The sequence below is a fragment of the Myripristis murdjan genome, chromosome 3, assembly GCF_902150065.1.
Source record: "Myripristis murdjan chromosome 3, fMyrMur1.1, whole genome shotgun sequence".
NCBI lineage: Eukaryota > Metazoa > Chordata > Actinopteri > Holocentriformes > Holocentridae > Myripristis > Myripristis murdjan.
In genome coordinates, this window is record NC_043982.1 from 45,859,441 (window position 1) to 45,929,234 (window position 69,794).

At 43.8% G+C, this 69,794-nt stretch overlaps 5 protein-coding genes across 9 annotated transcripts; 2 read left to right on the top strand and 3 right to left on the bottom strand.

Moving 5' to 3' along the window:
- Window positions 1–2,896: 2,896 nt before the first annotated feature.
- rasl12 (RAS-like, family 12) lies at window positions 2,897–8,258 on the bottom strand. The gene is made up of 5 exons (XM_030048272.1): window positions 7,865–8,258; window positions 5,455–5,511; window positions 5,062–5,135; window positions 3,955–4,130; window positions 2,897–3,391 (listed from the first exon to the last, which is right to left on the bottom strand). Exons 1-5 carry the CDS (start codon window positions 7,974–7,976, stop codon window positions 3,061–3,063), a joined length of 750 nt encoding a protein of 249 aa, XP_029904132.1. The 5' UTR covers window positions 7,977–8,258; the 3' UTR covers window positions 2,897–3,060.
- Window positions 8,259–11,993: 3,735 nt separating this feature from the next.
- Window positions 11,994–13,511, top strand: kbtbd13a (kelch repeat and BTB domain containing 13a). The gene has a single exon (XM_030048686.1). The coding sequence runs from the start codon at window positions 11,994–11,996 to the stop codon at window positions 13,509–13,511; it is 1,518 nt and encodes a 505-aa protein (XP_029904546.1).
- A 1,003-nt stretch (window positions 13,512–14,514) lies between these two features.
- ubap1lb (ubiquitin associated protein 1-like b) lies at window positions 14,515–31,109 on the bottom strand. Of its 4 annotated transcripts, none has more exons than XM_030048249.1 (7): window positions 30,997–31,109; window positions 28,978–29,046; window positions 25,949–26,063; window positions 23,932–24,516; window positions 20,827–21,021; window positions 17,359–17,460; window positions 14,515–15,567 (listed from the first exon to the last, which is right to left on the bottom strand). In XM_030048249.1, exons 3-7 carry the CDS (start codon window positions 26,060–26,062, stop codon window positions 15,433–15,435), a joined length of 1,131 nt encoding a protein of 376 aa, XP_029904109.1. In that variant the 5' UTR covers window position 26,063; window positions 28,978–29,046; window positions 30,997–31,109; the 3' UTR covers window positions 14,515–15,432. The 4 variants fall into 4 exon arrangements, with proteins under 4 accessions (XP_029904109.1, XP_029904107.1, XP_029904108.1 ...); XM_030048247.1 differs by having other exon boundaries at window positions 25,949–26,066; XM_030048248.1 differs by lacking the exon at window positions 30,997–31,109 and adding an exon at window positions 30,549–30,563 and having other exon boundaries at window positions 25,949–26,066.
- A 5,583-nt stretch (window positions 31,110–36,692) lies between these two features.
- On the bottom strand, window positions 36,693–42,291 carry pdcd7 (programmed cell death 7). Of its 2 annotated transcripts, XM_030048227.1 has the most exons (6): window positions 41,107–42,291; window positions 39,896–40,034; window positions 38,966–39,196; window positions 38,410–38,497; window positions 36,952–37,097; window positions 36,693–36,918 (listed from the first exon to the last, which is right to left on the bottom strand). In XM_030048227.1, exons 1-6 carry the CDS (start codon window positions 42,163–42,165, stop codon window positions 36,908–36,910), a joined length of 1,674 nt encoding a protein of 557 aa, XP_029904087.1. In that variant the 5' UTR covers window positions 42,166–42,291; the 3' UTR covers window positions 36,693–36,907. The 2 variants fall into 2 exon arrangements, with proteins under 2 accessions (XP_029904087.1, XP_029904086.1); XM_030048226.1 differs by having other exon boundaries at window positions 36,699–37,097.
- An 869-nt stretch (window positions 42,292–43,160) lies between these two features.
- Window positions 43,161–53,682, top strand: spg21 (SPG21 abhydrolase domain containing, maspardin). Its single transcript, XM_030048259.1, has 9 exons — window positions 43,161–43,307; window positions 45,319–45,383; window positions 46,344–46,505; window positions 47,583–47,663; window positions 48,519–48,664; window positions 48,744–48,852; window positions 50,886–50,993; window positions 52,195–52,335; window positions 53,020–53,682. The coding sequence occupies exons 2-9, from the start codon at window positions 45,321–45,323 to the stop codon at window positions 53,140–53,142; spliced, it is 933 nt and encodes a 310-aa protein (XP_029904119.1). The 5' UTR covers window positions 43,161–43,307; window positions 45,319–45,320; the 3' UTR covers window positions 53,143–53,682.
- Window positions 53,683–69,794: the final 16,112 nt, after the last annotated feature.

Consider the following 69,794-nt stretch of genomic DNA (forward strand, 5'->3'; position numbering starts at 1 on the left):
GTCAAGACTATCAATTGTTAACATATCTGTGATGGCATCTGACATTATTATTTAATAGCTTATAGATTAAGGTAACCATTAATTACAGAATATTTAGCACATGGATCAGTCGGTTAAATCCTGTAATTTGTAGGACATCAGCTTTTGGCTTTGTGGCTTTACAGCAACAAAAGGTAAAATCCACTCTTACACAAATACACAAAAAAATAATAATATAGTATTATTATATAATATAGTTTCTTTATTCTATTCTATTTTAAATGGACTTTTTTTTTTTAGACTAATTGTTTGGACAACACACTGACTAGTCGACCTCGGGAGAACAGGCTCTGCTTCATTCCCACGGCGACTTTAACGTGTCGCCGCCGTCTCTCCCACAGGAACAGGAAGAAGATCGCCAAGTATAAAGCAGCCGCTGCGTTCGCACACAGAGTCGAGGCGGCGGAGCTGCATGTCGTCTCGGACGTCACGGACAAAGGCAAGGAAGAGCTGCTGCAGGAGGCCAAAGCTGTGGGGAACGGCGTGGCCGGCGAGCTGCAGGCTGGAGACAACACGATGAAATGGAAAGACGGAAACGTGTCGAGCCCGTACACAGAGGAGGAGAGAGAGGAGGAGAGAAAGGAGGACAGAGGGGAGGAGAGAAAGGAGGAGGGAGAGGAGGAGAGAGAGGAGGAGAGAGGGGAGGAGAGAGAGGAGGAGAGAGGGGAGGAGAGAGAGGAGGAGAGAGGGGAGGAGGCCTCGGCCGCTGAGCCGGAGCTTCAGGAAGGAGTCAGGATGATGGAGTGAAGAGATGAACACAGATTAAAGGCCAAATAATCTCAATCTGTGAGACGGCTGTGTGTGTGTGTGTGTGTGTGTGTGTGTGTGTGTGTGTGTGATCCGAGTCCACATGCTGCTGAAATCTCCTCATTAGCTGCTAACCCGCAGCACTGGATTTGTGTTTCTCCGTTCACTTCCCTAACAAAACAGCTTCCAAAGTAAAATAACACATTTAGCACAGAAACCAACAGCAACACACTAATCTTATTAGGATTATTAGGATTATTATAACACAAACAACAACAAGTCCTGGTTCCCATTTTTTTGAGGAAATTAAACGTCTCTTTTCTTGTTATTTTCCTGTTTGAATTGGAAAGTAGATCCGACAGGTCGTGTCTGCAGGAAACTTTTGCATAGTAACCTTCCGCCGTGAAGAAACAGAAACCAACACCAACAAAGAAGATTATGATGATATAAAAATCAACATTTTTTATTGTTGTTTTTTGTGTAATTACAGTGAACATAAAGTACTATACGTTTTTTCTTCCTTGTGTAGGTTACCACCAAGATGCAGCTGACCCAATCTGCTTTCAGAAAAGAGCAGTTTAAAATCTGAAAAACAGCTGCCAGAATATTTGTTTGTTTGTTTGTTTGTTTGTTTGTTGTTTACATATCACCCCCCGGGAGCTACCAGAGGTCAGTTTGGGACACAGAACATCACTCATGCACGGGAACAGTGTGACAGAGTGTTGTTTATCATATGCTGTTTCCTGCTGGTTCACTCTATGCTTCTGCATGTGGTCATTTTTAAATCTGCAAAAATGATACAGCTGTTTTGGCACTTCAGTGAAAATTAGCAGAAGTTCTTGTGAAATAAGCATTTGGATATCCAAAATGCACAAGAGTTTACACAGATTTTCATGTTGGACAGTTTGATTTTTCCATGTAACATGTCACTTTCCATATAAAGTGACTTTTTCCACAATAATAAAAGAAAATAAACTTTTCTTAACCGATGCACACTTGTTTTGCAATTTTCATTGTGTAATTAATCATTAAAGGTACAGTTTGATGGTACAGGGAAATACACTGAAAAACACAGAACTCAGCACTTTGAAGAGAACCGACCAGTGACTGTTGTTAATTAGGAAGCTGAGGCGCTCTGTGTTAGCGCACACACACACACACACACACACACCGGAGCTGGCATACACAGGCCTGGTCGAAAGCATTCTCTCATGTGACCTGACAGCATGGCGCGGCAGGTTCAGCTCTCCAAAACTGAGAACATATCAGGGAAGGTGGTTGTCAAGCCCAAAAACCAGCTTTGCAGCACATTCAGCAGTGCTGTCAGCAGGAAGGCAAAACACTAAGTCCCGCCCCCCTTGGTTACTGTCGCTATGTCTGTCAACGTTTTCACCTGGCATGTCAGTCTGTGGCATTTTCAATGGTATCAGTGAGATACTCCAAGGGAAATGATAGCAAATTTCTGGAATACGAGTTAGGAAAAATCAGAGGGAAGTACACAGAAAGGATTACAGTACACACTCGGGAGGTACACAGGCCGTATGATTTGTGGGAGGAGCTTTGTGAATGAAGAGGAAATTAAAAAGGAGGGAAAAGCTCAGCGGTCCCAGTGCGAGCGTCAGGTAGCCCACGTCTGGACAGCTCAGGTCCGGGACGAACACACAGGAACAACAAGGTCAACATACTGTTTGATTTAAGGGAATGTTTAGCTTTGTCATAGGAAAACCCAATGACACATGCTTTCACTTTGTAAATGTGGTTCAGTTTCAGTGCAACTTTGGAACAAACAGCTGCGAGGATTTTTGGCCTCGGAAAAGGGAAATACAGGACAACCCCCTCTAAACTGTGAGAGTATCTGCTGTTGGACTCCATCGCTCACCATTTTGGTTCTAAAGAGCTCACTGAGTTCCAGGTGCTGCTGGAATAGTGATGGAACAGGAAGCCACCGCTGCAACAAGTCAGCTGCTCAACTTTCTTCCCTCCTAGATATTCCACCATCAACTGGAAGTGGGATTATTGCAGATATTCCAGCATCAGCTGGAAGTGGGATTATTGCAAAGTGGAAGCCTTTAGGAACCACAGCGACTCGGCCACCAGGGGGCGGCACCACGTAAAGTTACAAATTCAAATCACCTCTGACAATTTTGCGGAGTGAACTTTTATGAATGAATTCATCAGTTAAATTACATTTATCAGTTGTTTTCATCATTTATCATCCAAATTTTGATCATTTAGTTTCTGTCAGTTCACAAAGACCCTGGGTGCCTCTGGGTGTCAGAAGATCTTGAAGCCCTTGAGCAAGGTGAGGGTCGGGGCTCGGCGTTTGCTCTGCGCTCTGGATGACTTGACGGTGACCAGCTTGGCGGTGGCCGGCGCCGGCAGCTCCTTGTAGCAGGGCGTGGTGAAGGAGGGCGCCGAGAGCCCGAGCAGCGCTCTGTCCTCGCTGATGTAGAGCGCCGGCCCGCGCTCGGCCTCCCGCCGCGCCTCCCGCACCGCCTCGTGGAAAACCCGCTGCACCGACAGGAAGTCCAGGCAGGCCGACACCTCGAAGAACAGACAGCCGAACCGAGAGGCGAGCGCCGAGCCGTCCGCCTTACTCACCTGCCTGAGGGAGAGAGGAACGCCAGAAGACTTTTGAATTATGAGGGTGGATTTATGTGACAAATGTTCCAATTTGACCCTGTGCAATTTTACAACATGCACCTTTAAGTGAAGCTGTCTATGTTATCTTAGTCTACATTATTGTTCATGAATATTGTTATATTATTTGTTATTAATTTATCTTTTACTTATTATGCAGTGGGTTGTGTTTACAAACCCACACACACACACACACACACACACACACACACACAGACACACAGTCGTGTTTCCATCACTTCAGAGAACATTACATTGACTTACATTGATTTCCTGGAGATTTATCCTAACCTTAACCCTAACCACTACCTGCCTAACCCTAACCCTAACCCTAACCTTAACCTAACCCTAAAGATATCTTAGCTTTAAATCAAGTCTTCACCCTAAAATTAATGGTGCTTCCTTATGGGGACTTGCTTTTTGTCCCCATAAGGGAGGCGAGTCCCCACAACGTGACTGTGTAAACAGATTTATGTCCCCACAACATTAGCAATACCTAGATCACACACACACACACACACACCCCACCTGTATCTGTCCATGTCCAGCTTGTTGCCCAGCAGGATGACGGGGGTCTCGGGCTGCAGGCTGGCGGTCTGCAGGTACGGCTGGCAGCCCTCGAAGCTCTTCCTGTCGTCGATGCTGTAGACCACCAGGAAGGCGCTGGCCCACGTCAGGTAGCGCTCGCTGTTCACGGGACCGTCCTGCCCGCACAAACCACACACAGCACAGCGTTCACAGGAGGCCATGTGTGTTTGGTGCGAACATTAGCCAGACTCTCATCATCATCATTTTTTTTATTAAATCAAATTGAATTTTAATTTGCACTACGATGCAGGGACTGCTGTTCCTGCTGAAGCTGTGAGTCGTGTTGCAGTTGCAGCGTTTTTGCCGTGTTGCTCAGGAAGCTCAGCTCAGCAGCTCGGCCATAAACTCTGCCTTTTAACAAAGTTTATCATGTTCAGTTTGTGTTGACATTGTGCAGAATGTATCACTTTAATTCTGTGTTTATTACTGAGGTTGTAGTTTGCAGAGGTCTGCTACTGGACTGCATTATACTGAGAGGGGTTTCCAGTTTTTTGTCCCACCCGATTTATATACATGAGGGGGGACAGAATAGTGGAAACAGCTGTCAATAAAATGCAAGTGGACACTGAGTGTGTGTGTGTGTGTGTGTGTGTGTGTGTAGTGGTCTGCAAGGACACAGTGGATTAGGAGATGTGTGGTAACAGTGTGTGTGTGTAAGTTTATGTTGACTCAGCAGCTGCAGGGTTTATTTCTGCCTCAGATGTTGTCAGAAACACATTTCAGGTGAACTATTTTCAAAACATAAAACAATCTTTCCAAAAGAACTGCCATTTTGGTGCAGCTAGGACGTTTTTATTAGAGAGTTCAGCTGTCAATCATCAGGGGTGGTGTGAACGTTCCTGTGCTCTGCCTTGTGAAGCAAAAGCTGCACATGAAATTTAGGAAAACGGTCTGAAAAGGTGTAAAAATCCCAGCGTGGTGTGTGTGTGTGTGTGTGTGTGCGTGGCCTGCAGCCTCGGTGGGTTTTCTGTGTTTCCTGTAAAAGCCTGTAAAGCAGTGAGGGTGAGAGTGAGGCTTCAGGAGGGCGACAGAGGAGCGAGTCCACACCTGGTCAGCTGTGTCCATCACCTTCACCACGACGGGCTGCTGGTCCACAACCTCCTCCGACGAGTAGATGTCCTCTAGAGGGCAGCAGAGCACAGAGACACAGAGCAGCTGCTCACACATCATCATCATCATCATCATCATCATCCTCACCACTCTGTAACATGATCACAGACGTTTCATTAACCTGTAAAACCCCGGCAAAATGACCTGATACAATAATCAACTTAGCAGAAATGACCTGAAAATGGGCAAGAAAAAAAAAAGAAAAAGAAAAAGAAAACAAAACAAAACAAAAGAAGAAATGACATAAAAATTAGCCAAAGAAAATATATTTTTCTGAAACATATAATGATATGTTCCAGTTTTAAAGGGCTGAGAGGGCGGGGCGCTCACCGAGGTGGGGGTCGTACTCGCTGATGAAGCGCCTGGTGAGGAACTTGACCGTCAGAGCTGCAACACAAGGACAGGACGTCCCGTCAGGAGACAGCAACACACACAGTAACACAACAACACACACAGTGACACACACAGTAACACAGCAACACACACAGCAACACACACAGCAACACACAGCAACACACAACCCGGCCACAGGAGCTGCAAAGGTGTTTTTTTTTCTTTGGTGAGGGAGGAGGGGAGGGGCGAGACAACCGCATAAGTGGTGATGATTGGCTAAAGTAGAGTAAGATTTCATGGTAAGCCAGTGTGTGTGTGTGTGTGTGTGTGTGTGTATCTCAGAGGGAAATCAAGTGAATCTGTTTGGGTTTCAAAGGGTTAAAAGTTTGGAAAAGGCTTTTCACAAACATTTTATATTTTTTCATATAAATTCATACAGATGTTTGTCCAAACTGTGTTGTTGTACTGTAGCACGGCCTGGTTTAACAGCCTATCAATAACCCATAAGAACAAACCGTATAGCCAAATTAAGATCTGTGCTAAAATTACTGGTAGGCCTGTTGAGGCTGTGCTACATTCTTTCAAAGAAGCCCACACTGAGAGCATGCTTAGACTGGCAAACAGTATCTCTTCGGACCCCTTACATGTTTTAAATGGAGAATATCAACTATTTCCATCCATAAGGCGGTTCAGAGTCCCTAAATTTAAGAAAAACAGACTAAAGAACTCTTTTGGATATCAGTCTGTCCTGCTTTTGAACCAAAATCGATGATTCAGAGGAGATGTTTGGTGTTTTGCTCGTTCTGCTCCAGTGTCCTGTCCTGTCCATCGTCTGTCTTGTAATGTACTGCAATGCTTTGTCTGTAACCAGTTTTGACCTGTTTGTATTGTATTGTGAACGCTGATGCCTGTATCGTATCGTATCGTATGTATATATTTACTTTTTTGTCTCTTTTGAGCTGATTTTTTTTTTTAAATATATTATTTTAATAATTACATTTATTTAATTATTATTTATTTAATGTATTAAATAAATGTTTTCATAAAAATGTTTTCACTGGTTACTTTTTATTTTCAAATGTATTCATTTCAACTATCCCCCTTACCTCAAACAATACCTGACCCCTTACAGTTCACAGTATAACCTCCGTCATACAGACTCCGTATTTTTCTTTGTTCCTAGAATACATAAAGAACTTGGTCGGTATGCCTTTCAATATAAAGCCCCCTCTGACTGGAATAAGCTACCCATTTCCCTTCGAACCATTTCTTCTGTTCATCTTTTTAAGAAATCTCTATTTTTTCATTTACAAACACATTGCTCTTGCTATTAGCTTTGCTGTGACTGGAAAATCATCATTATAGCTGGTGTTGGTGGGGGGTGTTAGGTTGGGAGAGCTTTTTTTTTTTTTTTTTGTAATGTTTGGGTTATGTCTGTGTCTTTTCTCTTAATGTCTGCACTAATTTTTCTTATAATTTCCTGTAATGTCAGAACTGTACTGGTTGTCTTGTAATGTTATTGTCTGGTTTGTCTCTCTGTTTGGGACCCCCTCGAAAATGAGATGATTCATCTCAAGGGGCCCATTAATAAACAATTCAATCCCAATTAATAAATTTTCTGGTAATTTTAGTGATCAACTTTTTACTAATGTCTACTAATTACTAATTTTTAATTACTAATTTTTGGGTTATTTATTAGTAAGTTTGTAAAATTGGTAAATCTTTTTTTTTCGGTATGTTTCTCTGTATGTTTTTGGGAGAAATCGAGTGAGTCTGCTCAGGCGTCAGCAGGTTCACAGCAAGAAATCTGCATGTTGATCTAACATCACTGATCTTATACAGGGTGACCCAAAAAAAACGGGAATCTTTGAAGTGCGTATTGGCAGACATGAGCAAGTGGCAGCACAATTTTTAAAAAATGAATATTCCATCATTGTTTCTTAAATGGCATGTTTTAAGGTTTCAGTTACTATGAATAAAATATTTTTCTTCCATCACTCTTGGTTTTATTGGATTGTTAAAAAGTTCCCGTTTTTTTGTGTCACCCTGTATTTAAATCATTTTACCTAGTTTTCTTGTATTTTTCAACTTATTTAGTGTTTAGTTAGTTATTGCGCATGCTCATTTTATTATAGTCTACTATATTTCAGCTGATTTTCTGGTCTTTTTCCTTCTTTTTTTGTAGTTAAACTATTCTTCAATTTGCTGAGGACCTCCTGGAAGCCACTTGGTGACCCCTGGGGATCCCCGAACCCCACTTTGAACATCACAGCCCCTAAAGCTGTGCCTCAGTGGAGCTGCAGGCAGCAGGCCGGCTCTCAGTTTGGCTTTTTCACCGGCGTTTGAGCAGGGACTCCAGCTGTGAAAGGGTTAATCTGAGCCAGGCGGAGGCGCTGTGGAGTCCCACCTGACTTCCCGCAGCCCGTCACCCCCAGCAGCACCACGTTCACCTCGGCCAGGCCTCGCTCAGGGACCGCGGCGAAGTTACACGGCCTCGTCTTCCCGAACATCAGAGACATGTTCACCCGCCGGATCAATCAGGATCAATCAGGATCAATAAAGACCTGGCCTGTGTGTTTGACATCCGCAGCCTGTAGGTCTGTCGACTCAGCGTCTCCGTGTCATCACACAAAAAGATTTTAAGAAAATCCCAGTTTCCACAAAGCAAACAGGGGCATAAAATACATTTCTGTGAGGGAAAAATGCTTGAAGTCCCTCCGGAATAATCCAGATGTTTCTGGGATTAAATCAGACTATTTGTGAGCGTAAATCCAATCGGTCCGTCGGCTCCTTCAGCTCAAACGAACATGAACCCTGCAGATGATGTGGAGCTGGAGTGAGCAGTGAGCTGCAGCAGAGAGAGCGCCCGCCCGGCCTCTCCATGTAAGGGAAAGGAGCTGCAGCGTTTGGGAAAAAAAACACCACTTTACGGCACCAGCAGATTTTCCCACAGTTTGAGGAGCCTGAAGGCCCCAGTGAGGACGAGGTTATTAGAGTTCACCACAAACTAAACCAAGGTGTGGACAAACATCTCACTTTCACTGGAATAAAAATTCAAACTAGACTTTAGGAGGAAAAAAGAAAACTAACTGAGAAGATGTTGTGTTTTTACCAAAATAACTCAAACTGACACCAAGAAAAACTCAAAATAAACTTTTTCAAACAGGAAAACTTAAACTGAAGCAGCGGAGCCGCTCTGCAGACTGAACCCAAACTGAACTGAACTGAAAACAAAAAATAAGAACAAAAAAAAAAATTAATGAAAAATGCAAAACTAATTTATACTAACTCTGATTCTGACGCATGATTCCTTTCCTCACTTTAGTTCTTCCCTTTCTTTCCTCTCTTCCTTTCCTCACTTCATTTCCTTGCTTTAGTTCCTCTTTCTTTCCTTAATTCCTTTCCTTGCTCCCTTTTGTCTCTCCCTTCCTTTTGTTGCTTCCTTTCCTCCCTTCCTTTGTATCTTCATTTCCTCACTTCCTGTCCTCCCTTCCTTTCCTCCCAACCTTTCCTCTCTTCCTTTCCTCCCTTCCTTTCCTTGTTTCCTCTCCTTGCCTCTGTTCATGCATCCTTCTGTGCTGGGACTCTGCATTTGTTATTGGTGTGTGCAAATGTTGAAGCAACAACGAAGGAGGAAGTTAAAGTTCAAATCATCTGATAAAGTTATTTCAAAATGATCAGAACAGACTGATGTTAATCTGAGCTGATCAGCTGGGAGTTCATCCTGATGATCTGTGTTGTTGTTGAAGAACGTTGTGGCAAAGCCTCCAGCAACATCTGAGACTCAACGTTTAGTTCTTAGAGGTCAAATCAGCTGCTGCTGCTGGACATCTGCCGTTCTAGTGTGAAGCTGCACAGGCCGAGGAGAACTGAGGAGAACCTGAGGAGAACCTGAGGAGAACCTGAAGAGAACCTGAGGAGAACCAGAGGAGAACCTGAAGAGAACCAGAGGAAAACGTGAGGAGAACTGAGGAGAACCAGAGGAGAACCTGAGGAGAACTGAGGAGAACTGAGGAGAACCTGAGGAGAACATGAGGAGAACTGAGGAGAACCAGAGGAGAACCAGAGGAGAAGCTGAGGAGAACCTGAGGAGAACATGAGGAGAACCAGAGGAGAACCTGAGTAGAACCTGAGGAGAGCCTGAGGAGAACATGAGGAGAACTGAGGAGAACCTGAGGGAGAACCAGAGGAGAAACTGAGGAGAACCTGAGGGAGAACCAGAGGAGAAGCTGAGGAGAACCTGAGGGAGAGACGCTGCACTCTCCCCTCAGCATTATGAACCTCCCTGCTTTACTTTCTAGGTCAAAGGTCACCCTGTGCCCAGCTGAGAGCTGGCGTCTGGCCTCTGGCAGTTGAGGTGGGTTGGTGTCAAGGGATACCAGAAGAGCAGCGTCTGTGTACTTTATGTGATTTAGGAAATGTAGAGGACGAGTTACACTTTGTTTTTCATTGTCCATTGTATGCCAGCCTAAGAAATGTTTTATTTGAAAAAAGTACAAACCAGGAATCCTGATTTGTTTTGGTTGTCCGAATTTAATCTGCTGAGATGGCTGTTTGAAGAAGAGGTGTTTGCTTTGGGTAAATTCTTGGAGAAAGCGTGGCAGCTGCGGTGGAGACAGCTGTACCCGCATGTATGAACTGATGCATGTGTTTATGTACTTTTGTTGGGAGTGTGTTTATAAGCCCATGGGAGCTGGGCATTATTGTATGCAGGACACTTAAATAAAAATGATCTATCTATCTAACTTATAGGCCTTCAGCAAGAACAATACATGCACTGCCACAGTTTCCACTGGGAGCAGCACACACACACACACACACACACACACACATACTCACACACACACTCACAGCAGCTGAGCAGCTACAGCAATATTACAGCAGTATTTCAGGGATATTACACGTGACAGTGTGAAAGTCATGGTATCGTTGGCATTGCCACGGCAACAGTCAGGAACCTCCTGGAAACACTCTGATTTGCCTTTTAATTCACTGTTTAAATGTCTCTTCTGGCATTAATTCCTTATATTCCTTATTATCGCATATCAAATCAGATAATGTGTGATATGCATGTGTAAACAGAATAATTCAAAGAACTTGTAATTGACTTTTTTTCTTGTCTTTGTGTGTGTAATCAACTTGTGAATTTTTATAGTGATATCTGAAAGTAAAATGTTGAGCCCCTTTCCCCTGTGTGTTAAAAACAGTGTTTTTTGGTAATATGTGGTCATAAATAGGTGATTTTCAAAACTCTCCACCAATGTGATTTCTTGGGACTTTTTTCTCTCACTCAGGACAAACTGAGGATCCAAAATCAGTTGAGTTTGCTTCTCTTGCAATTTGTCCTAGGTTGACCCCAATTTTGGCCTAAAATTACTGGACTAAAAGGCCCTCGCCGGCTCTACCTGCTCAGGGTCTGTGGTCCCAGTGTGATGAGGTGAGATCCAGCGGCTAAATCTGAGAAACAGAGGAACTCGTCTCAGATTATTAGGCCACACAGTGGGATTGAGTAGAAATGTGTGCTGGGTTTCATTCTCTGAGCGCTGCGGAGGAAGTAATCCCTCAGCAGCTGTCAGTGACTGAAGAGCTGAACAAATTTTCCCAGCATGCCACAGGCAGACCGCTGCACCGCCACAGCCACAAGAGCACTGCAGTGACCCCGGGCTCTGTCCAGCCAAACTTTTCTTTTTTTATACCGCTGTCATTGTTAACCCTTTGAAACCCGCACTGACATCAGATTAGTGGAGGTTAAGTGTCTGTGAAAGGCGTGTGACCCTCTGACACCTGAGCAGATCAGCCGGATTTCTTTCAAAAACACCAGAAACAATGAGCAATGAGCAAGAAACGACCCAAAAATCAGCAAAAAAAAAAATTAGTTAAAGGTCACAAGAAAATGACCTGGACCCGGTTTGACCTGAACCTACTTACTCCTGTCCTTCACTATCTCCCACTGTCACTCACTACTTCTTTCTTTCCTTCTCGTCCTCCTTCTTTCCTGAACAATGAGAATAATCATTAGTTGCAGTCTTAGTGTTTGGATCCACAGTTTTTTTTTTTTAAATGAGGTCACAGGTCCTCAGGCTGATTAAATACCAGAATGCATATTCGACCCTCGGGGAACAACCTTTTCTTAGTTTGACTTTTTCCAGCCGCCAGAGGACAAATCCCGATATTATTTTCGTCTGTCTCTAAAGCAGCAGCCGCAAACAAAGAGCGATAAATCATGTGCACATTAACTGCCGGCGTGACATAAACCGTCTCCAGTTGCAGCAAGGTCGACGCCGGTGTCCGGCTCTCGCTGCCTGTCATCGTACTGTATCTCAGCCGGGTCACGAGTCCACCTGCTATGCAGTGACAAGTGTGTTTTCATAGCTGTGAAAACACACAGTGAACACCCTGTCAAGTCGGTCTGCCCTGCATGGGGAGAAGTCAATCTGCTGCACAGGACAGAGAGGAAACACCATGGATGTGAGCCGATTTGCTCTTTTGAAACACTTTAATCACTCCCCGGTGTGATTCTGTGGCTCGGGGCTGTAATGAAGACCTACGGCGGCGAGGTGATGGAGTCGAGCAGCTGTCCCGGCTCAGAGGCTGGCGGCCAGCAGCTGGGACGCTGCAAGCCGCCTGCCAGCCTGCGGGTGAGTGTGCAGGACAGCAGCAGCTTTGTGGTGGACAAAGCCCTCCTCACCCAGAACTGCGAGTACTTCAGGGCGCTGTTCCAGTCGGGAATGCGGGAATGCCAGCAGGAGGAGGTGTGTTTGAGGTGCGTGGGAGCTTTGGGTTTCTTCGTCCTGCTGCAGGTGCTGAATGGCGAGCGTCCGGTCCTGAGCGGCGACCAGATCGTGGAGGCGATCGAGTGTGCGGCTTTCCTGCAGGTCCCGGCGCTCATCAAGCACCTGATCAACATTATCGACTCTGAAAACTGCCTGCTGATGTACCACACGGCCGCCACGTACGGCGCGTGGGAGCTGTCCCGGCACTCGGCTCTGTTCATCAGGGATATGTACCCCGACCTGCAGGAGGAGGTTCGGGCTTTGCCCCGCCAGCTGCAGGGCCACATCGAGTCTCTTCCTCCGAGTTCCTACATGGTCGTCTGCAGCCACTCGCCGTCCTCTGAGCTGCTGCAGGACTTCCAGAGGAGCGTCTGCTACCTGGACGAGCAGACCGGAGACTGGAAGGTGCTGACCGAGCTGCCCAAGAGCGCCAGCACCACCATGGCGGGCGTGGCCGTCCTCGACAACAAGCTGTACATCATCGGAGGCGTGCACGATGTAAGCAAAAAGGTGGTGGACGCCGGCTTCTGCTACGACCCTGCGACGAACGAGTGGTGCACGATCCGCAGTCCCCAGCAGCTGCGCTACAACTTCACGCTCATCGGCCACGAGGGCTGCCTGTACGCCGTCGGAGGCGAATACGACAGGAAGGTCATATCGTCGGTGGAGAGGTATGCGGCGGCTGACGGCAGCTGGAGTTTTGCCTCTCACCTGCCCTGCCCCGCCGCCTCCGTGGCGTCGGCCAAAGCCATGAGCAGGATCTTCATCTGCCTCTGGGGGGCGAAGGGCGCCACCGAGATACACGAGTACGTGCCCGAAAAGGACCAGTGGCTTCTGGTCACCACGCTCGTCCACCAGGAGAGCTACGGCCTCTGTATGGTGGCTCACAGGGACAATCTGTACGTGATGCGTAACGGGCGCTGTAACGACTTCCTGCTGTGCGTGATGGACCGCTACAACCTGAGCTCGGGCCAGTGGACGGCCATGACGGGCCAGTACGGCAACAGCAAAGGCTCGCTGTTCACGGCGGTGGTGAGAGGAGACTCGGTGTTCACGCTGAACCGGACGGTCACCACCGAGTTCACCATCCTGGATCACAAGTGGAAAACCAGGAGGGAGATGAAGGGCTCTGGGAAGGTCGGCTCCATGTACACGTTCCTGCTGAGGCTGCCCGAGGTCACGCTCGGCCTCGTGGGAAAGCCGGCGGCTCGGACTGCGGGGCAAAAGTTCGGGGATGTTGACAGTTGGAGAGTCTCCACCCGGTGCTTTGAAAACATGTAAAGACTCTTACACACAGGCTGATTGGCTGCAGCTGAGGACACCGCGACCCTCGTGACAAATACACCGAAACATTTCATCTGCTACTGAGAATTAAAACTTGCTCAAAACGAGGTAAAAACAATCTGCCTCAGCTCTGATTTCTTCTCATCTGATTTTCCACCAAAGATGTTATCAGCTCGTTTCATCTTTTATTCTCTTCACTGTTCAATTCTTGTGTTTTTTTTTTTTTTTTTTTTTTTCAAACAATGTAACAAAAATCTGCCAGTGGGATGAGATAATCCCACTTGTTTCCAAGGCCAATCAACTTGTTTCCAGAACTTTCTTGAACTTTATGCGTGTTCCCAGAGTCATTCCTGAAACAAGTCAAGCTGCACTGGAAACAAGCAGGATTATCTCATCCGAGTGTCGGATTATCTTAGTAAAGTAAGTAAATGTTCCAAATGTTTCCCATGAAGGTCCTGGTGAGGCTGCCGTCTATGCCCCCTCAACTGGAACACACTGTTTAAACATGCAGTGAATACACACTCAGTGCTGTGCCATAAAGTTTCCTCTGCTGCTGCCTATAATGCTCAGCTTGTCTTGTTGTCACTTCTATGTTTGGCACTGAGCTCATAGTTAGTGCTGCTGTTGGACTGGACTGCATTTTATTATGAGCTGTTTCCAATATTCTGTCCCTCCTTATGTATGTAAATAGGGAAGGACAAAAAATTAGAAACACGCCCTGACTTGTGGCCCTGCTATGCCCTCATATAAACGTGAACAGACACTCGCGGATCACGTGACGGCTTCGTGATCCCTGATAGACGTAAAGACTTTTCCTGTTTGTACAGAAAACAAGGCGTGAGTGCCGGCGGCTCCCAGGAGCCTCCAGCCTGGAAAACAAACAGGGACACGCAGAGGAAGAGACGGAAAAACTGCACTGAGAACAGCTGCGTTCACCGCTGAATTATCTTCTGTACAGACCAGGATTGTGACTTAAAGAAAGAGAAGACGCCGCCTTGGTGAAACTATTTCATATAATATAATAACAACAAATTCATAATACATGTTCAGTATACAGTATGTTCAGTATGAATCCGAACTTGTGCTATCATTTGCTAAGAGTGAGTATTGATTGTTATAAATCAGTCCAAATAAAAAATACATTCAACACGTGCTAGAAAACACATATTTACTTGTAAGTTAAACACCTGGGGCTGGTTTCCCAGATGGAGGTTTAATTAAGACAGGACGAGGCCATAATCTGGAATATCTGCTGCATTTACGGCTTAATAGACCTTCCAATACACATCTTAGTTTCAAATTAGCTGGACTGTGATAATCCACCTGAACGAGGGGAGTAAAAAATATGGAGCAAGATGAAGGGGGGTAATACTCTGGGAAAAAAAACCAACAGAATTTTCAAGATTAAAGTCATAAATTTTTGAGGAAAAAACTGTGAAAACAATTTTTTCTTCTACGCTTGAATTTAGTAAGAGGGAAATCCTGGTGATTTGAGCCCAGAATCACAATATTCTCATCAGCATCTGGTCGTAAATCCAGAACTATCTTAGTGACCCAGAGAGTGAATTAGAGTTATTCCAGTTTAAAAGAACATTTTAATCTGCGACTTTATGCTAAAAGCCCGTCTGGGAAACCAACCCTCAGTGTAATAAGACATTAACAGAATATCAATATCCATGAATAAACAAAATATTGAACAAAAATGTGCAATATTGGTCATTTTACTGATCCATGGCTGTTCATTTTTTACAACGATGGGATGTGTTTTTCCTCAGTAAAGGCCACTGCCCGTCTCTTCATACCGTCAGCTCAGTGCTAATGAGTGACAACAAACAACAAGTCAGTGTTTTCCTGCAAATTAATAACAGGTTGGAGTTTAAGCAGGTACGAGTGTGTGTGTGTGTGTGTGTGTCCGCCGTCATGCCACGTGCATCATCAGCTCCTCCAGGGCTCGCTCTCGGTGGTTCTCGTGGACGAGCAGCACCTCCTTGATGGCGTTCTGCTGGAAGCCCATCTCATGAAACTGACGGAGGAGCTGGAGGAACTCAGCGGCCTGGAGGAGAAACAGCAGGAGACGCGTTTACATACGTTTACACACGTTTACACACGTTTACACACTGATTTATCTGTCCAACATCAGGACCGTATGTGCCTTGCTGGCTGCCATCGGACAGTGAAGCGCAGCTGCTGTCTGTAAAAGTGGGAGAAGATGTGGGCGCTGTGGGAGTCAAGGTGTTTACATTTCACTAAAACTAAAAACTCAAACTAAATGTGAAAAAAAAAACATTTTAGTTTAACTGAAACAAAAATAAAAACTAGACTTTAGGAAATAACTAAAACTAACTGAAAGGACATTGTGTTCTTACAAAACTAACTGAGGTAAAATCAAAGTGTGTAGAAAGTGTGTTCAGTTTTCCTTTTTGTCAGGAAATCTACAGACATTATTCTGTGTATTCTGACAAACAGCGGCCAGATTAGAATAAAGAAACTAACTCACACTGACACAGCAAGAACAACTCAACTGGAACCAGCAAACCCACTGGAGACTGAACTGAAACTAAACTGAACTGAAAACATAAAATCAAAAACAAATAACAAATAAAAATAAAATCTAATGAAAAAAAAAATCTATAACTCTGGTGGCAGTATTTTTTTTTTTTTTTTAAAAAAAGAATCTCTGTGATGTGAAGCCCCCACACACCCCCACAGTTCATAAACATATATATTTATTTTTTTTATTCTTGAGTGTTTTATTCTCTGTGCTGCTGCGTGGAAACACGGTGAACACCACAGAGAGAGAGTTTCCTTTGCATTTTCAAAAAAAAAAAAAAAAAAAACAACTACATTTTTAATGAAGTGTAAGTATATTTATGAGCTCAGTATGTCTATAAATGCAGGTCTTCAAAACCAGGACACACTGAGACGACACACACGGTGTGTTTCCAGCACACACGTCTTTCTCAGGGGTTGAATTTATTATTATTTAATATTGTGTGATTTTTTTCAGAGAGGTCTCAGGCGTTCATACAGGAGGTGGTCTGACCTCTGAACTCTGAGGACGATCTCTGTTTATTATGAAATGTTTGGCTCTGCTGACTCTCCTGTTTCCTCCTCGGTTTTTGGCAGTTTTCTATTAAATGGAAAATATGTTTTTTTTTTCTAACTTTGAAGCTACTTAATGGGACATTCATGGGGAAGTCAGAGTTTAAAGTGTTAATAATAATAGTAATTATGTTTGGCTAAATAACTGACTTTTCCACAGCTCCATATGCCGAGCATTCAGCTGTTATGGAAAATTATAAAGCATTCGGATTTAGGAACAAGGAGATCCTGCTGATCTGAGCCCAGAATCAGCAGATTGTTTTCTTCTGAATCGGCCCAAGTCACAGCAACGTCTCTTCAGAGTCCAGATGCTGAGGAGGAGATTGGGGTTCTGGACTTAGACCAGCAGGATTTCTTTCAGACCGGATCCCAACAGGAGGAGAACAAACTAGTTTTCACTGTTTTTTTCTCATAAATTTGTGTTTTTCTCATAAACTTGCAAGTTTTTTCCATAAATTTTCAACTTAATAATCTCAGACTTCTTGAATTTTTTTCTTAAATTTGTGAATTTTTTCCTCTACATTTACCACTTTAATCTCACAAAATATCCAAGTTTTTCCCCCCCGGCTCTGTATTTTTTATCCTCCCTACAGCGGCCCTGGACACAACCTCAGCTATGAAAAACAAAAAACGTTTTCACCCCTAAGAATGAACTTTGTGCAAACGTGTGAACGGACAGCCGCCACTGACTGAAGACGCTCACGGTGAAGAGGCTAGACGTTCCCAGGGAACCTGAACGCACCTTTGTCTCGCAGTTCTGGAACATCTCGAGAGCTTCCTCCACCTGAGCCTCGTCGTAGCCGAGCGCACACAGGTGGTCCCACGCCACCAGGTAACTCAGGATCTGCAACAGCATTCATCACACAGGAGCGGTCAACATCCACGCTCCAGTTTTCATTTCACTGATGTGCACAAATAATTAAAAAAAAAAAAAAAAAAAAAAGCAGAAAGACCACAGCAGCAGGAGAGAGGGAAGATGTGCAGGTGAGATTAAAAAAACATTCAACATTCACTTCACTGTTCAGCACTTTGAGCTACATCCCCCGTATGAAAGGTGCCATATAAATAAAGTATTATTGTTATTATTATTATTATTATTATTATTGTTATAAATATGTATTACAAGCAATAACAAAAGTTGTGTAATCCACAAGTCACCAGGCACTCTGAACACTGGGGATACAGATGACAATACACTTTAATCCCAAAACAATTAGGATTATTACTCAATTATCATACTTATTATTATTATTATTGTTGTTAACATTGTGATTTTTTTGTTTGTTTGTTTGTTTTGTTTTTGTTTGACCATGGCTTCCTCTCCTCCACAAATTGTGGAGTATTCTCTACATATTCTCATTGTTTTTTTTAAATGCACATGTGCAAATAAAGAAATCTAAATCAAACCAATGAATCACTCGACGTAAGATTAAACTATTATAATTTGGTTTTAGTCGTTTATGAAGTAAAAACGTCAAACACCGTCTGATGTCAGCTTCACTCAGAAGCTGAGAGCCAGAATGTTCTAGAGACGTGGCCGACAGCAGCAGAGTGAGGAGGAGGAAGAGGAGGAGGAGGAAGGAAAGAGGAAGAGGAGGAGGAAGAGGAGGAGGAGGAAGGAAAGAGGAAGAGGAGGAGGAGGAGGAGGAGGAAGGAAAGAGGAAGAGGAGGAGGAAGAGGAGGAAGAGGAGGAGGAGGAAGGAAAGAGGAAGAGGAGGAAGAGGAGGAGGAGGAAGAGGAAGAGGAGGAGGAGGAGGAGGAGGAGGAAGGAAAGAGGAAGAGGAGGAGGAAGAGGAGGAGGAGGAAGGAAAGAGGAAGAGGAGGAGGAGGAGGAGGAGGAAGGAAAGAGGAAGAGGAGGAGGAAGAGGAGGAAGAGGAGGAGGAGGAAGGAAAGAGGAAGAGGAGGAGGAAGAGGAAGAGGAGGGGGAGGAAGAGGAGGAGGAAGGAAAGAGGAAGAAGAGGAAGAGGAGGAGGAGGAAGGAAAGGAAGAAGAGGAGGAGGAGGAGGAAGAGGAAGAGGAAGAGGAGGAGGAGGAGGAGGAGGAAAAGGAGGAGGAGAAAGGAAAGAGGAAGAAAATGAAGAGGAGGAGGAGGAAGGAAAGGAAGAAGAGGAGGAGGATGAGGAAGAGGAAGAGGAAGAGGAAGAGGAGGAGGAGGAGGAGGAGGAGGAGGAAAAGGAGGAGGAGGAAGGAAAGAGGAAGAAGAGGAAGAGGAGGAGGAGGAAGGAAAGGAAGAAGAGGAGGAGGAAGAGGAGGAGGAGGAGGAAAAGGAGGAGGAGGAAGGAAAGAGGAAGAAGAGGAGGAGGAGGAGGAAGAGGAAAAGGAGGAGGAGGAAGGAAAGAGGAAAAAGAGGAGGAGGAAGAGGAGGGGGAGGAGGAGGAGGAGGAAGAGGAGGAGGAAGAGGAGTAGCAGCCCGATGAAGCTGTAAGTCTTATCAAGCTGATTTGCCAGCTGCCAGCCGTCTGTAAACCAAATCCACTCTCCAACTTCCTGAAGCCATGAAGGTGTCAGGATGATTAAAAGCCTCAGACTTTCACAGGCGTTTGGACACAAGAAATCTGAGGTTGATCAGTGCATTGAGAATTATGTAACATATGAAATAAATAAATGAGACGGCGTGTTTGCTGCCAATTCCCAGATTCCCTGCCGTGCTAAAGGCCATTTCCTCTGGTTAAGCCTTCCTCTGCTGTCCCGGGTTCTGCCCTGTGATTGGCTCAGGGTCCGGGGGGAGCGTCCAGCTGACGGACCGTCCTGAGAAAGGCCGCCCGTGGAAACTCTGAGCATCTGAGGTCTATTTTTATGGTGTTTTTTATTCCCTGCTAGGCAACAGCATCAGATATGGGCCGCTGGAACGAGCCGAGGGCGATGCCTGCTGCTCGCTGGGAAACCGGCTCGCAAAAAACAAAAACATGAAAGAGCTGACAGACTTATGAGGCGGCCCGGGGACAGATTACACCGACGTTACGCTCTGCTCACTCACAGCGGCGTTCCTGCAGGCTGAGCTGCTTTAGAAGCACAGAAACACTAAAGATGGACAGACCCGAGTCACGACCTGCTGACAGGATTAGCCAATTAATCCATTAGTCTGCTAAGAGAAATTTAATTATATAACTATGATTGCATTAACCTCACGACCCAGATTAGGATAAGAGGCTTGGAAAATGAATGAAGGGATGATATACATTGTGTCCGCTTCATCAGCTCCACCTGTAATCTAATCTAATCTAATCCAGCTGTTTCCTCTCCTGCTGCCTATAATGCTCAGCTTGTCTTGTTGTCACGGTAACAGAGGTGTTCATTCACTTCTGTGTTTGGCATTGAGCTGCACTTTACTGACAGCTGTTTCCAATATTCTGTCCTCCCTCATTGTATATAAATACGGAGGGACAAAAAATGAGAAACCCCTCTCAGTATAATGCAGTCCAGTAGCAGACCTCTGCAAACTACAACCTCAGTAATAAACACAGAATTAAAGTGACACATTCTGCACAACGTCAACACAAACTGAACAAAGCCTAAACAACAGCTGAACTGAATATCAACAGAAACTGAACTGAAACTGGGACGATTTAATGTCCAATCTCTGTCGTGCGTTTAAAATCTCCCTCCGCAGGAATATGTGAGGGGGATGGGAAACGAAAATGTGCAAGTTTTCAATTTTTTTTTTTTTTTTTTTTTTGCTGATTCCTCAATCAAACCAGCTGTTTTGTCAGAGATTAAAAAGTTACTTTCACAGAGTGGAGTGATCCAATCAGAACACAGCTCAGGTTTGACTGCTCCCGCCCCCCGTTTGATTGACTCTACCATAAGTCTGGGTGAATAGATAGATAGATAGATAGATAGATAGATAGATAGATAGATAGATAGATAGATAGATACTTTATTCATCCCGCAGGAAATACTCTTTTCTGATTGGCTGACAGGTGTGTGTTAAAACCGTGTGCTGCACACAAAGTTCGCTGTTCTAAATTCATCCACTACCCAACGTGTAACCATAGCAACATTAAAAAGATATTGACTTGATAAACTAACGACAAAAAACATTAGCTAATGTATAATAAATAAATATTAAAACTAAATAAATAAATAAATGAAAGGTTAAAAAGAAATCGACAGATGGACAACAAAAAGAGCGGCAGTCCTGTTCAGGTGCAGCAGTGTGTGTGTGTGTGTGTGTGTGTGTGTGTGTGTGTGTGTGTGTGTGTGTGTGACCTGCTCTGGGCTCTGCTGGCCTGTCTTCTGCAGGGCGAGGATGGCGGTGTGCAGGGGGTACCCGCGGGCCGTCACCGCCCCCAGCAGCTCTCTCTCCTCAGGGCTCAGAGCCGACAGGAGCTCCACCGTCGAGTCCGAACTGGAGAGGGAGGGGCTGGGGGTCCGGGGGGCCAGGGGGTTCGGGGGGGCCACAGACTGAGAGGAACCAACAGAACCAACAGAGAAATCAATCAGACGTGGAAGCTGTCTCAGTTCTGAAGTTGGGTGCTTCCATCCAGTGACTTTTCACATTTCAGCGGGATATTTATCTGACGGCTGGAGTCACAACGTCAATCCAGCATCCGACCTTTAGATATGTCAGTTTGATAGTTATGATCATAATTTTATTGGAATTGGAGAAATATTTTTTTGCTAATTTTCTGGTACCTTTGTGTTTTGTTTTGTTTTTGTAATTAGAAAAAAAAAGAAAAAAGAAAAAAAGAAAAATAACAAAAGTCATGTAATCCACAAGTAAAAATAAAGAAAAAAAAAAGGCAGCAGGGGCGGATTTACCAGGGTGGTCTGGGCTGGCAGCTGCCACCCCAGTTTGGACAATGTGTCAGAAAAAAAAATTTAAATGTTGTCGCCGGTGGGAAACGTGCATGACTGTCTGAGTGCCAGTGAACGTGTCGTGAGAGGAGCCGGCGGCAGGTCCCGTTCCTCTCATGTTCCTGTCTGGATCTCAGCAGAGACACAAAGAGAACCACTGATCCAAGCAGAACAACATCACTTTGACTTTGACTCTGAACAAACTAGAGGAACCACAGCTGGAGGCTCTGAGCCCACACTCTGACAGAGCTTTGACCTTCAGCTGCAGTCAGGAGGAGCTCTGTCCGTCTTTCTTTCTTTCAATCTGCCAGCCTGTAAAATTTCCATGCCACTCTTTAACCTCCAATGAATATTTCTCAAGATCCAGGACGTCCGGCTGCAGGACGTCCGGCTGCAGGACGTCCGGCTGCAGGACATCAGACTGCAAGACCTCAGACTGCAGGACATCAGGCTGCTGGATGTGAGACTGCAGGAGGTCCGGCTTCAGGACATCAGACTGCAGGACATCAGTCTGCAGGACGTCAGACTGCAGGACATCAGGCTGCAGGACGTCAGACTGCAGGACGTCCGGCTGCAGGACATCAGGCTGCAGTACGTCAGACTGCAGGAGGTCCGGCTTCAGGACATCAGACTGCAGGACATCAGACTGCAGGACATCAGACTGCAGGACATCAGTCTGCAGGACGTCAGACTGCAGGATGTGAGACTGTAGGACATCAGACTGCAAGACGTGAGACTGCAGGACGTCCGGCTGCAGGACATCAGGCTGCAGGACGTGAGACTGCAGGACGTCCGGCTGCAGGACGTCTGGCTGCAGGATGTCAGACTGCAGGACATCCGGCTGCAAGACGTCAGACTGCAGGACGTCAGACTGCACGGCCGGCTGCAGGACATCAGACTGCAAGACGTCCGACTGCAAGATGTCCGACTGCAGGACATCAGGCTGCTGGACGTCAGACTGCTGCAGGACGTCTGGCTGCAGAACATCCGACTGCAGGACGTCCGGCTGCAGGACGTCAAACTGCAGGACGTCAGACTGCAAGATGTCAGACTGCAGGACGTCAGGCTGCAGGACGTCAGACTGCAAGACGTCCAACTGCAAGATGTCCGACTGCAGGACATCAGGCTGCTGGACGTCAGACTGCTGCAGGACGTCTGGCTGCAGAACATCCGACTGCAGGACGTCCGGCTGCAGGACGTCAAACTGCAGGACGTCAGACTGCAAGATGTCAGACTGCAGGACATCAGGCTGCTGGACGTCAGACTGCTGCAGGACATCCGATTGCAGGACGTCCGGTTGCAGGATGACTTTCACACACCAGCGACCTTGACTTGCAGCTTTGCTGAGAAAGTCAGTTTCAGATAAGTTCCACTCACTGATCCTGGTGAACCTTTAATAACTTGGCTGTATGTGAGGCCAGACTTTACACCGGCTATTTTTAGAGTGCAGATCCCCTCAGAGATTTATGAAATGCGAGTTGAAAAAAAAGCACACTTACAGTTACATGTGGCACCGACTTCCTGACTAAACTGACACAATATGTTCACAGTACTAAAGGAAATACTAAACAGAATGGTTCTCCAGCAGGGGAATCTTTTCTAGGTGATTTTAAGGCTGGGCTGATCCTGCATGGCTGTGAGGATATCTGTGATACTGGGGTGATTTAAATACTTTTCAGGGATTATGTGTGGCTAATTTTAGCACAGGCCATGAAAAGCAGTACGTGGGCTTTGCACTGTAAACATAGCAAACTCCTGGGAACCAGACAGCGCAGCTTTCGCCGGCCATCCCGGGAGAAAAGGCTTTTTTTGTCCTAATCCCGATTAACAACTCAGAGTAAACAGTCTCCTTCAACAGTGGAAGTAACTGATTACACTTACTCCACTTACTGGTATTTTTTTACTTTCACTTTTAGTATATGTTATTGTATTGTATTGTGCTAAAGTCATCTGTACAGAGAACTGATTTATTGTCAGAAAGGGACAAACTATGTTTCCCTTCCCAGAGAAAAAGAAGCTTTTTGTCATTTCTCATTTTTCCACTTCAAAGAATCCGGTTTGAACTCTGCTCCCGTCCTTTCAGAATCACATGGGAATCCTCTTCTCTTCTCTAGAAACTGACACAGCAACTTTGACTACCTCTACATTTTAAATCATACACTGTTTACTATGACGGCGTGTTAGAGCCACTGTGGGGAGAAAAAAATTATGGAGCTGGGGGAGGGCTGAGAAAAAAACTCGGACTTTATAATCTCAGAATTTTGAGTTTTTTCCTCATAAATTTGTGAGTTTTTTTTTTTTTTTTTTTTTTTTTTAAGAATTTATAACTTTAATCTCAAAACATCCAAGTTTTTATTTTTTATTTTTTTTTAGTCTTTTTCCACCTCTGTCCTACTTGTGAAAACAGCAGCGGAAGTTTTATGTCTTCCGAAGATAAAAGCTGGACATAAAAAGTATTGCTCAAAAACAAAAATGTTCCTTTTCTGCTGAAATTACCCACCATGCCTCATGTCTTACCGTCTCCTGTGGCTGCTGGTAGGTGATGGTGGGGACTCTGTCCACCGTGTTGGCTCTGGTGTTTGGCGGCCTGTGTGCGGAGGAGCTCTGTGATTGGCTGCCTGTCTTCAGGTCTCGGCTGGCGGTCTCCAGCGAGGAGAGCGAGCACTGCCGCAGGTTCTTCCTGCGTTGGTGCGGCAGGCTGCTCAGGCAGGCGGGCGGGGTCAGCAGGTTTGGGACGAAGGCTCTCTGAGCTTTCCTGGGGCCAGGCTGACCCGAGGCGGCCGGGGAGGCTTCCTCTGGCCGAGACGCCTTGGCCTTCCCCGCGCAGCCGTCCCCTTCGTCCTTCGATTCGGAGACGGCGGCGCTGCGCAGGACGGCCAGGTTCAGGCTGCGGGATCGCTGGCGAGGATTGGGCTCCCAGAAGTCCGAGCTGTGGCGGCTGGCCAGGCGGCTCTGCTGCGGGCTGCTGAACATCAGCCAGTACGGCGGGCAGGACGGCTGCAGGCCTGACGGTGAGGAGGCGGCGGTGGCGGCGGGATGAGGCGAGCCGCTGTAGCCGCTCTGCAGCCCCGTCAGCACCCAGTTCTCCAGACTGAACTCGTACTGCACAGACAGCAGAGGGGGTGACTTGGATTATACAGGTTTTTTAAAATGAACTTTTCATTGTGTTTTGCTGTAGTAAAACTGTAAAATTACAGACTCAGTTTTTTTCACTGGATCAGAGACGGTTGGCGTTTTTAGAACATGAAGTTCATTTCACACCTGGGCTAACCTCTGACCTGGGCTAAGGTCAGGCCTGGGCTAACCTCTGGCCTGGGCTAAGGTCAGGCCTGGGCTAACCTCTGGCCTGGGCTAAGTTCAGGCCTGGGCTAACCTCTGACCTGGGCTAAGTTCAGGCCTGGGCTAACCTCTGACCTGGGCTAACCTCTGACCTGGGCTAACCTCTGACCTGGGCTAAGTTCAGGCCTGGGCTAACCTCTGGCCTGGGCTAACCTCTGACCTGGGCTAACCTCTGACCTGGGCTAACCCCTGGCCTGGTCTAACCTCTGACCTGGGCTAACCTCTGACCTGGGCTAACCTCTGACCTGGGCTAAGTTCAGGCCTGGGCTAACCTCTGACCTGGGCTAACCTCTGGCCAGGGCTAAGTTCAGGCCTGGGCTAACCTCTGCTACCTCTGTCACAGTTACCATGTCAAATGCTGAGATTCCAGCTGTGAGAATGGCCAAACCAGCCTGGTGCTGTGTTTTGTTTTGTGCTGTGTGTAGCTCGGTTAGTCTTAGAGATTAGACTCTGCTGATTCGGCTTCATTTGTGGAGCTCCAACTGCTGACGGCAAACTATCGATCCACCTGGTGGCGGCGGATGGATACAGTTTGTTGTTGTTTTTCAGCAGGAAATAGTTCCCATGAAACTGCTGTGGATCATGTTGGGTATCAGGGTCACTGTTTTTGGAAAGAGCTGCTGCCCCTGAGTTTTCAACATGTACATTTTTGATGGTTTGAGCTTTCCAAAATAAAACAATCCCCATCCAGCCCCTGAAGGGAGACTATCTGGATGGGAAGGGGTGAGTGGGAAAACATCTTTTTTGTATTTTGGATGAATTATTCCTTTAAGACACACCCACAAGGTTAAAGGACCATCCCAGTGATTTTAAATGTTTGGTCTGTTTACTACAATTTCCTGCGCATTTTCCATGTCAACAAACCATCTATCAAATCCTGCATAGGAGCTACAGATTTCACCACACAGGACCAAAATGTGAGTTTGTGGTTGAAGCAGCCGCCTTATAAAGTTCTGCTTCTGCGCTGATGGAAAACTGGAGTGAAGAAAGTGTGAAGGCTCTGAAAGTTCATGTTCATATCGTAGTGGAATGAATGGAAACCAGCGGCTGGAGGAAAGGGAGGAGGAGTGATGTGGCAGCTCTGAAACCCCACTGCTCGCTCTGGGAGGAGAGCAGCAGGAACGTCTCGTAGGTGTGAAACATGCAGAGTCACTGGGACGGTGCTTTAAGTTTAGGGTTCTAGTCGGGTTCAAACCTCTGTCTCCTGCAGGATGGTGAGGTAGTCAGGAACCGAAACCTCCATCTGCTGCTGGACCTCCTGTAAGGCAGCGGGAGGCATCTTCAGAGGAACACCGTCCACACCGCTCATCCTACTGAGAGAGAGAGAGAGAGAGAGAGAGAGAGAGAGAGAGAGAGAGAGAGAGAGAGAGAGAGAGAGTGAGCTCAGGTATTTGCGGTGGGCGTTACCATGGCGATCCAATGACTTGTGTGACTGTGACTGTGGATTAAACTTGACCCTGTAATCTAGATCTGCAGGATCCACATCAGCTGCCCTCAGGTTCTTAGTGCAGCATGTCTTGTGCGTCTGCTGGGACACACACACACACACACACACACACACACACACACGCCACCTTCTGTTCCCTCTTCTGTCTCTCTCTCAGGAGGATCTGTCTCCAGGTCCACAGGGCCACTTCTCCAAACCTGTCTGGTGGATCGCCATGAAGAAACATCCATGCTGTCTGCAGCAGGCGGCCTCAGCTCGGCTCTGTTGATTTGTCCTACAGTCTGCGAGAGGCTGTGAGAAAGTAAGGCATCTGTGACAGCACAGGGACGCCTGCCACAGCCACGATGAATGAACAGACTGAGGCCAAGCCTTCTGAACCGGCTCAGCTGGCCCAGCTCAGCCACGCTGTCCACAAACAGGAGGAGGACGGAGCAAAAACTCAAAATCTTACCAAGATTATTTGTCTTATTTCAAGTCAAAAATGTCTTATTTCTAGTCAAAATATCTCATTACACTTAAAATATCACCTCAGAGGTAAACTGTTTTTAGACAATTTTCTCTTGTTTCAAGTGAAAATTTGCTTGTTTCATTGGCAAAATTTGCCAGTGGAAAAAGTGAAAATTCACTTGAAATAAATGAAAATTAGCTAGAAACAAGAAACAAATTTTGCCAATGAAACAAGCAAATTTTCACTTGTTTCAAGCAAATTTTCACTTGAAACAAGAGACAATTGTCTAAAAACAAGTTACTTCTGAGGTGATCATGTCTTATTTTAAGTGTAATGAGATACTGTGACTAGAAATAAGACAAATAATCTTGGTAAGATTTTGAGTTTTTGCAGTGCAGGTCTCCGTGGTTTCTTGATCACATTTTATGGTCGGTTGCAGCAACATTTGGTTTAATGTTAGGTGACGCTGTCGTTGTGCTCACTGTTGAGTTTCAGGTGACGTGAATTTTTTATTATTATTTTTTTTTATAACTTTTTGGGCATTTCTGCTTTGTTAGACCGTCACAGTGGAGAGAGACAGACAGGGAGAGGGACGACACGCAGCAGAGGATTCAAACCCTGGTGGTTTTACATCATATGCAGTCTACATGGTCATAGTCACCGGGGTGGCCCCGGCTGACTTGAACTTCGACCCCATTGTTCCCTCAGTTGTCTTGGCAACATTACAGACGTTGATCTTCACAGCTGAGTCTGGGTTCAACTGATCTGATAGGAGCTGAAGAACTGAAGCCTTCAATCTGTTTGTTTCATGTTTGCTCTAAAACTCAATAAAAAAAAAAGTAAAAAGAAAAAAAGAAAAAAAATGAGCTGAAAATTTGCCAAAAAAGATAATATTCATCAATATAGTGGTCTGAGCATTTTTCTCTAGTTATTTTTTTTGGATAATTTTCTAATAATTTCCTCTTTTTTCCAGGCCATTTTCTTGTAACTTTTTACTTATTTCTTGCAAATCTTCCTGTCACCTGCAGCCTGGTGAAGAGAGCTCAGCAGAGAAACTCAAACAGGCTGCTTTACCCCCACAGCTTCTCACTAACTTCTATAAGTAGTAGAAGTACAATCGAGGGCATCCTCTGCCAGAGCTGCACTGAAGGAAACAGGAGGGACCTGTCCCGGGTGGTTAAGACTGCTCAGAGGATTGTGGGAGCTGCACTTCCCAACCTTGACTCTGTACACTCTGACCGCCTGCAGAGGAAAGCAAGAGCCATCAGCTCTGATAAAAACCACCCGGGGCAGCACTTATTTGTTCCCCTACCATCTGGGAAAAGGTACCGTACATTAAGATGTCGTACCACCAGGCTGAGGAACAGCTTCTTTCCCAGGGCTGTCGCCTCCATCACCCCACCCACACACACACACACACACACACCCACACACACCCACCGACACACTCAAAACACAGGACTGAAACTGATAAGCTGACCTGCCACTGCAAAAATACAAAATCTTACCAAGATTATTTGTCTTATTTCAAGTCAAAAATGTCTTATTTCTAGTCAAAATATCTCATTACACTTAAAATAAGACATGATCACCTCAGAACTAAATTGTTTTTAGACAATTTTGTTTCATTGGCAATATCTGCCAGTGGAAAAAGTGAAAATTCACTTGAAATAAGTGAAAATTAGCTAGAAACAAGAAACTAATTTTGCCAATGAAACAAGCAAATTTTCACTTGAAACAAGAGACAATTGTCTAAAAACAAGTTACTTCTGAGGTGATCATGTCTTATTTTAAGTGTAATGAGATATTTTGACTAGTAATAAGACATTTTTGACTTGAAATAAGACAAATAATCTTGGTAAGATTTTGAATTTTTGCAGTGTGAGCTGATGCGAGCCACACGTGCAATGAACTGAGGTCTCTATGCACTTTCCTTATCACTGCTGCTGCCTTATTTATTTATCATTTATAGTACATTTTTACAGTTTTAGCCATGATTGATTGATAACCTCTGTTTTTATCCTGTCTGTCTCGGTTTGTTATCCTGTCTTGTCTTGTGTTGACTTGTTTTTAATTGCTGCTGAGAGAGTGCCAACTGAATTTCGTTGTGTAACCACAATGACAATAAACGTCCTTATGTCCTGATGTCCTGTCATTTCTCACTAAGCCGCTCATTGCTTTTTTTCCCTGATGTGTTTGAAAGGGTTTCAGATGGTTAAATGCTTATGAGGCTGCATTCAGACACTTTTCACGAGCATTTAAACACAAAAATCTGCTTTAAATAAAGAAAAAGAAAAAGGAAAGAAAAAATAGAAGATGAGCCGCCCACCTGCAGCAGGTCTCGTGTGGTTTGCTCTCAGAAATCCTCTCCTCTTTCACCTTTTTCCTCTTACACAACCTGCAGGGGGATTACAGATTACAGATTACAGATTACAACAGCCTGTCTGCTCCTGCTCTTTAACCACAGGAAGAAAAAACACATGTTTGTTTGTTTTATTCATATTTATAGTCTAATGAAATATGATATTTCCCACATGAAGCTGGGATCTCAGAGAGGAACAACAGCTGCTTCCGATAACATGATATGGGAAAACACACACACACACACACACACACACATTGATATTGTGTGTGTGTGTGTGTGTGTGTGGTCCGTGCAGCAGTAAACACAAGCATGTAGTGACGTAAATGCATCACTGCTTAGTCTTTTCTATCTGCTGCTGCCATAGCAAATCTAATCAGATATATACTTCCTCACACACACACACACACACACACACACACACACAAGAAGCCAGATGGTCCAGGACTTCTGAGTCCAGCAGGCCAGATGCTTTATAAGCTCATTACAGTTTTGACGAAGAAGAAGAACAGAGCAACAGCCGGCAGGGAGGGCAAGATTCATTTACTTGTATTTTTTTTTTTTTTTTTTTTTTTTTATATTTCACTTTATTTCAGGATCAGAATCAGAAATACTTTATTGATCCCCGAGGGGTAAACCGGGCCAGCTGCAGGTGCTCAAATTCTCATGAGAAGAATTAAAAAACAGAAAGAAATATCCAAATATGTCTCAAGATGTGCATTAGTCCAACAAAATATCACAACAATAAAAGTCCACCTGTGTACACCTTACATACAGACACTGCACTGATGAACTGCTGCCAGGTCCTACAGGTTAATGCAAATTAATGCCCAGTTAGATGGTTCAATAGGCAGTTTAAATTTCACAGCTGAAAATGAAGTTTGATTGTTTTTATATGTTTTATTGCTAACAAGCGTATTGTCTTTCTATTGGAAAAGCACTGGAAGCTCTGGTTGAAAGGTGTGCTATATAACTTAATATTATTCTAAGTATTATTATTATTATTTATCAGTATGCAACACAGGAGTTGTGAGTCAATATAAGCACAACACCTTGTAATAAATAAAAGTCCAGTGCCAACACAGTGTGACTGCCTTCATTCAGAATTCAAACAAGCTCATTTCCTCCATATTTTATATTTAAAAAAAAAAGCTCTGATATTAAACTTCACACCATAAAAACTCTGGCAGCTGAGAATGTCAGAAACTCCAGCGGTTTTCCCCGGGAAGTGAGGTTACATCATTTTTTAACATTTTCCAAGCAAACATGAGACTGATGTTTGATGTGGGGCTGATCAAAACAGACTTGGTGGTGACATAAACGTAGAAACGACACTTTAAGATCAGATGTGACTGCACTGATCGCTTCATGACCCAGGCTCAGACTTTCGATTTACATTCATATTCACACTCACTGTTACCCGATTATTAAAATTATATGATACAGTTTTATGGTCGGTACAAGACCGAGACACTGCAGAGCAAAGGACAAAACAACCAACCAACCAGTGGCTGGATGATGCTGTGAGGCAAGAAAACCTTTACGAGTCTTGCACTGTCAGTCCAGGTGGACGAGAGAGAGAGAGAGAGAGAGAGAGAGACAGCTGTAGAAAATCTGTTTGATTAGAAAATGTCATTATTGACTTTTTTAATTGTTTTGCCTCCTGTACGTTCACACTGTCACTGTTTGCCTGCTTTGGTTCTGTGAAGCACTTTTATGCTTTATACATTATTTTTTATATTTAAAATTGAATCAGTTAATTAATTTATTTTTCATTATAACTAAATGTCATTATTATCCTGCTGCTGCTATGATGCCTGACAGTGAAACAGACGTAACACTGGTCTGCTCAGCTTCCCTCCAGCCTGCAAGGCCTCATCAAAACTGATCAATCAATAACTAACAGGCTGATCAAACTCTAGCCATCACAGCGTCGTTTTCACCTCCACCTGAGGGCCGTAAAAGCAGAGGGGAAGAAACGCTCACCTGTGTCTCTGGCAGCCTCTCCTCCTCCTCCTCCTCTTCCTCTCCTGCCAGGCGAGCGGCCGGCTGCTTTCTGCACGGCGGCTCTCCGGCAGCAGAGCTACAGGCTGGGAGGATTAGTGTGACACCTGGCCGGGCTCACCTGACCCTGCAGAGCCGCCGCAGCACTCACACACACACACACACACACACACACACACACACACAGGTCAGGAGGAGGAGCCGCGTTCCTTCAAATGAGACCTGCATCGTTTTACTACAACAATAGACAACACATGGATATTTTAGGCTGCTTCCTGATTTATTATTTGAAATCGATCAATTTGTAGCCGATCAATCAATGAGAAACTGCATGCCGGCTCATGAAAATAACACAGAATGCAGAATTACATCAAGCACAGGAGAGAAATGCAACAAACACACAGCAGACAGGCTTGATATTTACCCCCCAGAGGGGAAAAAAACTTTAAAAACCGATTTATTTGGACTGGCTTGGTGGCATGTACTTACTTTTCTTTTTATTCCTACACCAGCGCATCAACCCTGCCTTTTACTGCTCTGTGAAATGTTTATCTATTTTAGTTTATCCTCATACTTTTTATTGTTTTAATGTGCATCTTAGTGATCTTTGTGAATCTGAAATCAGATGTTTGTCTTTTATTCTTGATAAATGACTAAAACCATTTAGTGAAATTATAGTCAGTACATTTTCTGTTACTCACATGATGGGAATAATATCAACTAAACTCGTATAATCCTCCTGTTTCCTGCCTGAGAAGCTCAGAATTGTCTTTTAAATTTCTTCTTAAATCACATCAAGGGCTTTTCTTTTTTATTTCTGTATCTCACTTTACATTTGTGTGGGTTTTCTGTTGTTTCTTCTCTTCATCCCCTCCTGTTGACGTGAGGCTGTTTGTCATCATGTTTGGAGCGGCATTAGACAAATTAAGCTCGTTACTGTAAGTGCTGCTGTTACCTCAGAGGCTGCTGTGGCTTCAGCAGCCGTGATGTCAGAGAGGGGAAGTCAGGCTGACGCTCTGCAGCCACCTCTGCCTTTGTTGTGACCCGGAGGGATGGGGACAGAAGAGTTTCCCTTCAGCCGTTCTTGGTGGGGGAGAGTGATGCCTGCAGTGCCCCCTACTGGCCATATTTTCCCCACACCATCAGCAGTCTGCTCAACGTCTGGCTCATCAGTAAGATCACTGACCCGACAGCAGGAGAGCAGAGACAAACTTTGACCAGAAATGATGTCAGACCTTCACAGTTTTGTGATCAAAAGCTGCATGCAGACACTCCTGAGGGCTGCACGGTGACGCCAGCTCAGCCGAGCCAGGCCTTCTCTGTGAGACAAGACCTGCAGCCCCTGACCTCCACCCCGGACCTGCAGCCCCTGACCTCCACCCTGCACCTGCAGCTCCTGACCTCCACCCCGGACCTGCAGCCCCTGACCTCCACCCCGGACCTGCAGCCCCTGACCTCCACCCCACAGCTCCTGACCTCCACCCTGAACCTGCAGCTCCTGACCTCCACCCCGGACCTGCAGCCCCTGACCTCCACCCCGCAGCCCCTGACCTCCACCCTGAACCTGCAGCCCCTGACCTCCACCCCGAACCTGCAGCTCCTGACCTCCACCCCGAACCTGCAGCTCCTGACCTCCACCCCGCAGCTCCTGACCTCCACCCCGAACCTGCAGCCCCTGACCTCCACCCCACACCTGCAGCTCCTGACCTCCACCCCGAACCTGCAGCTCCTGACCTCCACCCCGAACCTGCAGCCCCTGACCTCCACCCCGCAGCTCCTGACCTCCACCCCGCAGCTCCTGACCTCCACCCCGCAGCTCCTGACCTCCACCCCGAACCTGCAGCCCCTGACCTCCCCCCCGAACCTGCAGCCCCTGACCTCCACCCCGAACCTGCAGCTCCTGACCTCCACCCCACACCTGCAGCCCCTGACCTCCACCCTGACCTGCCCAGTCAGAGGCCCCCTGGCATCAGGATGGTGGCTCTGTGCAGCCCGGGTCTCTGCTCTGAGCACCTTCACATTAAAGAACTGTCGTGTGACTCTTCTTCTGCCACCTACAAAAACTACAAAATTATGACTGTGGCCCCAAATAAGGCCAGGGAAGAATGTTAGCAGAAAATTGTGGATTGTGAAAACTGGTAAATTATCTTCCAGTTTAATTTTTATTAATTAAACATTGCACTCTAGAGACTCACACTATCCTATAATGAAGGATCCATGTAAATCACTGTAGTTTTTGTCAATATCAAGTAAAATAGATTTAACTGATATAATATCGGGCCTGTGTGTGATAGACTTGGTGTTTTATCAGATGCTGTACCAGCAGTGTCAAATGAAGCTGGCAGCAAATAAAGACCAAGCATGAAAATCTCCCTCGCAATGGGACGGAGCTGCTGTGGGTTATTATTCTGCTATTTTATGGATGATATTGAGCGTCAAATTTAAAGGGTTAACAGAGGTATCACCTGAAGCAAACAGGAAAAAAGTAAATTTGAAGCTGAAACTCTGGACATAACCTGGTCCAGAGCAGGTTATAAAATAAAAACTATAACTAGAAAATTCCCCCGTGGAAATTTTGGGAGTGCCTCAGGGGCCGTTGCCAGGGGGCTGTTACCGTCCAACCTCTGTCTGAATCACTAAAAAGTAAGAATAGTGATGTATGAACAAAGTGAATTACATTCAGCTATGTAGTGTATGTGCGTGGCAGAGTGTGTATCTGCTACCTCTCTAAAGTGAGGATGATTCTTCAACAAGGACTGATCAAAAACTATCAAAGTTGACCAATACATTCATACATTCTTGAAAAACCAAGACTTTGGTCAGTGTCACCTTTTTAAAGTTTGATTCACGTTTCTGCGTGACCGTATGACCGAGATATGTGGCTTCAAAGTCCCCATTCATGTCCTATGGGATTTTTTGAAATCTTTTTATGTTGCCATGGTAACTGCGATCGCAACCAAAATTTGCAGGCTAGGAGATCTGACCGATCCGCACATTTTGTACATTAACTGTGTTCAGGTATTCTCGATGGTGTAGGAGTACGGGCCTTACGAAATGTGGGCCATTCATTGTGGATGGGACATTTGCGCAGTTTTTTTGGGATTTTTGTCACCATGGTAACTCCTGAAATATACAGAAGTCATAGCACACCATTCCTGACTGAGACACACTTTTTCATAATAATAATGTCATCGGTTATTTCAAAACTGTGGGAGGAGTGGCGAACCGAAATTTGACAGAAGAGCAATATGTACATGCACTTCTGTTACTAGGCAACGTAACAGAAATGCCCGTCAGAGAGCAGATTTCGTGCTTGGAGAAGCACTTACTCTGAGCCAATTTGTGCCAAAACGGTAACTCCTATCAGCGGGGTGTACTACGAAGCAGGTTTAGTGGGTTAGCAGGTATGTTGAGTCTAAAGCCAGGCTTTCCTGTATCACGAAGGTGGCTCTCTTTTAACCCGGCTAGATCACCATGGTAACCAGGTTATGAGTTTAACCGTCCGGCTATAAAAGCGGCGCTATCTCACCCAGGTGAAATCAGTGAAAGTAATTTTTGTCCGGTGATTGGTGACACATATACACAAAGCAGGTCTACTATTAGCGGTGCACAGACTTCACGTTTGTCAGAAATATTCCGTTGTACCACAGACTTTGTTATAGCAGCCTACTTTTTTAAAGGAAACCCCTTATATTATAACGGTGACGTCACGGCATCCGAAGGTGATGATTGGACGGGAGCAGCCCGTGGTGATTCAAACGCACTCCAAACGCCACTTATTCTGATTTAGAAAAAAAAGATTTAACAAAAAAGGAGCAAACAAACATCAACAGAAATGGATTTGATATGCACTAATAAGGAATATGACGAATAAATGCCAGAACAGATATTTAAACAGTGGATTAAAAGGTTACTATATATATAGTAACCTTTTAATTCACTGTTATATAGTAACCTTTTAATTCAAGGTTACTATATATATAGTGACCTTTTAATTTACTGTTTAAATGTCTCTTCTGGCATTTATTCCTTATATTCCTTATTAGCACATATCAAATCAGGTAATGTGTGATATGCATGTGTAAACAGAATAATTCAAAGAACTTGTAATAGACTTTTTTTCTTGTCTTTGTGTGTGTAATCAACTTGTGAATTTTTATAGTGATATCTGAAAGTAAAATTTTGAACCCCTTTCCCTGTGTGTTAAAAACAGTGTTTTTTGGTAATATGTGGTCATAAATAGGTGATTTTCAAAACTTTCCACCAATGGGATTTCTTGGGACTTTTTTTTCCCTCACTCAGGACAAACTGAGGATACAAAATCAGTTGAGTTTGCTTCTCTTGCAATTTGTCCTAGGTTGACCCCAATTTTGGCCTAAAATTACTGGACTAAGTGCTGTCTAGGAATTGGAGGTAAAGCCTGAGGTGAAGTCAGGTGACTGAAGGTGTGTGTGGGTGAGTCTAGCAGTGTCGGTTGGTTACCATGGTTACATGACAATTTTGACCACTCTTTCTGCTGCTTTGAGCTCCTTGTCAGTAATTTCAGATAATTGTTCGTTACATCTGAAGTTGAACTAGAATTATGGAGCCATTTCTGTTGATGTTTGTTTGCTCCTTTTTTGTTAAATCTTTTTTTTCTAAATGGGAATAAGTGGCGTTTGGAGTGCGTTTGAATCACCACGGGCTGCTCCCGTCCAATCAGCACCTTCGGATGCCGTGACGTCACCGTTATAATATAAGGGGTTTCCTTTAAAAAAAAGTAGGCTGCTATAACAAAGTCTGTGATACAACGGAATATTTCTAACAAACGTGAAGTCTGTGCACCACTAATAGTAGACCTGCATTGTGCATTTGTGTCACCAATCACCAGACAAAAATTATTTTGTGATTTCACCTGGGTGAGATAGCGCCGCTTTTATAGCCGGACGGTTAAACTCATAACCTGGTTACCATGGTGATCTAGCCGGGTTAAAAGAGAGCCACCTTCGTGATACAGGAAAGCCTGTCTTTAGACTCAACATACCTGCTAACCCACTAAACCTGCTTCGTAGTACACCCCGCTGGGGTCTAAAATGTGGACAGGAGAGCGATGTAAAAAACAGTGAAAAACAGAAACGGCTCTGTTCTTCTCCTGAAAAATAACATTGAAGCCTATTGGGGAAAACCAAGGGGCATGTTGTCTTTAGAGGCTCGCCATTCAAATTCTGTTGGTCTCATGGTAAAAGTAGATGCATCGTGTGAGAGAGGACATGAATCTCTACCACTTTGGGAAAAATGACATGCGTGCTTCAAACTATGTGCCCGCGGGGGCGATTTACATTTTATATTTTTTTGGATAATCCTCACCCCGGCTCCCCACTCTGTCAGTTAGAGCTGCACTCTAGCTGCTTAACAGCTTCCACATACACACACATTGAAAACTGAAAAAAGGCGGGAAAATGTGTCAAACTTTAAACTGTGATTTTATAAAAAAAACGGTGAGGTGTTTGAAAATAGCCCTTACACCAAAAACAGTCCTGGTCAATGTCACCTTTTTAAAGTTTGATTCACGTTTCTGTGTGACCGTATTCTACACAGATGTTCATTTAAAAAGGAGCCACATGATTCACACAGCGTCACATCAACAGGAACCAGATCAGCTTCTGATTCAGAAGCAAGTTCAATAACAATTCTAATAATAATGATAACAATACAACTATAATCTTTATTTCTATAGCAGCTTTAGAAACCGAGTTTACAAATTGCTTTGACTGACAGCAAAATAACAGACAGACAAACAGAGTGAAGGAAGAATCAGGATTTAAGGTTAAAACAGGAAAAGATACAAAACACAGTGTGTTGGTGTGTGTGTGGCTGTGTGTCAATGCGTGTGTCGGTGTTGTCAGTGAGTGTGTCAGTGTGTGTTTTGGTGTGTGTGTGTCAGTATTGTCGGCGTGTGTGTCAGTATTGTCAGTGTGTCTGTGTCGCTGTGCAGGACGGAGGCCCAGGCCGGGTCAGATGGAGGTGCAGGGACGATCCAGTCCTGAGGAAGCGAGGAACCATCCGGATGATCTGCAGCCACCAGGAACGCATCCCACTGCCTCCTGACAGGACACACACACACACACACACACACACACACACACACACACACACGGCTGGTCACCAATCATCATGAACGGTTTTAGTGGTTTTTCCAGTAAAAACACCAAACAGTGACGGCGGGTCAGGGCCACTGCAGGCAGGGAAAAATATCAAGCCAGGGGCAGAGGGGGAGGGGGAACACTTCACGAAAAACACATAATATCTGAGATTAAAGTTGTAAATTCACGAGAAAAAAACTCTTACTTCCCTTTCTTCTCCTCTTCTACCTCTAAACGCTCCACCTGTGCTGACTCTGCTGCCTCTTGCCGTGTATCAGAAAATTCAAAGTTTTTCTCGTAAATTTACGACTTCAATCTCAGAAGGTTTTTTTCTCTGAACATTTCCGCCCCTCCCCTGTAGTTTTTTGTCTCAGCGATCCTGATCCGCCGTCCCAGTGTCTGATTCCAACGTCATCAAGACCGTCTTCCTCTTCTCCGTTCATGTCTTTATAAAATTAGCGTTTGGGTTTTTTTTGGCTTCTGGTCAGACTAAAGCCCTTTTCTGGGCATCCAACCTCACGCTCACGAGGCACTGAAGCGACCACCTGAACCGGCTCCGTCTCGTCCGTGCCTTTCAAAGAGTCAAAACTAAAAGTGCTCTACACATTAAGATTAGGATTACACAGAATCACTAAACAAACTGCAGTAACCGAGGAGCCAGGCCAGACATAAACTATACAATCAAAGAATAAAGTCAGATAATATCAGCACAACAAATACAATATGCTAAAGGTTAAATAATGGAAATGATAAAATAATAATAAAACCCTAAAATATATAAAACCCTAATATAGTAAACACATGAAGTTTGAAGTAATGAGCAGCCAATGTTTCAAAATGTAGATAAAAATGTTAATTTAAGTGTTTTTTTTATTGGGCGTCCGCCTTGAGTTTACCTGCGTGCTGTTGCAGGTCAGAAAGTGCCAAAGCAGTTATCAGAATCAGAATCAGAATACTTTATTGATCCCCAGGGAGAAATTACTTTTTGTTACAATAACAACTCCCACTCAAGTGTAAAGTAAAAAGAGCAAATAGTCAAGAAAAATAAAGAAAGGAATATAAATATAAATATATATAGAATAAAAAGAAAGAAAAAATATATGTACAAGTGCAAACATGGACAGGAGTTATTGCACTATAGGTTATTGCACATAAGTATGGTATTGAATATGGATTATTGCACAGAGGGAATTTGCACAACAGTTAGTTTATTTGTATTATTCCTTGTATTTTTGAGTGTCTGATGTTAAATCATAAGAGAAGCGACACAAACCTGATGTCCAGTAAAGCGGGCAGCGAGCGCTCAGCCTGGGTGAAGTAATCCCTGAACGGCTGCAGGACCAGATCCGCCGGCTGCTCGTCTGGAGACACACATCATGTCAGCAACAAGGTTTTATTTTATTTTTTTACAATAACGTGAGTATAAGATGGCATATTAGGGCCATTATAGGGGGGGAAATTATGGAGTGAGAAAGGGAGGAAATATTCCAAGTAAAGTGATAAATATAGAAGAAAAAATACTCGGATATTCTCTAAGAATAAAGGGGTAAATTTAAGAGAAAAAACTCACAAATGTATGAGGGGAAAAAAACCTCCACAAAATTTGTAAGATTAAATCACAAATTTGAGAGGAAAAAGAAAAATGTGAAATTCTGAGATCCAACCTCGCAGAGTCAAGGTGAGTTTATTTCTCATAAATTTCCAGAGGTTTTTTTCCTCAGATTGCCCCGCCCCTCCCCCCTCACGGTCAGATATGAGCAGTAAAGCTCACACCAGGCTCATACTGAGATACTGGTTTTCACAGCTGCAGGTCATCGTGGCGTTCTCACCTCCGAACAGAGCGGCGAGCAGCTCCCGCCTCCTGGTCAGCAGCCGCTCTCTCTCCCTGCGGAGGCGGCGCTCCCGCTCCCTGCGGCGCTCCTCCTCCTGCTCCCCCTCCAGCATCACCCTCAGAGCTTTCTCCTCAGCGCCGTACAGCTCCGTGCGCCGCCTCGCCACCGCCCGCAGCTGCTCCAGGCGCCCGCCGAACGCCTCGTCCCACTCCCTGTCCGGGAAGATACCTGCAGCAGAGCGCCACGTTACCACGGCGACTGGAGCTCACTCAACTACCAGGAGCAGCACAGACATCACCGCTTACTTTAACTACAGACATCACCTTTTAATTTACACTGTAATGACTCTGTAATACACTGTACACTGTAAATATCACTATTAATTATGAACAATGAACAATATGGCAAAATAAATGTGATTAATTTTACTGTGATATGATTCACCATTTTAGTAGGAATGATAATTTTTGGACGATTATTTTATTTTTTTCTGAAAAATCTACCCAACAAACATTTTTTCTTAGATGCAGGAAAAAAAATTTGTAGGGCAGGGCGTCTCCATGGCACTTAAATATTTTATTTACAATGTTTTGTCACACATTTCAGTTATAATATTTTTTACTGTCAGCTTTTGTTAATATTTTAAGTATCACTGTTCATTTACATTTCAATTCAACTTAATATATATATTTTCCACAGTGATGTATGGTGGTAACTGTTTTGTGGATTAAACCAGGTCCTGTGGATTCATCCTGTGGTTGAACTGAATGATCAGCTGAGGAAATCTTCCCACTGACAGTAAAACCCAGTCGCTCTGTGTGGGACTATTTTCTCTCCCGCTGCCAGGGTCCCGGTGTTTTCCCTCCTGGAGCTGTGGGTCTCAGTGATTTAAGGCCCTAAATCGAGTCGCCCTGTCATATTTCTCACCCTTCCTGGACGCCGCCTCCTTCCTCAGCCTCCTCAGTTTCTCCAGAGATCGCAGGACGTCCTGCATCCGCTTCACGTCCGCCTGCTTCCTGCGCACCTCGCACAGCACCGAGTCGGCCGCCCGCTTCAGGTCCTGCTCCTGGTGACCACAACAAGCCGCATCTCACACACTTCATACCGTCAAACACGACACTCAGACTGTCCTCCTCCTCTCTGCTCATCAGTAAATTAATATTTTTTTATTGGCTGCTGGTCAGTAGGGCTGCACGTAACGGTGCATCGATCCATCCATGCAACTGGATCGATGCATAATGGCAGGCGTGGGAGATAAAGATGAGGAGGAGGAACTAAGTCAGCTGAGTGGAAACACTTTGGATTTAGCAGAAAAGATAAAACACACTGTGTGCAGCGACGCTCTTAGGAGATATGATGCCCAGGAAACAGGACGGACGGAGCTGAGCTGCTGGACAGCAAACACAGCATCATGTCAGCTGTTCTGTGAGTTCATATAAACACAGAAACTAAACCTGTTAATGGGAATACTGTGTCGTCTCATATCGACCGCAGGCCCCTGAGTCCATCCGAAATCATATCATGGCAGAATCTGTAATATCGGCAAATATCATATCGTTGTACAAAGAATCGATGTAATATCGTATCGTGATGAAGCTTTTTTTTTTTTTTTTTTTTTTTAAACAAACGCATCTGCTCTTCAAAAGGTTAAAGGTGTGCAAGCGTCTGAACGCAGCATGTAACCCTCTGAAACCTGAGCAAATTGGCCTAGCTTCTTGGAAAAAAGGCAAGGAGAGACTTAAAAAAGAAAAAGAGAAGAAAAACTAGGGAAAAGGTGAGATAAGGTTATTAGAAATTTATCAAAAAAGTAGGGAAAATTGAAAGAAAACTAGATTTATGGTTATTAATTATATCTTTAGAATTATGTTAGAGGAATTTTTTTTTTTTTTTTTTGCTGTTTTTTAGGTCATTTTTTCACCTTTTTGGTTGTTTGATTTCAGGTAGTTTCCTAGCTTATTTATTTATTTATTTATTTATACTTTCTTTGTTTGGTAATTTAGGTCATTTATTAAATTATTCATTGCCTTTTTGGGGAAAAAAAAAAAAAAAAAACGCCCAGGTGTCAAAAGGGTGAATAAGGAAAGTGTACAGCGCCACCTGCTGCTGACACACAAAATCAGAGTGGATTTAATCCGTACCATCTTCTTCTCCTCCACCTCCTGGATCTTCTTCATCCTCCACTTGTCTATCTGTGCCTCTCTCTCAGCGGCCTTCCTCTCGGTGTGTTCCTCCTCTTCCTCCCTCAGCTGCCTCCTCCTCCTCCTCCTCTCCCTCCTCTGAGCAGCAGAGCTCAGCTTCCTCTTCAGCAGACACACAGTCTCCCTGTCGCCCAGCGCCCCGAGCCGCTCCTGCAGCTCCTCCTGCAGCCTCAGAGCCGCCGTGTAGGACTCGGCCCACTCCGTGTCGCTGTGCAGGCTGCGCTTCAGGGCCTCACATGCGGCGGACAGGTCGGACACCAGCCGCAGGGCTCCGTACAGAGCCGCTCTCATCCCGGGGACACACACCCTGCTCTGCCGCCGGGGCTCCGGAGATTTGCCGGCTCTGCTTTTGTTTCTGCTGCTGAGGAAGCGCCTGATAAACTGATGGTCTTGTACCTTCTGAGCAAACTCTTGATCTGCAGCAGGCGGATCTGCGGCTCTGCCCTGGTTCTGCTCTGGGGTTTTACCCCACACAGGAGGTGGGGGGAAGTCCAGCGGGGCTGCAGCCTGTCCGTCAGGCAGGTCTGTGTAGTCCTGCTGCCTGAGGAACCCTGGCTCTGCCCCGTACTGCCCGCCGGGATGCGGAGCGGGCCGGTGGACACCCGCAGCCCCCACGCTGCTGCTGTTTGTGCTCCCGTGTCCGGCGGGGTCTAGCCCGGGGAAGTGGCCGGGAGGCGGGCCGCTGAACGGAGGCGGAGGGACGGACGGATCAAAACCATAGCCGAACGCAGGCCGAGGTCTTCCATAACTGTCTAACCCGGGTCCAGGCGGTGGGAAATGCGGTCTAAACCCAAAATTATGTCCGTTAAATCCCGGCGGAGCGGACCACCGGCAGGCCCCGGGGTCGGCTGGCGGCGGCCGCTGAGGCAGGGCTGTTAGCGGGCGAGCCGCCGGGCCGTGCGGCGCTCTCCCGGCGGGATGCGGAGGCTCCGGGTTGCCGCCGGTGTACAGGAAAGACTGCTGGTTCTCCGGAGGAGCGAGAGGGAAAGAGTTGTTCATTGTTTTAAAGGTGAAAAGTGAAGGGAACAAGCTGAAAAACCTCTTCAACAGACGCTTGCCTCCGGAGAACTTCACCTGCCCGCCATGTTGACGTGACGCAGCTTCCGCTTCTTCTTCAAGTCAAAAGGCGAGTTGTAAACGGTTGTAAAGCAAATGAGTAACGTGCATATCGCCACCTAGTGTTCAATTCTGTTCTTGGTTTAATTTACCAGTAGATGGGTTCTCTGTTCATTAAAGAATATCTCTTATTTACCTTTTCATCTTAACACAGTTTTACAGCCCGCATACCCACAGCAGTTATTTTCTCTCTTTGAACCGCTGCATGACCTTTTATCTCTCCTCTTCATAAACATTACACTGAAATAAAAACAGGAGGCTCTGGCTTTACTTCTTGGCAGCGACGCCTTGTTAGAAATTTAGACTCAGACTGGATTCTGCTGACTATACACTACACATAGTGTCATATTTATACTCCTGCTTCACCTCCTTATTATATAGTATGTTATCGTGAGTGGTATTGTATATAATAATAATAATAATAATACATTTTATTTATAAGCGCCTTTCACAAACACTCAAGGACACTTTACAAAAGATGAAACAAGCAATAATTTAATTATAAATTATATTTTTATTTTCAGGACTTTTTCGTTGCTTAATTTATTATATTGTTGGCCATGCCAGTATTTTATTATATCATTTTCCACTCTTGTATTGTATCATTTTACACTCTTATCAAAAAGTAAAAGGAAAAACTATTTTTCTTAGTTTTTTCTCGTAAATTTGTGACTTTGAAATCTCAGAATTTTTGCATCGTAACCATAAATTTGTAACTTTTTCTCCCAAATATGTAACTTCAATCTCAGAATTCAGATTTTTTTTTCTCACATTATTATTATTATTATTATTTTTTTTTTGGCTCCATAAAAAGGCCCTAATGAGTCGTCGTACCTGTTCCCTCCCGGCCAGCAGGAGGCAGTAGAAAAAGAGGAAGGAGACGAGCCAAATAAGCGAAGAAGAAGAAGCGGAGGGGCCGTTCGCGGAAGTGGATAAAGTGAAGTCATATGACCAGGGAGCTGGGAGATGTTAGCCCGAGATGGATAAAAGTGCGTGGAAACGGTGAAGAAGCCCGCAGGAACACGGTAACTCCGCCGCCGCATGATCCTCACAGCTGCTTACACCCCGCCGCGCCACGCTGCGGGAGGTTTAATCCCGCTGTAATCCCACAGAGCCGCTGTGTGGGGCTGGGCTAGCTAGCAGCATGCTAACAGAATGCTAACAGCAGAGCGTCAGGCTGTTAAAATCAGACTAACCGGATCTTTTCACTGAAACAACAAGAAAAAAAAAACACATGAAGGTTTTTAGTTTTTACTGCGAGTGGAGCCTGAAGTCAGATTAACCCCCTGCTGCCCGGACTCTGACCTCCTAACCTGTGTGTGTGTGTGTGTGTGTGTGTGTGTGTGGGTGGGTTTTAATATATGGGGAAAAGGCAATGAGCAACAAGACGGCAAATGAGCCAAAAAAATAGATAAAAAAAATAAATAAATAAAAAGTAAAAAAGCAAAAACAAACCAAGAAATGACCTCCTGGAGATAAAAATACAAACAAGAGATGAGCCTGACATTAGTGACACAACGAGAGAGAGAGTAAAAAAAGTAAAAATCAATAAAAACAGGGACATTACTTGAAATTATGCAACTGAAGGCCTGAAAACAAAATACCAAGAATTGACCTAAAATTTAAAAAAAAAAAAAAAAAAAAAAAAAAAAACAGTAAGAAAGAAAAGAGAAGTGAGAAACCAAACCAGGGAAATTACCTGCAGCCAAAAGTCCTGGCATTAAAAATGAAAAAAAAAAAAAAAAAAAAAAAAAAAAAACTAACATGAGTGAGGAAAACTGAGCAGGAAATGACCTGAAAATCAGAAAGAAATTAGTAAAAAGAAAATTAGAGGAAAAAAAGAGAAACTTATTGGAAAACTAGCAAACAATCAGGAAAAGACTGAGGAAAAGAAATGATGATTTGTGAGATTATATCTTTAAAATTATATCACAAGTAAAATATTTTCTAATAATTTTCTCTTGTTTGTAATTATTTTCAGGTCATTGTCATTTTTGTTTTTGACTTTAAAGATTCTTTTCTTTATTGCTTAATCTCTGGTCATTTTCTTGTTTTTTTCTTTTCTAATTTAATTTGATTTAGTTTGTGGTCATTTCCTGTGAAGTTGCTCATTGTTAGGAGGTTATTGGAAACTCATGAAACCGACTCTTTGATCAGCGTGTTTGCGCGTCATGAAACAGCTGCTTGTTTGTTTTTTTCTTTGGAGAAATATAAATATAAAAATGAAAAATGAGCAGAGAAGTGTTAGAGCTTCATACAGAGCTCAACCTGTCTGTTTGTGTTTGACCAGCAGCCGTCCAAACTCTGAGATTTATTGATTATTTATTTATGATTTATGGATCATTGCACATTTTTTCTCATCTTCTCCTTTACCTTGCCTGCACTGATGCTGCTTTTTGACTCTTTAAAACTTTTTTAAGCTCTTAATTTGTTTTTAATTGATTGATTTTCTATTTTATTTCTGTCTTGTTTTATTTTCACCAATAGCTTTTCTCTCTCTCTCTTTTTTTTTTTTTTTTAACTGAGGGTTTCCTTTTAGCACTGAGCTGCTGTCACGTCTGTCCGTCCGTCCTGAGCTGCTGGCTGCGTGTGGAAAAGGAGGCCGACTAAAAATAAAAATAAAATTTTAAAAAATGTACCTGCAGCTACAAATAAAGTTCAGCTTACCTCACAGCAACAAGCAGCGTGTTGACTGGGAGACGTTTGAGCCTTCAGTTTCTCAAAGTTTTGAAGTTGTCTGCCTCCTCGTTCCCATGAGCAGCAGCTGACACACACACAACACACACACACACACACACACACACACACACACACACACACACACACACACACACACACACACACACACAAACCGCCGGCTGTTTTTGATAAATCCTGGAAAACGATTAGAGAGCCGGACGGTCTGTTCTGCTTGTCTGTCCCCTCTCATCTTGTCTGTTAACGTGTGTGTTGTCCTGTCCTGTTAATGTGTGTGTTGTCCTGTCCTGTTAATGTGTGTGTTGTCCTGTCCTGTTAACGTGTGTGTTTGTGTTGCAGACATGGAGGAGATCAAACTGTCTCCTGACTACAACTGGTTCAGAAGCACCGTGCCGCTGAAGAGGGTGAGTGCCGCTCCGAGTTTAATCATCATCACATTCGCACTCACATCAGAAATGTTGAGGAGAGACACACCTGAAGAAATCCACTCTGACACCCGAGCACGCTCATCTGATTTCTTTACTAAAAAAAAAAAAAAAAGAAAAAAAAGTGGAAAAGGCAACGAGCAGCTTCACAAGAAATGAGCCAAAAGTCAGCGGGAAAAAAAAGTAATAAAAAAAAAACAAACAAACAAACAAGGAAATTACCTGAAATTAAGCAACGAAAAAGTCCTGAAAATAAAAATAAAAACAGGAATTGACCCAAATATTTGAAAAATTATAGACTTCTATATATAAATGACATTATATAAAATATTAGACTTTATGGTTTATGGACAGCGATTCGTGGTGTGACCGGCAGCTGCTGCCTGCTCCTCGCCACTGAGTGTTTACGGTGGAGTTTGAGCTGTCTACGCCCTCTAGTGGTCAGAAATCACTTAGTGCAGCTTCACATATCCATCATTAATTCTGGTGATGAAGCAGAACAGAAGTCTTCCTCATGAACCCTCCAAAAACCATGTTCCCGCAGGGGGTCTTTTATTTTGAAATGGTTCATGTAGCTCTCTGAAAAAACCCTTTAGTTCTTTCAAAAATATGAAAAATAAAAAATGGTAATTTGGCCCGAGAAGATGTGATTTTTGGATTTTGATAGGTGTAGAGTCCTGTCTAAAAAAACAAACAAACAAACAAAAATAATAAAAACCTTAAAATAATAATAAAAAACAACAAAAATAATTCTGAAAAAAATGATGAAAAATGTCTGGTTTGGCAAGGAATAGAAATAGAATGCTTTAAAAAAAGAACAAATTAAACTAAATTAAAAATTAGTCTAAGTGACACTGCTGATTGGAGTGTCAGGTGTTGTGTTGATGTGGTGGTGAACACGTGTGTGACGTGTGTGTGACGCGTGTGTCGTGTGCTCAGATCATCGTGGACGATGACGACAGTAAGGTGTGGTCGCTGTACGACGCCGGGCCCAAGAGCATCAGGTGTCCCATCATCTTCCTGCCGCCGGTCAGCGGGACGGCCGAGGTCTTCTTCCAGCAGCTGCTGGCTCTGACCGGCTGGGGCTACAGGGTCATCTCTGTGAGTCCAGGACACACACACACACACACACACACACACACACACACACACCAAACAAAATGTCAGGATGAAACTCCTCCCGCTGGCCTCACTCAGGCTGCAGAGTTCCTGTCCTCAGTCTAAATAAAATGTCCGCCAGGTCAAGCAGCGCCGTGTGAGTGTCTGTTGACGTGCGGCCCGAACGCCTCGACCCCGTTTCCACCAGGCGTGAACCTCCGTCCTGCGTCATCCCGTCACCAGCTGGCAGCTCTCAGGTGTGAGCAGCAGCGATGTGAGTCCTCAGTGTCTCTCAGGACACATTTGGAGGCCTGGGACACTTTTGTCCACATTGCATTAAAGGTGTAAACAGGCAGGGGACCCAGGACGGACTGAAGCTCCGCCCAAATGGCTGTGTAGTCGCCTAGTTTCAAACAATCTCTTTACCATACCATCACCATTTACTTTAAATCGATGTAGTAATTAAAAAAAAAAAAAAAAAAAAGAAAAAGAAAATAGCGAAAAGAAGAATTGCGATGCTTAAATGAATTGTTTTTTTTCCCCCACCCCTAACCTCGTGTTGCGAGACCGGAGGGGGATCCCTCACCAGACAACTCTCTCAACTCGACCTGCCTCAAGGGCAAGGCCATTATAACAAGGGAAACTGTAACCATAAACTTATAGAAGAAACTCTTAAATGAAAAATGAAAATTATGTTTTTTTGTTTTGTTTTTGTTTTTTGTTTTTTTAAATCACTGCACAAAAAAATCCACATTTATAAGAAACCTGTAATCATTGTTATGACTGAGGAAGTAAAATAACCCTTAAAGCATCTGTGTAATAAAACCTCGTCTCCAGTGTTTCACATAGGAAGGAGGACAGTTAGTGGATTTGGCACCATCTAGTGGTCATGTGTCGTAACTGTAGTCACCTGGCATCTTTCTCTTCCCCCCCCCCCCCCCCCCCCCCCCCCCCCCCCAGTAAATGTTATCTATGTTTTCTACACTTTCACATCCCTAATTGTAAACCTGATGTAGGTGAAACATTTTGTTTTCACTGGAACATGAAAATGAAAGTGTGTGTGTGTCTGACGTGTCTCAGCTGCAGTATCCTGTCTACTGGGACCTGCTGGAGTTCTGCGACGGCTTCAGGAAACTTCTGGATCACCTGCAGCTGGACAAGGTGAGCCTGCGTCCTCCTGCTCAGCGTTACAAGAAGAAGCTGCCGTCACCGTGTGGGACGTTTCGTTAACTTAACAAGACACCACTTCTTTCAAACATGTCATCATGATGCCTCCTCTGTCGGGGGAACAATAAGAAAAACAACGTAAGGTCCAAAATAACGAGGTCAACCCCGCCCCTCCGCTTATTTTAACTCTCTGAACCCTCGATCGATGTCAGATTCTGTGATTAAATGCCCGTGAAAGCTGCATTTAACCTTTTGAAACCTGAGCAAATTGGCTTGATTTCTTTCAAAAACATGAGGAAAAGGCAATGAGCAACTTCGCAAGAATCAACCTGAAAAATTGCAAGAAATTAGTTAAGTTACAAGAAAATGACCCACAAAGTAGTGATAGATATATAGATATATAGATCGATAGATAAAATAATAAAAAACACAAGAAATTACTTGAAAATTTGCAAATGGGTTAAAGGTTCCCTCAAATTTACACTAAATAAACTCTAAACATAAAAATGAGAACAAGAAAATGACCTGAAAAGTAGCCAAAAAGGAAAATATTTTTTTCCTGTAACAGTTTTCTAGACATTTTCCCTAGTTTATCCATTTCTTCTTTCTTTTGGGTCATTTTTTTGATAAGTTGCCCATTGCATTTTTCTCCATGTTTTTAAAATAACCCTGAAGTCGATCCTGGGGTCAGAGGGTTCTCCCAGTTCTCCCAGTTCCTCAGTAGAAGTTGGTGAATCTAGCTGGGAAATTTTAGTGCTGCTCAGGAGACTTTTACTGTGAAGGATGAAATGCTCTGTGCCCCTGCGGCCCCTGCTGTTTCACTTTCCTCTCTGGGTCTGATGTGTGAAGGTCCATCTGTTCGGAGCGTCTCTGGGAGGGTTCCTGGCTCAGAAGTTTGCAGAGTGCACACACAAATCTCCCAGAGTCCACTCCCTGATCCTCTGCAACTCCTTCAGCGACACGTCCATCTTCAACCAGACCTGGACCGCCAACAGGTAACAGTCCGGCTCACCTCCTCCGTCCCGGACGACCTCCCGCTGTCGTATCTTAACGTTTCATGATGTTCCTCCTCAGTTTCTGGTTGATGCCGGCCTTCATGCTGAAGAAGATCGTGCTGGGGAATTTTGCTAAAGGACCTGTGGACCCAAAAATGGCCGATGCGATCGACTTCATGGTTGACAGGGTAAGACTGACAGGAGTTGGGCCCTTTACTCTTAGACTTGTCTTAGACTTGTTTATATAAAAGTAAGGCCTTAATTAGCATTAAAACGCCCTTCATCCATCACACAAAGATCCTCTGGACGCCTCTGGAACTCGCTTCCTCAGGCTCTGAGAGCTGCCCAGTCTGTGGAGAGCTTTAGAAAGCAGCTAAAAACCCATATGTTCCAGCAAGCCTTCTTAACGTAGGCCTGAGGTTACGCCCTCTCCAGGGCTCTTTTTTTTTTTTTTTTTTTTTTTTTTTTCATTTGTACAGCTGTATGGTCTTTTTCTTTATTGCTGGTGGAAAAATGCACTTGCACCCTATGTTGCACTGCCTCTGTCACACAGCTATGGCTTTATTACTGATGTTGTTTTTGTTGTTGTTGTTTGTGTTGATGTCGATATTGATTATGATGTTGACGGTCACCTGACTGTTCTGTTTTATCTGTTTTACTGTAAAGCACTCTGTGTATTAGTACTGTGAAGAGATCTATACAAATAAAATTTTACTTACTTACTTACTTACTTACTCAAAATGCCACAGACAAGCACTGTGGGCTTGAAAATTTAAAGATTTATACACTAACAACAAATCCCTTTTTTTCCTATTTAGCCGACAAAAGCACCAGTTTTGCCTCCATCACACAAAATTTTCAAACTGATTTGTGTTAATTGGGCTACACACCGTGTGATTTTTGGCCGTCCCAGAGGAAAGATGACCGACGTGGAAGAAACGTTGCGGTATCTTTCGTTGTGGCTCCAAAACAGCAGTCCTGCATTGCACTGTTGCCCCTTTTCCACCAAAAAACACCTGGTGCTAGTTTGGAGCTGGTGCCAGAGCCAGTGCTTAACTGGTGCCAACAAAGAACCGGTTTGCTTTTCTACCGGCCAAAAGCCAAGCGGAGCCAAGTCAGAGCCACGTCATTACGTCATCGTAAAACGTGATCACGTGGGTGTGCGAGACGCTCGCTTGGAATCACAATAACAAACATGGACGACCTCACCGTTGTGATGCAAATACTGCTCGTGTGTTTACAAGCCTACACTGCGGTCCAGAGGCGAAAAACACAATTATTGCCGTCGTATTCGTGGTCAGAACGAACGGTGAGTATGTTTAGCTTTACGTTTATAGCGTTCGCCGTTCCTATTTGAGTCTGTAAGTCCGCCCACCAATGACGCGGTGGGCCACGTCATCGGTTCTTTCTCTGGCTCCCGTTTAGCCCCTGCTTGCCGCTGGTGCTTGCTTGGAACCGATTTGGAACCAGTTTGGCCGGTGCTTGGGCGGTGGAAAACCAAAAAACTGGTGCTAAGTCAGGCACGGGCTCTGAACCAGCCCTGGAACCGGTTTGGTGGAAAAGGGGTATGTGTGAGAGGATCAAAGATGGCCGTCGTCACGGTCTGGCGACCAAAGACAAAATTCTGATAGTTTCCGAAATTTAGGAGAACCTACGTCTGCTAACAACCAATAGATATGCAGTGTAAAATTACAATACTGATCAACACGACACTGGAGCTAAACCCAATGATGGAGGTAAAACGAGCAAAATGAAATGTTTGGGATTCCAACGAAGAAGAAAATGACTGCGTCCACATTCTCCTCCTCTTCCTTTTCGTTGGATTTTTGTCCAAACACATTAATATCACTTGATAATTAATACATTAATATCTATATTGCAAGCTTAACTCCATTGTTTAGCATTACAGCGGTGCCGAGTGATCATGTACGCCGATGATGTTTTCTTGTATATTGACATCACAGCCTATAAGATTCAGTCGGTGTGATCATCGTACGGTCATCAGACATCAAACTGGATGTCAGGTTCATCAGATCCATGTGGCACAGTGCGGCTTGCAATAAACTGATAAGACTGCTGAAAGCTCACAGTCTGTAGGTGCCATTATGTGCTGAAGCCTGTGAGCAGATCGACCCTCACATCAGTTCAGTTCATCAGAGGATGTGTGTGGTGTGTGATCAGCAGTTTGTCACCCTCCATGTTTTCTGTTCTCTGTCTGCAGTTGGAGAGTCTGAACCAAAGCGAGTTAGCATCGCGGCTAACGCTCAACTGTCAGAACTCGTACGTGGAGCCGCACAAGATAAAAGACGTGGCTGTGACCATCATAGATGTAAGAAAAGCATCACTTTCACTCCGTGCTTTGCATGTCATGTCACTTTTATCGCCTTCTTTCAAGCTCCGTCCCAGAGTTTCTGCATGTTCAGAGTTTTATTTCCAGAATGTTCCTCTGCTCTCCTCCCAGAGCGAGCAGTGGGGTTTCAGAGCTGCCACATCACTCCTCCTCCCTTTCCTCCAGCCGCTGGTTTCCATTCATTCCACTACGATATGAACATGAACTTTCAGAGCCTTCACACTTTCTTCACTCCAGTTTTCCATCAGCCCAATAAAGTCCTCCACATGAGTTTTCCTAAAAGCAGCAGCACTGTTGTGCAGCTCCAGGAAACGAGGACAAACGTTTCTGTCCCGGCTGATTATTAGGGCTGATAATGAACTGTTGATGTTGATGTTGATTGGCATGACAGTCGATGTGAAAACCAGTCAGACTCCGCCCCTCAGTCTGAAATACAGCGGGACAAACGCGAGTGGGCGGGGCCACATTTCCTAAAGATAATATGGTTACAGTTCTCATTTCTCTTTTCAGTGAATTTGACTTAAATTTCGTTTAACAGAAAGACAAAACACTAAGGTGTAGCGTGTTGCCTTTACTGACCTGCCGTAAGGACTGAAGATTTCAGTTTTACTTTCTCTTACAGACATTTAAATACAAGAAATCTGATCCAGCCTCACCGGTCTGACCTTTAATATATCATTTAAGAATTACAAGTATAGTTGTCTTTTTTTTTCTGAAAATACAGGTTTTTTTCAGTTTTTTTCTTTTAATTATCCAGCAGTCTTACATTGTTATTATTTTTTTATTTGTTCTAATATAATTAGTTAATTAAGTATGTAAATGTGTGTCGAAATGAGTTTCGACGGTAATTTTCACTGCAATTTCAGATTTACTACAACTGAATATCAGCCTAAAATATCAGTTATTGGTGTGCAGGGTTACTAATCATATCGGCCCAGAAAAATTGATCCCTGATCTTGTCTGTCGTGCGGTCCTGGAAGCTCAGCTGTCTAACGCCGTCTGTCTGTGTTTTTGTTTCCTGAATTGATTTGCAGCTTCCTGCGTCATCCTCACACACTCTGACGTCTCCTTCCACAGTGTCAGGAAATGTTTTGTGAGTCTGAGCAGGTGAATCTGCTGCAGGTGCGTTTTTTTTTTTTCAGGTAACTGAAGTGACAGGTGTTGCTGTGTGTTTGTGAAGGTGTTTGACCAGAGCGCTCTGTCTCTGGAGGCCAAGGAGGAAATGTACAAGCTGTATCCCAACGCCCGGCGAGCGCACCTCAAGACGGGAGGCAACTTCCCCTACCTGTGCAGGAGCGCCGAGGTCAACCTGTACATCCAGGTGAGCTCACACACACACACACACACACACACACACCGCTCACACCACCACACTACTCACACACACTGTTCACACACACACTGTTCACGCACACTGCTCTGCACACACACATACACACACACACACACACACACACACACACACACACTGTTCTGGGTTTCACATTGGAGGAAATTTTTAAAATCAGGTTTAGAAGGGGAAAACTGACAACAACCACCTCGACCCTGAATTAATATTTTGTCTTTAATTTAATCAAATTAAATAAAAAAATAATTTTTAACAAATTGTTTTGAATTTTTAATTAAAATTAAATAACACTTAATTTAAATTACAACACATCAGTTGCATGTAGTTGCAGATGGTTCACCTGCATGAAGCAGCAGCAGCAGCTTGTTGATAAAAGTGAGACGGTGGAGCTGCACTGACCTCTCCTCACCACAGGGGGCGCCAGAAACAAGAAACACATGGATCTGGTGGATTTATCGCTTTTAATGTAAACAAGAACTCCAGAGTTCAGAGGGAACTAATCTGGAGTTAAGTCACTTTTAGGCCATGATTAACTATTCCAGATTAAGGCCTCGCCCTGTCTTAATTTAATCCCAGTCTGGAAACCGCCCCTAAATGGTGAATCGATGAATTGGAAAATGATTGACAGATTGTTCTCTCTGCTGGTTGTCCTCACAGATTCACCTGCGTCAGTTCCACGGGACGCGGTACGCCGCCATCAACCCGGCCATGGTGAGCGCCGAGGAGCTGGAGGTGCAGCGCAGCCGGCCCGCCGACGCCGACTCGGCAGACGAGCAGTGAGAATACATTTCCCAGAAGCCTCTGCTGCGTCCGGAGCAGCGGCGGCGGATCTGAACGCGGCTCCACATTTCAGACGTTTGATCAGCGCTGTGTCAGCTGTGTTTTTTTTTTTTTTTTTTTTTCTACGAAGCTGAACAGTCAATCAAGTTGAATTGATTATATTTGTACTCTTCAAATGAAGCAATATTTTGATAACGGCTAGTTGTACAGAGTGTAGTCGGCCGCTTCTGCTTTCCAACACGCCGCTCCCGTGGAACCATGGGACGGATGATCGAAGATGATTTTGCCTTATGTGAAACTGATTTGATAGATGTTGCACTTTTGAATTGCCTGAATTTCATGTTTTCCTCAAGTGTCTTTTTTCTTTTGTATTGTTAGTATTATTATCATTATTATAATTATTATTGTTACGATGTTGGCGGTGAGCGGCAGGTTGCTGCTGACCGGAGTTAACACACTGGTGACAGACAGACAGACAGACATGTATCTGAAGCTGTTGGTGCAATCAAATAAAGTTGTTTCTTGAGCTTTTCCTCTGGAGCACAGCGAGGTGGTGAGTCTGACACGCGGCGCTGCGCAGGGCTTTTATTTTGACAGGACCGCACTCACAGCCACATGTTGGTCCAGGTTCAATAACATAAACTATATTTCATGTTGACATATCTGTTGGTTTCTGTTTTTATGTGAGCGTTATTATGAAACCAACCAGAGTTCTGGGTGAGATGCCCACTGGGTTTAAGGAAAGGAAGTCATAAATTTATGACAAAAACACTCAAAAATTCTGAGATTATTAAGTCACAAATTTATGAGATTAAAACCTCAGCATCTGGACTCTGAAGAGACGTTGCTGTGACTTGGGCCGATTCAGAAGAAAACAATCTGCTGATTCTGGGATCTCAGCAGGATCTCCTTGTTCCTGAATCCCATGTCAGAGTAGAATCTGCTGAGGGGATCAGCTGCAGGCCTGAGACACGGCCAGCAGGGGGCAGCATGTGGACAGAAAGGAGAAGAAAAACTCGTTTTCCAAGGTTTTTTCTCTTAAATGTGACAGTTTTTTCTTGTAAATTTACCACTTTAATCTCAGAAATTGAGTTTTTTTTTCTCAGAAAAACAACCCCCTCCCCCATCGTCCTTTCACAGCCTCATGGAGCTCTTCAAGAAACATCTTCAAGAACCTACTGTCAAGTCCAGTTGGCCTTGATTTGAACTCTGCTTGAATACCGTGACCTGGATGGTTGAGAACCTCTACAGACATGGAGCTCTGGTCTCTTTTCTCAAAACTGACTCAACAACTTCCACCACCTCCACATTTCAAATCACACACTGTTTTGCTTCTGCTGAAACTGATTCTTGCAGCAGGACTTTGGCTGAGGTCGGACGTCAGCAGAGCGACGGGACTTTGACGTTTCTGATTCCTGACTGTGAACCGGGGACTCCTGAGGTTTGTGGTGTTGTCCTGGATCAGCCACCAGGGGGCGCTGCTGTCCAGTCGGTGACTTCAGCTGTGAGAGCAGAGAGGAGGATGGAGGGCTTTCCTTCTCCAGCAGACTCCCCACCCAACTCAAACACAGACACACACACACACACACACACAGCTTGTGAGAACGTGCTGGTGTACTCCACATGGTTAAAGCGACGCGGTGCCTCACATGAGATCATCGTCTCACATCACAGGAAAAAAACATTTCTACTTGGAAATTTAACAGGAAAAGTCACTCAATGTTGGACCTGGAAGTAGAAAAATTTAGTTTTTTGATTTTTCAAGTTAAGAACAAAGTTATTATCGTCAACAAAGAATGAAATGTGAAAAAAAAAAATTGAACTCATAAAAACAAACAGAATCAAAACAGACCTGCAAGTTTACAAAGTAAAGGAAATATCAGAAAATGTCTTTAGTTTTCGTTTTAGGTTGTCATTTTATTTCATATATAAACCAAATCCTTTGGGTGGATATTGATTTTTTTGAATCTCACCCTTGACCCCAAATTCCCAAAAGCCACCGGTCGCTGTGCATCCCTTTGTCCGTTCATCACATGGCGGCATAACTTCCAAACATTCAGATTTCCACTAAATTTGGCGGGAATGTTGCTCATTGGCCAAGGAAGAAGTGCCAAACCGTTTACATCCCCTGGCCAGAAGGGGGCGTGGCAGTGGGCGTGGCCTGTCACAGTGAGGCTCCTAACTTCTGGGGGGATTCACACTTCACCACAAACCTTTGAGCCGCTCAGTCCTGCATCACACCTGATTCACTTCTCAGGCCGTTCAAAGTGGGCGGGGCAGTGGGCGGGGCCTACCTCAAAAAGTCACAGACCTTTACAACAGATTAGTGTAACGCCGGTTTGTCCCGGGCTACGGAACGCCATATTAATGTCTGTCACTGACTGATCCACGCCCACTAACCGACAGGCCACACCCACTCCCCCACTTGCCACGCCCACTTCTTCAAAGGGGGTCATGTGGGGTGTCATCTGACTTGGCATGAAGCGGCTGAGGCCACGCCCCCTTCTGTTTGTGTATCTGTTCATCTCAGACCAGGTGAAGTGAATGAAAAACTCAACAATATTACAGGAACAATTTTGCCCAAAGTATCAAGATGCAGCTTGAGATGGGTTTGTATCTTGGGTGGATGGGTTTGAGGAAAATGTGATAACTCCTTTTTTATATCTCATGTGCCTTGTGATTACTTATTGTTTGATTATAAAAAGAAAGAAAACACATCACTTGAGCTCTGTTTTTAGTGGGTTTCCCCTTTAGTGTGGCGTTTGTGATGACTCGGAGATAATCAGACCGATCCTTAATTTAACCTTTTGGAAAATCCGACAGCGAGGAAAAGATCCATCAACATACAAATACTCTAATATGAGGTTTAACATCGCTGCAGGCCGTCTGAGCGTGTGTGTGTGTGTGTGTGTGTGTGTGTGTGTGTGTGTGTGTGTGTGGATACGGGATGTGTCTGGTTGCAGGGCGTGTTGGAACATGTCGGCTGCCGTCTGAGCAGCAGACAGAAGAAACTCTGGTTTCAATTCATCTCAACAGCTTTGTGCCGCTGCAGCACCGTGCACGTCCACACACACACACACACACACACACACACACACACACACACACACCTGGCTCCGTGGACGAACGGGACCAAGAACCAGCCGCCATGCGACCGGCAGCAGCGCCGCAGCCTCAGTAGCTGGGTTTCCATCCAAATACATCGAAATTTTTGAGCGAGTTTTGTCAAAATGCGCAAAAGAAAATGCGAATTTATGCCTGTTTCCATTAGTTTTGTTTTGCAATTATTTTTTTTTATTTATTTTATTTTTTTTCCCAAATCTTTATTGACAATTCAGATTATTGTTTTGCAATTATTGAGAGGAGAGTGCGCCGTGAGATGATGTCATCAGACAGCGTCTGTATCCACTGAACAACAACAAACACTCAGCTGACACTCAACAGCTGATCAGGGACAGATTCCTGCTGAACTTGTCGGCTCTTGGGAGAAGTCTGCTTACTATTTTGGCAGCGCTAACTTCGTACCGAACCATCCTAAATAAGGAATAAGAGACTAATAATAATAATAATAATAATAATAACTAATAATAAGACTGTAGCGTAGAAGTTTGACGTGGTATCCGGTCCAGTCATCGTTTATTCGCAAAACCTGTTTCCACAGCAAAAAGTCGCATTTTCTTTTATCGATACGCTGAGAAATCCACCCCCTCCAAGTGTAAAAACTTTTTTGTGAATTTTCGGCCGTTTTTCGAATTCCTGGCGTTTCCATCCAAGTTTTTTTTTTTTTTTTTTTTTTTTTTTTTTTCGCAATTTCTGAAAATGGGAATAGAAATAGGTGGATGGAAACCCAGCTAATGTCGGCTCACAGTTTGTCTGCCAGGTTTGATTTTCCCACAAAGCAGCAACAAGCAGCCGCGTTTCCATAAAACATTCAGACTCACAGCATCAAGAAACAGCAAGTCCAGCTGTGTAAAGGCTGCATAGACAAATACTGGTTCTTTAATGGTTCTTCAAAACACTCTGGTTCTACAAAGAACCATCACCAGTTGAAGAACCTCTTTCTCCACACACTTTCTGTGGTTCTTTAAAGTCCTAAAGGTTCTTCATGTTTATTGGAGTTATTTGGTGGCGGCAGCATGAAATTGCACACAGCTGATAATCAGCTGTGGAAAGCAAAACGTTTCCCCAGCGACTATTTTCCCTGGCAGAGGAGGAGGAGGAGGAGGAGGAGGAGGAGGAGGAGGAGGAGGGAGCGTTTCAGTGTGAAAAAGTCCTGAAAAGCCAACAGTGCTGCTGCTTTTAGGAAAACTCATGTGGAGGACTTTATTGGGCTGATGGAAAACTGGAGTGAAGAAAGTGTGAAGGCTCTGAAAGTTCATGTTCATATCGTAGTGGAATGAATGGAAACCAGCGGCTGGAGGAAAGGGAGGAGGAGTGATGTGGCAGCTCTGAAACCCCACTGCTCGCTCTGGGAGGAGAGCAGAGGAACGTTTTGCAGATATTAAACTCGGAACATGCAGAATCACATGTTCGATTTTTATTCAGTAAATGTGTGTCCATCACAAATTCTCACATTTAATTTTAACTGAGCAAAATGTTTATCCACCTCAAGTGAGCGAATAAACTTTATGTCACAGTTTAGGGGGATTTTATCTAAAATTTGTAATTTCCATCAAGCATTTTTTAAAAATTTGATACAGCCAAATAATTCATAAAAAAGGTCGGTGGAAACGTTGATGGCTAACGGTTAGCAGCCCACTTTGAAATCCCAGATGCTGGACTTTCCCAGCAGCACATGAACGCAGCATGTTAGCTCTGAATAACAAGAGACGCTGAATCTCTGCCGCTTCACTGTCGCTTTGAGCTCGGCTCCCCTCTGCAGAGGAACCTCAGACACTCAGGAACGTCCTGCAAGAACCCAAAGGAAATCTGACTTTGAGCGGGGAATCTGCAAACCAGTTCATTCTGCAAGAAATCTCCGTGTCAAAACATCATTTAGTCTCATATTCAGACTTCAATTCTTGTTTTTCTTCCAACAAGGTAAAAAAAAAAATGTCTGCCCGTGAGGATGAGATAATCCCACTCGTTTCCAGGTCAGTTTCTTTTGTTTCCGGGAACAAAACATCTGTTTAAACGGAGCAGAATGAGGCAGATCAGCCACTAGAATAAAGAAAATGACACTCTGCAAATGTGGAAAGTGGGATTATCTCCTCCCTCTGGCAGATTTTTGACCTTGTTGGAAGAAAAACAAGATTTGAACTCTGAAGATGAGAGTGGAAGATAAAGATATTTGCGGGGATTTAGGAGGAAAATCAACCAGGCTGCCGACTGTTTTAAATGCATTTCCAGTGAACGAGGAGAGACTTTCTGCAGCTTCACGTTGAAGCTGCCGTCTCGCTGCTGTAGATTTCCATCATGGATATGCATCACATTTCCACTATTATTTTTTGTGCCTTTGGTTATTTGGCTTATCTCGAGGTCTGTGGTTGTGCGAACGCTGAAACTTCATTTAAAATCGGACTCAAAGGCTCTTCCCTTGTTTGACTTTTGGGGTCCGGAGTCACGGCGGCTCGCGGCCAGACCTGCAGCTTGTGAACAGGCAGGGCAGGCGACTGCTTGGGGCCCCGAGCCGACAGGGGGCCCCTGAGACTCGGGGCCCGAGGCCTGTTTTTACCGAAATGTCTCAAAAATGTATTATCCGTAGTGACCGCACCCCCCTCCCCCTTAAACAACAACGGGCGATTTGCAGTGACAGCTCAAGGCAGAATCTGAACCAGTGCAGAAAAAGTGCTGATGATGTGGATTATTGCTTTTTGCTATTTATTATCTGTTTATAATGTAAATTATGCTTCATATTTTGCTATCCACTTTGCTGCTGTAATGCTTGAAATTTCCCTACTGTGGGACTAATAAAGGAATATCTTATCTTATCTTATCTTATTTATAATTTCACATACTTTATTTTTCCAAAATGACAAGGTTTTTCATGTTATTGAATTCTAATATATTAGGTATGTGGACATTGGGAATAATAAAAAAAAAAAAGTATTGATTTCATACATTTTTCGTTGGTGTCACAGTAATTATAACATGATGGTGATGGACACTGGTCGGAAGGGCCCCCTGGGAATTTTTGCTTAGGGCCCCAACAGACTCAAGAATCGCCTCTGCTCATGGCCCGGCCTGCCAGCTCACACGGCTCTCTGCGTGCTTTGCTGTACGTCACATCTTACACCTGATGCGTGGAGCTGGCAGTGTTATCAGACGTGCGGCAGTTTACGGAGAAACAGCAGCTGCTGCGGCGTCGGCCTGCAGCCCGTCGCTCCACGTCGCAGCTTCACACCCTGCAACTGTGGCTGAGCTGGACACAGACCCACAGTTTCATTTATCACAGTTAGAGGCTGCATATTTATACTTCAGTATAACTTATTATGGACTGACTGTACGCACGTTAGCACGTAAAGTTAGAGATGTTTCAAACAGCCAGAGGACGCAGCTCAGACACACTGAAGAGTCACATCTAATTCAGTTACAAAATGAATCTAACTTTAATTAGTTAGAGCTACCGAGAAAACATGCGATTAACTTAGATAGATAGATAGATAGATAGATAGATAGATAGATAGATAGATAGATAGATAGATAGATAGATAGACTTTATTGATCCCAACCAGGGAAATTCTGGTGTTCCAGCAGCAACAGTAGAAACATACAATAAAGTTAAATAAAAAAGAATAAAGGCTAAATATATACAATAAAGACTATAAAGACTAAGAACTAAAATGTACAATAAGGGCTAACCTAAGGAAAAGAGATATGAGATGTGAAATATACAGATGGGAATGAATATGACAATATACAGATGGAACTGAAGTATATACATGATTGTATAGATAAGGAGAGTTAGCATGAAACCACGAAACCAAGAACCAAATGGCAGAACCCGACGCCCGGGACTGGGATTCAGGAACTAACCGACTTGATTCGGCCTCTGACAGATACTAATGAAAATGTTGGTGATTATAAAGCGGTCACATTAGAATATATTATTTTTTAAAGAGTATTTTTTTTGGCATTTCTGCTTTATTTGACAGTCACAGTGGAGATAGACAGGAAGGGCAGGGGAGAGAGAGGGGACGACCTGCAGCAAAGGACCTGAGGTCGGATTTCACTGCAAAAACTCAAAATCTTACCAAGATTATTTGTCTTATTTCAAGTCAAAAATGTCTTATTTCTAGTCAAAATATCTCATTACACTTAAAATAAGACATGATCACCTCAGAAGTAAATTGTTTTTAGACAATTGTTTCTGGCTAATTTTCACTTGTTTCAAATGAATTTTCACTTGAAACAAGTGAAAATTGTCTAAAAACAAGTTACTTCTGAGGTGATCATGTCTTATTTTAAGTGTAAGGAGATATTTTGACTAGAAATAAGACATTTTTGACTTGAAATAAGACAAATAATCTTGGTAAGATTTTGAGTTTTTGCAGTGTTGAACCCCGGGCGCTGCGAGCCACTGGGCGCCCGACATTAGAATATATTCTAAAACTCCTATGTGTAGAAAATAATATTCATTCTGTCGCTGTGCATCTCTCTCTCTCTCTCTTCCTCTGGCAGACTTCCAGACGGTGTCAGTGAAGTCGCAGCGTCTCTACGTCTGGACAGGCTCCAATCATCTGGCAGCATTCTGGTTTTGATTGGTTCTCTCGTTTGACTTTGACTTCTCTGCCAGTCAAATGGCAGCGCGCGGCTCTGATCGGCCGCTCGGGCTCTGTGATTCGTCTCAAAATCAAAACGTTCTGATCCGGATTCAGGCTCAGTAACAGCTGCGGGAGGTAAAATGAGTTGCGGTGGCGGTAAAACAGCGTGTCGTTTAAAACGCCGAGGCGGTCAAAGTTGTTGAGTCGGTTTTCAGGAAAGAGAACAGAGTTTCCATGTGACTGAGAGGACGAGAGCACAGAGTTCAAACTGGATTCTGTCAAGTGGAAAAATGAGAAATGACAAAACAAAGAACACTGCAAAAAGTCAAAATCTTACCAAGATTATTTGTCTTATTTCAAGTAAAAATGTCTTATTTCTAGTCAAAATATCTCATTACACTTAAAATAAGACATGATCACCTCAGAAGTAACTTGTTTTTAGACAATTTTCACTTGTTTCAAGTCAATTTAACTTGAAACAAGTGAAAATTTGCTTGTTTCATTGGCAAAATTTGCCAGTGGAAAAAGTGAAAATTCACTTGAAATAAGTGAAAATTAGCTAGAAACAAGAAACAAATTTTGCCAATGAAACAAGCAAATTTTCACTTGTTTCAAGCAAATTTTCATTTGAAACAAGAGACAGTTGTCTAAAAACAAGTTACTTCTGAGGTGATCATGTCTTATTTTAAGTGTAATGAGATATTTTGACTAGTAATAAGACATTTTCGACTTGAAATAAGACAAATAATCTTGGTAAGATTTTGAGTTTTTGCAGTGAAGGCAAACATCAAGAAACGATTCCTGTTCTCTGCTGACCGACTCTCCTCTGTCACTTTGTCAGGATTAAAGCGTCAGAATGGTCACATGGTACAACGGCGTATTAGGGCCTCTGGAGGAGGAAAAAAGTTTCACAGCCGGGGGAGGGGGAATATTCAGAGAAATAACTCGGATATTCTCTGAGATTAAAGTGGTAAATTTGCAAGGAAAAAAAACTCAAAAACTTAAGAGAAAAAACTTGAAGATTCCCGCCGTTGGTTTGTGCTGGGTGATGTCCTCCTCCCTGCTGGGCCCGTGAAGCGGAGACGAAAAGTGCAGCAGAGACACAAAGGAGAAGGACGAGGCGTGGTGACCGAACGTGATGCTGTGTTACTGATGTGAAGGGAGACGGATCATGTGACCCGGCAGGTTCCCGCCTCAGGCTCTTCCTCCTCAGGTGTTTCCTGTGGGCAGGTGAACCCGAGGCTGATGACTCACAGCAGCTGACAGCTCAGACTCAGAGCAGCTCCTGTTTCCTCTCCAAAAAGCCTCCAAACGCTCAGCAGATTTTACACAAAAGCTGCCGTCACAGCAACAACTTTTAGGAAATTTTACCAACAACAACATGCTGACAAACCTGTTCCCAGTTTGATCTTTCAGCCGCTCTGAACGACTGAAATGCAAATATACAGCAAACACAAACTGACAGCCCGGTTACAGCTGAGCCTCAGAGCAGCTGTGCAGGGTTTATAGTTCACTAAAAACTAAAAACTAAAACCTGGTGTGAAAAAACATTTTAGCTGAACTGAAATAAAAATGAAAACCAGACTTCAGAAAAAAAAAATAAACAAAAACCAACTGAAACAATATTCTGTTCTTACAAAACCTACTAAACTACTAAATTTGAAAATTGTTTTTAGTACTGAAACGGATAAAAATTAAAAAAAAACTAAACTGAAACCTGCAAACCTTCTCTGGAAACGAAACTCAAACTAAACTGAACTGAAAATAAATATGTAAAAGATAAAATAAAAAATAAAAACTAATGAAAAATACAAAACTATAATAACTGCTGGGGGAGTGAACCTCAAACTTTTCTGGCGTTGTGCGCACAGCTCACCCAGACAAACAATAAACACACAAACACATGAGAAACAGAGATGATGATGATGATGCTCCCATCAACGTGTGTGTGTGTGTGTGTGTGTGTGGCGTTTCACGTGCAGAGACACACCTGAAAATAAAAATCTTGCACAGAGGGGTCACCTGACAGGTCATGTGATGCACGAACGAGCCTGGAAAAATGAAAAATAAAACAGAAGAATGGTTTATATGAAGCTTCACTGCAAAAACGCAAAATCTTACCAAGATTATTTGTCTTATTTCAAGTCAAAATGTCTTATTTCTAGTCAAAATATCTCACTACACTTAAAATAAGACATGATCACCTCAGAAGTAAATTGTTTTTAGACAATTTTCACTTGTTTCAAATGAAAATTGTCTAAAAACAAGTGAAAATTTGCTTGTTTCATTGGCAAAATTTGCCAGTGGAAAAAGTGAAAATTCACTTAAAAAAGTGAAAATTAGCTAGAAACAAGAAACAAATTTTGCCAATGAAACAAGCAAATTTTCACTTGAAACAAGAGACAATTGTGTAAAAACAAGTTACTTCTGAGGTGATCATGTCTTATTTTAAGTGTAATGAAATATTTTGACTAGGAATAAGACATTTTTGACTTGAAACAAGACAAATAATCTTGGTAAGATTTTGAGTTTTTGCAGTGTTGTCTAATGTGAAGACATCAGAGGCTGAAGCTCATGACGACGGCGCCGTGACGTCGACGTGACACACGAACACGAACACGGCGGCAGCGTTTGGCACCTGAGCGCCGCCAGATAATCTGTGTTCACGCTTCATTTCCCCAGCGCTGCAAACTGAGCGGTGTGTTTACAGACAGAGCAGCCTGTCCTGCACACACACACACACACACACACACACACAGCCCCGCTGAGGAGCCTGAACGGGGGGCAGATTTTAAAGGAGCATGCCACTGATTTTGAATGTTTGGTCCGTTTTCTACAATCTCCCTCAAATTTCACGTGCCATCAAACCCTTTATCAAATCAAAGTCCTCAACACAAAACCACACAGCTGATGAATGGCTTAGGGACTATTTTCCCTGGCGGAGGAGGAGGAGGAGGAGGAGGAGGAGGGAGCGTGTCAGTTTGAAAAAGTCCTGAAAAGCCAACAGTGCTGCTGCTTTTAGGAAAACTCGTGAAACCAGCGGCTGGAGGAAAGGGCCGTCTGTGATAGAATCCATGTTTTAGGATAATAATCTGATGAGATGTGCTCTTCATAGGTGACATGGCCGTGTGTGTGCTTCCATTAACTGTCCTGCAGAGCCTCATGAGGCAACAGTCTGATCAGAGAGAGAAGCAGGGGGAGCTGGGAAATAACATGTACAGTGCTCCCTCACTATAACGCGGTTCACCTTTCACGGCCTCGCAGTTTTGCGGATTTTTTTCAGTGCAATTTTGCATTTTTTTTTTTTTTACAGCACATTGTGTTCTGCGTCCTGATTGGCTAAGGGACTGTGGACCATTGTCAATCAGTCTCCTCCGTGCCGTGTCTCCTGTACAGTACAGAATGCGTTCATTCTATAATACTGGACTTATTTTTCTATGAAGGTTTGAACTTTGAGAGTTTAAACAAGAGAGAAAAGTGAGAAAATGTTAATGCCTGTCTGAGAAAAGTGTATAAAGTGTGTAGTGAGGGGTTTTACAGCCTTAAAACATCTAGAATCATTGTAAAAAATAAAGCTGACTACTTCGCGGATTTCGCCTATTGAAGGTTATTTTTAGAACGTAACTGCTCAATTGCACAAATTTTTTTTTTTTTTTACTTTTGAGATGACTTTTTTTTTTACTCAAATTTGTGTCTTTGCTTGAAACCGAGGTCGTTTTGTTGATCAAATCTGATTCCACACCTCAGAAACTGTATTTACCTTCAGGACGTTTCTCCTGTGCATTTCTAATGTTATCAGAAACATGATTCACTTTGACTTCAGCCACATTCAAAACAAACCATCCATTGTTGTAATTATCTTTTTTTTTTTTTTTTTTACAGGTGTCCACAGTGTTGATCTGCTGTCTTCTGTGTTCAGATCATAAAACTGAACTAAATCAGCCTCTAAAGGAAAAACCCTGGAAATGATCCGACACGTTGATCAGACCTCAGGAACAAAACGAAACGTCCTCGCAAGGAAAATGACGTGAGGTGCCTTTAAATTTCAGTCAGATGTGGCAGGCTGTGTGTGTGTGTGTGTGTGTGTGTGTGTGTGTGTGTGCGCAGGTGAAGCTGTGTTTGGGTTTTCCTGTCATTTGCATGGAGCCTCCTGTCTGACTGTACACACTATCGCCCTGATAACACACACGCTCTTTGTCCATGTACGACGGTTAGGAGCTATCAGATGAGGCCAGTGTGAGTGTGTGAGTGTGTGTGTGTGTGTGTGTGTGTGTGTGTATGTGTGTGTGTGAGGGGAGGGGCTCAGTGGCTGTGGAGTCAGCAGCTCGAGGCTTCGACTTCCCGCTCACAGTCTCTTCCTGTCTTGGCCTTGTGGGGTGGAAACGCTTCAAGAAACAAGTCCCGCCTACCCCCAGCCCTAGCCCCGCCCACCAGCCCATCGACCCCTCCTCCTCCTCCTCCTCCGCCCCGTACCCCCCCACCCGCATCGCCCCGCTCCTGTTCTAAATTGCTTCCTGTTATGAAAAACAAGCCCTTATTTCCTGACGACACACATTTCTGACCTTTGACCCCCTGCGGCCGACCGCCGCTCCCATGGCAACGACGTGATGATCTGTCAGAGTTCAAGTGTGACAAAACTATTTAAAGTCACATGACCTCCACTTCCTGTCAGACAGAGCCTCTTACACGCCCTGCGTTCCAAATCTCATACTTCTACTTTGTACTTTTAGTATGTACTGCAGCTGCCCTTACAAAGTATGCAGTGTAGTATGCAGTATGCATGTGTATGCATACTACTGGGACACACTACATCTGTCCTCCCTGACCTCCGCCCCTCTCGCTCACTTCCTCCTCCGTCCGTAGCTCCACATTTGAATGTTGGGACATACTCATTCTTTTTTTTGCATACTACATAGTGTGGTAGTATTGAAACGCAGAGACAGTGACATCATCATCCTGCTCCAGTGGCTGTAAATTCAAATTTTAACCAGTAAAACCTTCATAAATCTGTAAATATCCTCTCTCATCCACCTTTCCCTTCAAAATAAAAGTGTCTTGCTCTTCCAAGCTGACATCCTGTTGGTTTGTGAAGGCTCCTTCCCTGCACCGCGTCCCGCCCACACTTCCTGTTTCAACAGGAAACACATCAAATCAAGAAAGTAAGAGTCCGTTTCATAGGTCTTTAACGTTTTGACAACCAAGACACTTGTTTTGGTTTCTTTCAAAAAAACAAAAAAATAAAAAAACAACAACAACAACAACAACAAAAAACATGCAGGGAAAAGGTTATTAACAAATTAGCGAAAAATCACCAGAACATTGGTAAAAAAGTAAATATACATACACAAATAAATAAATAAATAAATAAATAAATAAATAACATTCACATGATAATTGCCAGATTTCCAGAAAAATAACAAAATTATTCAGTCAAACTAAAAAAAATTTTTTCACTCCTAGTTTTAGTTTTTAGTTCAGGTTTAGTGAGCCTCGATGAGAACAGGCGGCATTTGGGACGGGGGGGTTTGGGGGTGGGCGTGGTCACGTGGCCGATGTGGGCGTGGCCTCCAGTACATCATATTCAGTATCAGTGAAACACGTTAAAGTCGACGTTTCTGATTTCATGTTGTTTTAGTCTGAGTTAGCATCGGTGAGAAGTCAAACTACACAACAGCGCCATCTAGCGCCGGTCAGGATAACTCAGTTTAACCTTCTCTGATGGAAATCTGAAATACGTGAGTCCGTCTCCACTCCTTACTGTTACCTGACAGCAGTGTTGGACAGAGTACTACAAAGTACTAATACTGTGCTGGTATGTGACTGCAGTAGAAGTAGAAGTACTGTTCCTCTGCTGGTATGTGACTGCAGTAGAAGTAGAAGTACTGTTCCTCTGCTGGTATGTGACTGCAGTAGAAGTAGAAGTACTGTTCCTCTGCTCGTATGTGACTGCAGTAGAAGTAGAAGTACTGTTCCTCTGCTGGTATGTGACTGCAGTAGAAGTAGAAGTACTGTTCCTCTGCTCGTATGTGACTGCAGTAGAAGTAGAAGTACTGCTCCTCTGCTGGTATGTGACTGCAGTAGAAGTAGAAGTATTGCAGTAAAAATCTCCTGCAGTAAAAGTCCAAAGTGTCTCATGTCAAATGTCCTGGCAGTAAAAGTGACTCAGCTCCTTTTTCCAAACAGTAACTGTGTTAGCTGGGATCTTTTCCATGCAGTTAGAAAAGGAGGAGAGAACACGCTGCACACTGCATGCTTTTAAAGGGGCATTACACTAAAACTGAGGTGAGGACCCTGTAGACTCAACTGACACACGTGGGATAAGCACATCATGTGATGGTTGAGTCTACATGGTTCTCATTGTGAGGCTAACTTGCTGTTATTTTTCTTTTTTTCCCTCCACACTTTTTCCACTTTTTCGCCAGTTGATGGTTCTCACGTCCATCAATCATCTGCAGTTTTTCATCCTGCAGCTTTTATTGTGAAATTTGGAAGCATGTCTGTGTTGAGTTTACTGCCAGGCGACGGCCGGTGGTGTTTGTGTTTGGGACAGTGCAGATCACAGCTCTGATATCTAACACACGTCAGTAAAGCAGACAGAAACCGCAGGCAGCAAGACGTCACCGAGCAGGAAGACAGCCCGGCTATTAACAGGCTGCTCATGCATACATGAAACAGACACAGGCATAATATCCACACATGCAGAAGGTATTATATTGCTTTTTAAAATTTATTTATAGGCCTTCTGCCTTTTGTTGTGTGTTTTTTTCTCTCTTGACTTCAGTTTTGAGAGACCTGCAAAGTGTTTTACCCACCTATTCACTATCTGAATATTACTTTATGTTTGTCTGTTGTCACATGCACACACACGCACACACACGCACACACACACACACACACACACACACATACACACACATATATTCGTGTTTAAAAAGAATCTTTTTAGTCAGTAATTTTAGGCCAAAATTGGGGTCAACCTAGGACAAACTGCAAGAGAAGCAAACTCAACTGATTTTGTATCCTCAGTTGCAGGATACACATGCATATCACACATTATCTGATTTGATATGCGCTAATAAGGAATATAAGGAACAAATGCCAGAAGAGACATTTCAACAGTGAATTAAAAGGTTACTATATATAAAGTAACCTTTTAATTCACTGTTGAAATATCTGTTCTGGCATTTGTTCCTTATATTCCTTATTAGCGCATATCAAATCAGATAATGTGTGATATGCATGTGTAAACAGAATAATTCAAAGAACTTGTAATTTTTTTCTTGTCTTTGTGTGTGTAATCAACTTGTGAATTTTTATAGTGATATCTCAAAGTCAAATGTTGAACCCCTTTCCCCTGTGTGTTAAAAACAGTGTTTTTTGGTATTATATGGTCATATAGAGGTGATGTTCAAAACTTTCCACCAATGGGATTCCTTGGGACTTTTTTCCCCTCACTCAGGACAAACTGAGGATACAAAATCAGTTTGGTTGAGTTTGGTTCTCTTGCAATTTGTCCTAGGTTTTTTCATAAAATGACTGGACTATTTGGCGTTAAAGGTTTAAAAAGAAAGCACATAACCGTGTTTTCCCACCTCAAATCTTCTCTTTGTCGCTCCGTGCCTCAGAATCAGAACTCCACAACAGAAACCTGTGACTCTGAACTGATGATTTATCGCTTTTGGAAATATTTAACCCCACAGCCGGTCCTCCATACATCACTTCAGATGGGATTACGGCTGGATATAGAGCCGTATACATCAGAGCAAAATGTACAAACACCAGCAGCTGCGGTCCGAGCCTGCTCTCACTGTCAGTTAATACACAATTTACTGCTGAAAATAAATAGTGTGGATGATTTGGTGGCTGACATCGCTGTGTGTGTGTGTGTGTGTGTGTGTGTGAACCGGGCCGCCGCTGGAGAAGCAAACAGCAGCTAATCAGTGAGCGATCTGAAGTATGGAGGCGGCAGAGCGAGTTTGACGCTTCTGTCGGAGCCGTAGAAAACATTTGTCATTTGTGCATGAATGTTTTTTTTGGTGTAAGCAGAGCTCTGCTGGGTGAAGGGGCATCTAAACACACCGCTGCATGACACAAAATAATAAATTATAAAGTTAAACCTGAGTCTGCTCGGTCTGTCTCCGACTGGACCAACATTATAAAGCATCAGAGAGGTGAGAAAAGCCAACATTTATCACGTTGTTCACCTTTTATGCACACAAATACTGCAGCTGAAGTGTTTCTATAAATATCTACAGAGCTGTGACACGCTGCTGCCTTCAAGTGCTGTCAGGAAATATGGGAATTACAAGCACACGAACCACCAAACAAAGCATAAAGACAAAGAAATAGAAGGGAAATGTAACAAATAAAATAAATGAAATGGAAAAATTAAGTAGAAAGTGCACAGGAAATATAAGAGTCAAAGTCCAAATAAAATCTCTGTGTAAGTTATTCACTCAAAAGTGCCACAGCCATGAAACCATACACAGCAGGAGGGTAACTGGACTTTTCTTTCTGCTGTATTACCAGCGCATGTCCAACACCCTCAGGCTGATGAGTCAGTAATCAGTTATGTTGACAAAGTTAAACACTGAAAAAAATCTTACCAAGATTATTTGTCTTATTTCAAGTCAAAATGTCTTATTACAAGTCAAAATATCTCATTACACTTAAAATAAGACATGATCACCTCAGAAGTAACTTGTTTTTAGACAATTGTCTCTTGTTTCAAGTGAAAATTTGCTTGAAACAAGTGAAAATTTGCTTGTTTCATTGGCAAAATTTGTTTCTTGTTTCAAGTTAATTTTCACTTTTTCACTTTTTTTTTTTGCCAATGAAACAAGCAAATTTTCATTTGTTTCAAGTGAATTTTAACTTGAAACAAGTGAAAATTGTCTAAAAACAAGTTACTTCTGAGGTGATCATGTCTTATTTTAAGTTTAATGAGAT

What these genes read in the sequence shown, in the direction of transcription:
- rasl12 (XM_030048272.1), bottom strand. Translation starts at nt 7,976, where the DNA reads ATGTCTCTGATGTTCGGGAAGACGAGGCCGTGTAACTTCGCCGCGGTC. An exon ending in CGAGTACGACCCCCACCTCG is followed by an intron (nt 5,136 to 5,454) that starts GTGAGCGCCCCG and finishes GCTGCCCTCTAG; the next exon opens with AGGACATCTACTCGTCGGAG. An exon ending in TGATGGACACAGCTGACCAG is followed by an intron (nt 4,131 to 5,061) that starts GTGTGGACTCGC and finishes TTGTGCGGGCAG; the next exon opens with GACGGTCCCGTGAACAGCGA.
- kbtbd13a (XM_030048686.1), top strand. Translation starts at nt 11,994, where the DNA reads ATGAAGACCTACGGCGGCGAGGTGATGGAGTCGAGCAGCTGTCCCGGC.
- ubap1lb (XM_030048249.1), bottom strand. Translation starts at nt 26,062, where the DNA reads ATGAGCGGTGTGGACGGTGTTCCTCTGAAGATGCCTCCCGCTGCCTTA. An exon ending in GCCAGCAGAGCCCAGAGCAG is followed by an intron (nt 17,461 to 20,826) that starts GTCACACACACA and finishes ATGCTGTTGCAG; the next exon opens with ATCCTGAGTTACCTGGTGGC. An exon ending in TCCAGAACTGCGAGACAAAG is followed by an intron (nt 15,568 to 17,358) that starts GTGCGTTCAGGT and finishes TTTCTCCTCCAG; the next exon opens with GCCGCTGAGTTCCTCCAGCT.
- pdcd7 (XM_030048226.1), bottom strand. Translation starts at nt 42,165, where the DNA reads ATGAACAACTCTTTCCCTCTCGCTCCTCCGGAGAACCAGCAGTCTTTC. An exon ending in GGAGGCGGCGTCCAGGAAGG is followed by an intron (nt 39,197 to 39,895) that starts GTGAGAAATATG and finishes GCTCTGCTGCAG; the next exon opens with GTATCTTCCCGGACAGGGAG. An exon ending in GCTCGCCGCTCTGTTCGGAG is followed by an intron (nt 38,498 to 38,965) that starts GTGAGAACGCCA and finishes GTGTGTCTCCAG; the next exon opens with ACGAGCAGCCGGCGGATCTG.
- spg21 (XM_030048259.1), top strand. Translation starts at nt 45,321, where the DNA reads ATGGAGGAGATCAAACTGTCTCCTGACTACAACTGGTTCAGAAGCACC. An exon ending in GGGGCTACAGGGTCATCTCT is followed by an intron (nt 46,506 to 47,582) that starts GTGAGTCCAGGA and finishes GACGTGTCTCAG; the next exon opens with CTGCAGTATCCTGTCTACTG. An exon ending in CAGACCTGGACCGCCAACAG is followed by an intron (nt 48,665 to 48,743) that starts GTAACAGTCCGG and finishes GTTCCTCCTCAG; the next exon opens with TTTCTGGTTGATGCCGGCCT.